This window comes from Vicia villosa, unplaced genomic scaffold, assembly GCF_029867415.1.
Source record: "Vicia villosa cultivar HV-30 ecotype Madison, WI unplaced genomic scaffold, Vvil1.0 ctg.003184F_1_1, whole genome shotgun sequence".
In the NCBI taxonomy this organism is placed as follows: Eukaryota; Viridiplantae; Streptophyta; class Magnoliopsida; order Fabales; family Fabaceae; genus Vicia; species Vicia villosa.
Window position 1 is genome coordinate 106,648 of NW_026706133.1, and position 72,089 is coordinate 178,736.

The 72,089-nt window shown below is 34.3% G+C and overlaps 3 protein-coding genes and 1 long non-coding RNA gene across 4 annotated transcripts; 1 reads left to right on the top strand and 3 right to left on the bottom strand.

Annotated features, from left to right (window-relative positions):
* The first annotated feature begins 6,013 nt into the window (after nucleotides 1-6,013).
* Nucleotides 6,014-10,280, top strand: LOC131640534 (protein MANNAN SYNTHESIS-RELATED-like). The gene is made up of 6 exons (XM_058910934.1): nucleotides 6,014-6,229; nucleotides 7,078-7,225; nucleotides 8,957-9,027; nucleotides 9,120-9,205; nucleotides 9,292-9,835; nucleotides 9,914-10,280. The coding sequence occupies exons 1-6, from the start codon at nucleotides 6,119-6,121 to the stop codon at nucleotides 10,193-10,195; spliced, it is 1,242 nt and encodes a 413-aa protein (XP_058766917.1). The 5' UTR covers nucleotides 6,014-6,118; the 3' UTR covers nucleotides 10,196-10,280.
* Nucleotides 10,281-11,881: 1,601 nt separating this feature from the next.
* LOC131640538 (calcium-transporting ATPase 8, plasma membrane-type-like) lies at nucleotides 11,882-34,211 on the bottom strand. Its single transcript, XM_058910939.1, has 36 exons — nucleotides 33,953-34,211; nucleotides 33,771-33,852; nucleotides 28,023-28,119; nucleotides 27,479-27,661; nucleotides 25,491-25,607; nucleotides 25,339-25,408; nucleotides 24,160-24,269; nucleotides 23,938-24,069; nucleotides 23,380-23,469; nucleotides 23,159-23,228; nucleotides 22,516-22,586; nucleotides 22,304-22,387; nucleotides 22,139-22,216; nucleotides 21,997-22,068; nucleotides 21,434-21,517; nucleotides 21,274-21,356; nucleotides 21,069-21,177; nucleotides 20,890-20,945; nucleotides 20,430-20,472; nucleotides 20,271-20,354; nucleotides 19,824-19,958; nucleotides 19,650-19,715; nucleotides 19,462-19,560; nucleotides 19,214-19,321; nucleotides 17,094-17,261; nucleotides 16,255-16,314; nucleotides 15,600-15,764; nucleotides 15,406-15,522; nucleotides 14,729-14,827; nucleotides 14,294-14,431; nucleotides 14,103-14,203; nucleotides 13,182-13,227; nucleotides 12,854-12,988; nucleotides 12,629-12,736; nucleotides 12,456-12,547; nucleotides 11,882-12,295 (listed from the first exon to the last, which is right to left on the bottom strand). Exons 4-36 carry the CDS (start codon nucleotides 27,644-27,646, stop codon nucleotides 12,181-12,183), a joined length of 3,273 nt encoding a protein of 1,090 aa, XP_058766922.1. The 5' UTR covers nucleotides 27,647-27,661; nucleotides 28,023-28,119; nucleotides 33,771-33,852; nucleotides 33,953-34,211; the 3' UTR covers nucleotides 11,882-12,180.
* A 20,940-nt stretch (nucleotides 34,212-55,151) lies between these two features.
* On the bottom strand, nucleotides 55,152-55,630 carry LOC131640537 (uncharacterized). Its single transcript, XR_009295271.1, has 3 exons — nucleotides 55,526-55,630; nucleotides 55,341-55,422; nucleotides 55,152-55,247 (listed from the first exon to the last, which is right to left on the bottom strand). It is a non-coding gene; the product is annotated as an uncharacterized LOC131640537 (long non-coding RNA).
* Nucleotides 55,631-56,754: 1,124 nt separating this feature from the next.
* Nucleotides 56,755-58,263, bottom strand: LOC131640531 (uncharacterized). The gene is made up of 5 exons (XM_058910931.1): nucleotides 57,901-58,263; nucleotides 57,502-57,810; nucleotides 57,305-57,421; nucleotides 57,125-57,204; nucleotides 56,755-56,803 (listed from the first exon to the last, which is right to left on the bottom strand). Exons 1-5 carry the CDS (start codon nucleotides 58,261-58,263, stop codon nucleotides 56,755-56,757), a joined length of 918 nt encoding a protein of 305 aa, XP_058766914.1.
* Nucleotides 58,264-72,089: the final 13,826 nt, after the last annotated feature.

Consider the following 72,089-nt stretch of genomic DNA (forward strand, 5'->3'; position numbering starts at 1 on the left):
TTTTTATTATATTATTATTATTACTATTCTTATTCTTATTCTTATTATTATCCTATTTTTGCAGGTACTTCCTTTGGTTAAAGAGGAGCGGTGCAAGAATATGAGTTTACCATTGTTAGGGCATAAAGCTTCTTCCTCTTCGAAAATCCCACTGGCATCCCATGGACCTCCAGCCACACCATATCAGATCAAATCTTGGTTTTTCTTTAATTCATTTTTTAATTATTGGTTTATTGTTTTATTATTTAAATTTTCACTAAAACCTTAATCTTTTTTTCTCAAACCATAAAATTCATGTTATTTTCATAAATCACTCTAAAATCTTTTTTTTATAAAATTAATTTGTTTTTTTAATTTAAATTAATAATTTAGAGTAATATTTATTTTTAGGTTTAAATAATTAATTTTTTAAATTTAGGTTAATTCAACAATAATATTTTTAGACTTAGGTTAATTTAATCAAATTAGGATTTTTAGGCTAATTTATTTTTAGGTTTTCTAACCCTGATTTTATTTTTTGGCTAACTATTTTTCCTCATGACTATTAATCACTGTTTTTCCTAACCCTTTTAATTTTTGATCTGTTACCTTATAAGTGTTGAGGTTTTTTATGCGCGAATTCTTTCTTCACCCCATATTCTGTGATTGTCGAATGCCTTCTGTTAAATATTTTGCCTTTTTAATTTCACCTTTATTTATTTACCTTATTATTATTGTTGTGATGTCTTGCCAGGGTTATTATTTACTTAATTATTTCTTTTGGTTTTCACGCAAGTTTTTGCCATATTATGTAACTGCTCACAGGATGTAATAGTTTAATTAGGATTTTTATTTTCTTGCATTTATTTTTCTGCCCGTTTTGCTTCTTGTACACTTATGCGCCAAATGATATGGCACATACACCTATACGGTGTCCCAAACCTAGAGACTTTGATAAATAAACAAAAAACTTGGTTTTTTTTTTGTATTTTTTTTTAATAGTTGGTTATTTAAAAAAAATTCGAACATCGGTGTTTCTTGTAAAGAAATTTTTTTCTTTTGATAGAAATCTGCACCATTTTTCAACTCAAGAATCTTGATCACAAAAATTGAATTTCGTATTTTTAACTTTGTATTTTGTGCAATATTAATTTGATTTAGTATTATTTATGTTATCACATTTTTTTATTTTTTATTTTGTAAGATAGGAAAATTTATAATTGGTTACATTAATCAATTAGAATAATGAATATACGAGTAGTTTGCTTGATATCAACATATGGCTTGTATTCAGTTATTGTAGTTTTATAATTGCAAAATTTGAGTAGCAAATGAAAAGAAAGATATGAATTTTGTGAGGATTGTTGTTTGAGCTTTTCATTTAATCATCTAAAATAAAATAATCCATGAGGCAAAAAGTTAATAAAATTTGGTAACTTGTAACAAGTTTATATAATAATGGAAGTAATGCCTGATTTCAAATAATGATTGGTAAGAATGTTTAATAATGATTTCAAATCAAAATTGGCAAGAACGTTGGACAATGATTTCACTTATTCATATAGTGTCAATGATGTGGTGCGGTGTCACGTCATATGTGATCAGGACTAAAATTTTGTGGTGTTTGTCAATAATGTGAAAATATGAAATGGCTTATTAAAACTACCTTATGTCTAAATTATCATTAACACAATTACACTTCAAATAAAATTTGCATAATTTACCACTATGATCTAAATTCTTTATGTCTACAATGGTTAAGTAACTATGGTACTTCTATTGACTATTTAATTGTATTATCTTTTTAAATTTATTTACTAAACACTGCCATAACTTAATACAACATTCACACAATAAGAGTAAACTTCAATATGATAGAACTTCAAAATTTGAGGATACTCTAATATAATGCATTAAAAATTAAAAATTCCCTTAAATTGACTCTTACAAATGATCATGATTAGTGATAGAAAATATTATCACTTGTGACGATTAACATCTTTGATGCATAATCGAACGAATGATCTCAAACGTGTGACGAATAACATGGCCTCCACTCAATCCACACGAATAGAGTGTCTTCAGTCTTAGTGCTAGCTGATACGAATAAAGACAGACAGAGAGAGACAGGGAGAGAGAGAGAGAGAGAGAGAGAGAGAGAGAGAGAGAGAGAGTGTGTGTGTGTGTGTGTGAGAGAGAGAGAGAGAGAGTACGAGTAAGGTTCAAAATTGAATTTCATCAAGTGTGTAAGCTTATGCATAAGAGTTCTATTTATAGAACTGCTTGTATGAGTTACAAGCTGAAAAGGCTCACTTAAATGCACCATATCTTACTATGTACTTCTTTTCACTTACATGCACGGTACCTTACGTTATTACATATTTCACTTAAGTGCATTGTACCTTACAGTGTTCTACAATTCACGTAAGTGCACAGTACCTTACTATGTATCGTAATTCTTAAGTCATTGTACCTTATGGTGTTCCTTATTTTACTTTTTTATCTCTCAACAATCTGTCTTTATGTGTGTGACCCTTTAATTTCGCATGATGTTACCACTTATACTAAATCACACATTTAACATAGTAAATAATGAGTGGTATCTAGCAACACATCGCTGTTATCTATGTCATGAAAATATCACGTGATCTGACAAAACCTTTTTGTGATAATGTTTGTGTATACAATTACCCTTTTCCTTCATGTCTATACTAAATACAAGGCATAGACCGTGTCACCCTTGTCCACTTAAATATTGGGGCCCTTAGACATATATCATATTACACAGTATGGGAAAATTTCATTTAGGTCACTCATGTCCCACAACATGATTTGTGGAGTACCCATCAACCATTTGTATGGTCATCCTATTACAACCAATGTTTGATTGGAAATAAAGTACTCCACTCCACATCTAGGATCCATAGTGGTTTCATGTCGAAGGGTGGTATACACCACTATCACCTTTAGAATAACTTGTGACACGTGCATAATATAATATGTAGTATTCTTATGGTGGATCAACCTAGTATAAATATTACTCTTAAGTGTATTAAGTCTATATCGAATACGCAATATGGCATGGAATGTGTTTAAGTCATATTAGAATCGCATAGATGTGTTATGTCTTTATTGGTTGCACATATATACAGGCGGTGTGTTTAAGTTGTATCTGAATCGCAGAAGTGTGTTAAATTTGTACCGGATACGTAATAGAGCATGGAATCTGATGAAATCGTATAAGAATCGCATAGTAGCGTTAAGTCTGTATCGGATACATATTTATGCATTTTTTCTTTGTTCCCTTGTCTCAAGCGTTGTAGCTAAAAAAGAGACAAAGAATCATACAATAGAGGAAGAAAAAGGATATGCGAATATATATATATTTTTCATATTAATAATGAATTGAATTTGTTACAAATAAATAATAAAGTGACGAGGTAGATAACCTTCATCGACGACTTCGGCATTGAAGAACAGTATACGAGGTCTTTGGTCGTTGTCTTTGTCTAAAGCTCTAGGTTGGAAGAGTTTACTTTGGTTAGACGGTGTCCAGGGTGCCCCATCTTACTTTTGCTTGGTGATGTATATTTGAATGGTCAACGACTTTGGGGACGTAGCTTGACGTCGACCGTTGATTTTTGGGCTCTTTGAGTTTCTCTTCCCGATGCCTCCGTGAGGCGCTTTTTGATCATTAAGGTTAAGATTCTCCAGCTTCCTTCCTTTTTCGGAGTGGATATCTACCTCAAGTAGATCTAAGGTGCTCCTGTTGTGAATCTATCTTGATGGAGAGCTTTCCTGGGACGCGAAATTATGCTCTGACATGGACATTATTCCTTAATAAGCTCGTTTAGTCTTTCCCTACGAACAGGAATGCTGAACGGTGGTTGGAGGTTGTTATCGACCAGTCTCCTTGCATTTAGAGTTCGAAATATCTTTCTCTGAGCGTGCTTAGCGACCATGTGCTCTATGATTCAATTTAAGAAGATCCTGGTGCATCAAGTGGAAATTGCGGGGTGCCCTTATGATGCACCCTAGTGTTAGATCAGTGCCCGATGTTAACTATGAACTTGTGATATCCGGGCGCCATTAACTATGAACTTGCAGTATCCTTATGATGTTGCCCCTATGAGCACCCCCGACATCGGCGGGAAGTATGGACGCAAATAGGTCATAAGGTGAATTACGAGTCTTCGTCCCAATCTTCATGGAAATTTCCTTCACACCCTAGGGAAACCCTAGATCTGGGCCTTAGACTCTTCCTTTCGGTATTTTGTGGAGTTTTCCAGGAAATTGAAGATCTTGACAATGAGAAATTAAACTGGAGACAGTGTTTAACTAAATTGACTACGACAGGTCTCTTTTTTTGCTTCTAAGCGCTCTCGATTCTGAGAGTTGTGAACAATTAAAAAGAGGGTCAATTCCGGATTCGACATGAACGTAAGAGGTTGGTTTTTTCTTGATGCGGTAACCTAAAGAGGTCACAAATTGGTCAATCATAGATTTGGATATGAACCGCAAGAATCTAGATATGGAGCTTCTGAGCTTGTTCGATTTTGTTTGCAAAGTGAACATGGTTTTTGTGGAAAACGTAGGTATGAAAAGTCGTTCCCCATAAAAGGTGTCATTGTTCTGTTCGGAAACCAGAAATGGATACTCTAGCACCACAAAGTAACCATAAATGAAGACACTTGGATAACTGGTGATCTTAAATGGTGGCTCCGATCTCCTTTATGGTGGCGAGGAGTGGACTTGCATGGTTAGCACTCCAACGCCAAGTCAGTTCAAGATTCAAGATGAGTATAATGAAAGTGGAAATCAGAGATCGTACCTTGCTTTTAGCATGTGAAATTTTTTATAATTTAGTTCGAGTAGAGTGGATTTGAGATGGATTAGGCCTTAATTAATTTGGCCTTTGGCTGGTTCAGAACAAAATTCAAACTGGCTTGAATGCCTATGGACCCAACTCACAACTAGATTATGATCTTGACAACCTCCTACCTGATCCTACTCAATTTAGGAGATTAATTGGTAAATTAATATACCTTACACACTCTCGTCCTGATATAGGTTTTTATGTATGCATGTTGAGGTAGTTCCTCTCTAAACCAACAACAACACATTTGCACGCAGCACTTAAGATTGTTTGATATTTCATCATAAGTTGGAATAGAAAAAGGCAGCAGGTTCTCTCTAGGTCCTCATCCAAAGTGAAATATCAGGCTTTATCCAACAGGTGATGTGAGGCTCAATGGCTACTATATCTAATAGATGATTTTCATATTCCTCGCCCTACACCTTTAACAATATACTATGGCAACCAAAAAAGCAGTTCACATTGTCAACAATCCAGTCTTTCACGAACGGACAAATTAAATACATCGAGATGGATTGTCATCTAATTCGAAACAAAATACTCAATAAATTAATACATCTTCATTATGTCAACACGACAAATCACGTTTAAAAATCACGTTTGATCAAAAGCTACAAATCCTAGCTTCAAGTAGAATCAATTCTGCTCGAGATCAATCAAACACGTTACAATCAATTTTCGACGTCCAGAATCAATTATAAATGCATCATACGTGAAACTTAATTGAGATTAATAAAACTTTACTTTTACTTTTTTATTTTTTTTAAGTGATATCATTCTGCAGGATGAAACTTGTGTCAGAAAAGATCACCGGTTAACTCAATTGAAACCAATGTACATGCATGTGTGAACAAAAGATTATTTAGCTTAGCTTATATAACACATGAAACTAAAATGCAGTAAAGGACACAAATTTTCCAACATGTCACATCCACCAAAAATGCATTAGAATTTAAAAATTAAGAGGCTTTCTTTTTTTTAGTGAATCCAGCTCAAGTAACCTTGAGCTTATAAAAGGTATTACTACAAATGAATAAATTTTAGAGCCAAGGGTAATGAATAATGATTCTTGTCTCAAAAGGGTTGGCTTTTTTTTCTTTTTATTTGGCTTTATCTCCAACAATATTTCCACCTATTTGTATCTTTACATTTCATCACTAGTTTAATTGTGATGTTTGTTTTTTCTTAAGTCGGTGTGAAACATGGCTTTTTATAGAGACATTGTGATTATATAGAGGAGTCAAGTTTGTGATTGAAGAAAAAATGTCTTCAATGGACTTGAGGCAAGCCTTTGCTGGCCTTCTCACTCTCTCAATGTTCATGATGCTTGGTAATATGATCAAGAAGGATCATTTTGATTATCCAAATAATGATGTAAGTCACTTATCACCTTTTATTATAAGCTTTTTTTAATAGGTTTCATCCAAGGTAATTTTACATGAGATTATAAGCTTGATTCCTTTCTCTTTAAAAAAAATTATATATGATGAATTGTTATAGTTTCCTTGTCACTTAGAATTATTCTATTTTGCTTTCTTAGGAATTATTCATGATGTCAATGGATTAGGGTTTTTTTCAGTCGTGTGATCAATTCTATATTTTGTGAAATCAATCACTCTACTATTACATTTGCTTATTTCACACTCTTAAGTTCAAGATTTTCTTTATAAAAAAATAAAAAATAGTGAGAGATTGACAAATGAGTCACGCTATAAAAAAAGACTGCATTCAAATCAATCAATCATAAGGTTTGTGTTAAAAAATATAGATGATAAATTAACTTATAACTAAATATTTTAAATTTCATGATTTGAGTTGAATCTCTTAGTTTAAAGCAAATAAGTTAATTGAATTTATAATATTTAATAAATTATTGGTTAAACTTAAAAATGTAAAATGGCATAAAAGAATTATGTTTAACTAATTTTTTAATTTTAAATGTAAGATTATAAGGAAAAAAAGTCACGTCTTTTTTTCTATAGACGAAGCGAAGGGATATGTCAAAATAAAATAGATGAGAATATATGTTATTGTTTTTTCATGAAAAATAAAGTGATAAGCTATTTAGTCAAACTAACTTGTCCTATTTTATGATGTTTATTACATACATAAACATTAATATCAATTATTTGGATTATGTGATATCAATATGATGACTATGTAAGCTAAAATTAGATAAGATTTTTACTGATAAACTTTTGTTTGTACTCAACAATGTGAAGGTTGAAATTCAAGCTACAGAAGTTTACCAACGTGAATCCGTAACAGTTACTCAACCAAGTCTGGCCACAGTTTCACATCTAAGCAAAAAGCCTTTCAAGAAAAATGAAAAAGGGCTAAAACCATGTTGGAATCCTCCTTCTGCACTCAGTAAGCTCTCACTCTTCATGATCTTTTTGGTTAGTTTGTTTTGTTGCTTGTTGATGACCATTGAAGCTTTATCAAGTAGACACAACTGAGGTTTTGAATCATAGTCCTAGTTTAAAATTGCGGTAGAAGTTGCACTTACGTGTGAACCATTTTATTATGGTATGAAGATTGCGGTATGAGTTGCACTTACGTATGAACTATTATGTTATGGTAAAAATGTAGAGGATACGGTTGATATTACAATTCCAATAAGTGTTAGTGCAGCCGTAGATGCAATCAAATACATACCCACAATGAAGAACGATGAAGGTTTAATATCATTTTAGGTACTCAATGTTAATCTTAGAATTCATTTTAATCTCTTCTTAATTTAGAAAAGAATTATATTGTCCCATCAACTCTTCAAAACGTATCGCACTAGTCCTTTCATTTCAATTTTTCTTCACCACTTGAGCCTGTAAAGCTTGTTGAGCTGACCTCTCAATGCCTCTATCAATCACTGTGAGCTTATGTGCCTCCAAAGACCTCTGTAGTTCCTCAATTTGTATGATTTTCACATCTTTAGATTCTTAAATTGCCACCACAATGAAGTAAAATCTTGAAGTCAAAGATCTCATCACTTTTTTTATCCCTTGTTGATCACAATTAACTTCACCTGATAGAGGGGTATAATAGAATTTATATTATTAACTATTAGTATTGTTATTGGACTCTAGTTGTATTTGGGCTTTTAATAGTTGTTGGGCTTTAAGTTTATCACCCATTAAGAGTATTATATAATGTAGTCTCATAGAGACAATTGGAATCAATCAAAGAAATCAAAGTTATTTTTATCTCTATTTTCTTAGCTTAATTTTAATGTCTTTCTCTTTTTATTGTTGAACCCTAATTTCATAGTCTTGGTAGGATAACTTCCTATCAATTTTTTATCCCTTGTTGATCACAATTAACTTCACCACTGATCTTTATTTGATTCACCACTACAATCAATTTAGAGAAGTAATCACTGATTTTTTGGTCTTCTTCCATCCATGTCAGCTCATGTTTCCTCCTTAAAGATTGAAGTTTAATTTGTTTCACCTTTTCTCCATAACTATGGTATTTCTCTAGGATGTTTCATGTCTCTTTCGATCTTGTCACATTTGAGATCTTTTCAAAATGACGAGCATCCACATTTTGTTGATGTATAATGAAATAATACAATCTTTCTTCAAATTTGTGAATGTGGCCCTTTATCCATTTGTAGGTTTTGCTCCCAATTCTTCATCATTTCAAGTATATATTGAGCTCCAAAAAAATGATTTCATCAAAGCATTCCATCTTTCTCAATTGCTTTCATCAAAAACTAAGATGTTAGATGAAAATCTACCATTTGTATTCATGATTGTTGAGTAAGAACACTAAATTCACACACCTCACTATGTATTTCCCGATTTGATAACCTCTCACAAGTCTCTCGTGTTTCCCTTGTATCGAAACTAATTCTTTGGTATAAAAAAAATTATCTCTCTTGTATTGAACCAATCCTCCGGTATCAAAACCTATTTCCTAGTATCAAACCTGCCTCTCGATGCCAAATGATACGCGACTCTAGCATTTCTTGCAATGCAAGCAATCAAATACAAACACAGTGATGAACAATGAACAATAGAATGGATGTTGTAACGCGTAGATTGCAATTACTTTCAAATTGACACGAGAGGCTAATGACTCTCTTTTATTAACCTGCAGAGCAAGAAGAACAATCTAAAGGTTATATCATATTCTCCTTAACAAATGGCCCTGAGTATCATATCTTACAGGTTTGTTACAACACTTTAATTTTCTTTAGGTTAATGTTAAGAATTACCTATTGGAGTTTAAACATGGTTAACATTTAGTTTGTTTTGCTCAGATTGCAGATGCAGTGGTTGTAGCCAGATACCTAGGAGCCACTCTTGTTCTTCCTGATATCAAGAATAGCAAATCAGGATATAGCATGTGTGTGCTCTATTTTCTTAACTCTATGTTATCTTTTGTTATAAAAAAATAGCTTATACATAATCACTTAAGCTACTTCATTTCAGGAATCTTGGAGGTGTTTATGATGTTGAAAATATTTTAAATAAGCTAAATGGGTTGGTGAAAGTAACAAAAACACTCCCTCCTCAAGTGTCTACAAGAAACACACCAATTGTAAGAGTACCAAACAAGGTCTCAGAAGACTACATTGTGAAGAAAATCAAACCAATCTACAAAACAAAAGGGATTATTAAGATTGAATCAAACTTTCCCTCAAGAAATAACAACAGCTTGGAGTTACTTTCATGTCAAGCAATGTTTGGAACACTTGAGTTGAAATCAGAGATACAAGAAGTAGCTGAGTCAATAGTCCAAAATCTACAAACATGGAGCCAGGAATCAAATGGACAATTTGTTGCAGTGGAATTGAGAACTGGGTGTAATGGAAAAGATGAAAGTGGTAGAAAACAATGTTACCAAGGACATGAGATTGGTGAGTTTCTGAAGAAAATAGGATTTGGTCAAGAAACTGTTGTTTATGTCACTCAGACTAAATGGAGTACTGATCTTAATTCATTCAGATATATGTTCCCAAAAACATATACCAAGGTAACTTTTTTTGTTTAAATAATTTCATTTCATTGTCATGTTTGGTGAATGAAGTTTTCATATCTTATGCTGCAACAGGAAAATGTAATGTCAGCAACTGAGAAAGAAAAGTTTCTAAGCTCAGAAAGCATTGAAGTTGAGAAGGCCATTGATTTCTACGTATGCTCTCAAAGTGATATATTTGTGCCTTCAATTCCGGGAGGATTATTCTATGAAACTGTTGCTGGGATGAGAATTGTGTCAGGGAAAAATCAAATAATAGTTCCAAGTGAAATAGTGAGCTCATCTGCTTCAGCTTATGAATACATGTCTCCATATGTGACCAAGAAGAACCATTTTGCTTATAAATGCTATTGCTGAGTTAATTAAGATTGCTCTAAGATTCCCGATGTATAACATACTTAAATCAACCAAACTATAACTTTTTTGTTTGAGTTTATCATATTATCATTAGTTGGCATTCAATAAAAATAAAAAATATTCATATGTTCTTCTCCCAGTCAACTCATTGTTATCCCTGTGATAAAAATGAAATATAAGTTCAAGAATGAATAGTTCTTGACATAAAGTTTGAATTTTTCTTTACCCACCTCCCTATGGGGGAAACCCAGCGAAATCCCAAAACTGCCCCTGCTTCGGAGATGCATCTCCGAAGTTATTTTTTTTTTGTTTTTTTTTTTAGTTCGGAAATGAATCTCCGAAAACATCAAAAATTTGATGTTTTCGGAGATTCATTTCCGAACTAAAAAAAATTCAAAATCCGTGCATATTTTCGGAAGTTCATTTCCGAAACTGTTGCTGCATATACAAATTTCCCTCCTTCACTTTTTCATCATAGTTCTTTATGTGGGTGCACCATTAGAACTACATATGGCCTTCCGTGTGCTTGTATAATTTCAAAAAAGAAGGAGTTGAATTCACCAATACGCATGGATGAGGTAGCCGACCATTGGAAGAAACTTCGTTTTGATGATTTTGACCCGCCGAAGGAAAATGACTCCAAAATCACCATCTCCGACTCCAAAATCACCAAGCTCGAGTACCGCTCTCCATCGCTTAACGACGAGGGAGACATTAAGTTCACACCTTTTGAGATCAAGAACGGCGAAGACTTAGCGGTTATGTGGACAACGTTCGACCGATTTTCTTCGAAAGGCCCGATCGAGTTGGACGCCAAACTTCAAAGATCGACGGACGACGTTATCAAAATGTTGACTCATCCCCACCTACCCGTGTTCAACAATATGTAACTTTGATTTTCAGTAATATTATCGTTGTAATCTTCACCCGATTAAATAAAGTGAATCGTTGTTATTTTTCATTTTGCTTCTGTCCAGACATAACTTCAGAAGTGCATTTCCGAATTCCATCATGGGGGGTGCGCTCGGAGATGAACTTCCGAAACACCACATTTTCTGAAAATTTAACTTTATTTCGGAGATGCATCTCCGAATTCAATTTTTTATATTAAAAAAAACATTTTTTCGGAAGTTCATTTCCGAAAACACATTTTTTGAAAAAAAAGTACCGTTTCGGAAATGAACTTCCGAAACAAGGGGTAGTGTGGTAAATTCACTAGGGGTGGGCAAGAAGGTTAGGAGGTGGCTAAAGAAATTCTCTAAAGTTTTCAACATTGTCAATTACTACCCTGAGTTCATTTTAGGATCTGAGAGCTAGAATCACTCTTTTTTTTAACACTCTTCCACTATTCTCTTGTTGGAAGAAACACATTTTGATCCCTTAATTTGAAAATGAGTCTCACATAGACATGGTGTTTTATGTAATAAAAGAGGAGTGTTAAAAAGAGTGTTAGAAAAGAAAGTGCTCTAATTCTTCCTCTTTAAATTTAAATCATGATAATATATTTTTTCATTAATACAGCGGAGATAGACGTGATCCCACCTAAGAACGTGACCCAATAGATTTTGCAGCCTGAGAAAAAACATGAACAGCTTCATAGCTTCATTACAGATTTTACTAATAAACTGAACGAGAGAAGAATTAATCCTTACAATCAAGGATATCAAGAGCAATCAAATCCAAACATACAATCAACAAACGGATTTTGACGTGATAACCAATATTTTCTCATCAAATCCACCAAAGTATTGATATCAAACAAATACAATCCAAAAAAACCAAAACTAGCTGAAATTCGTATATTTGTGTTAGAACCTAGGTGTAAAACAAATCCAAATTTCTCCGGAAATTAGCAGGTTAATGTTGGCTAGTAGCAAAAGAAACGTGGTATATAGTACTATATACTATTTCCCTTTACAAACCATCAGTAGAAAAACAAATGAAACAGCAGCAAGTGTCTGAAACAGCATGACGCCTATGTACAACTATTGAGAAGTCACAGGTTCTTTACTCTTTTTAGTTCTTCGAATCTTAGCGAAAACAGTGTTGATTGGAGTTGCTGGTACTGGTATCAATTTCCCAACAACGGCAAGAGGCCAACTGAAAAACGGGAAAAAAAGACATTAGTAAAGGGAAGTTTCTGTTATAGTTTGTGCACAACCGAACCCTGTAAATTTTGTTAATACATTAGCTATAATAAGATGAAAAATTACGAAAGAACAAGATAGAATCAGGTTTTCAAATTGTTTATTCAACTAACCCAATGAATCCAATAACGACAGAAATGAGCCACTGCTGCCAATTAAGCCGAGTAGTTTTAGTGAACTTCCCAAGAAATTCAACAATGATAACCTGAAGAACAGGTGTAATTATTTAGTGGCGCTAACAAATTACAGAGAAAGCTAAACAACAAGACAATTTGAAAAGACTAACCTGAAGTACAACAGTAAATGCAATTATTCCCATAAAGAGGAAGTTTTTAGTGACTCCTTTAAAAATGTTGAATTCATCTGGCTTACGAGCATTAAATTCGTTGAAGACCTGCAGTTTGAAAGCATGCAGAGGATTTAGTAGCATAACATAATATTTCATATACCATAATCTTTTCTAACATCAAAAGGATTTAGCAGCAATAAAAGAATGAAGATAATAACTTACTTGACAGATGACAAAAGCATTGAAGATCAAAGTGTTCTTTACTTTGATAGCATGTTCACTATTTTGATGCTCAAGACCCAATATGCGTACACCTTGGAAATTGAGAACAAGCAAAACACACACTTGATACATCGCCTGAAAATTTCCAATTATTATTGCCAGAGTTAGATCCAAAAGAAAATGTTTAGTATAAACAGTATTAATAAACACATAACACTTTTTTTTTAAAATCACTTAGCAGGCCCCATGTGAATAAGCCAACAGACAAGTTTCTACCATATCCAACAAAATATCAAACAGGAACTAATAAATGACAAACAAAATCCACCTGTATCAGCAAATTCCTCCACATGATATTTGTTATGAGAGGTTCCCTGAAAAGCATCAAAGGCATGTCAACTAAACCTCAAAAAAATCAACACAAATAGCTGTCACAAAACTACATTGATAAATAAATAAAAAATTGACTATCATTTACTGTTACTTTATGTAGATACATGCTTGCATGTGCAAATTCACAGTTTAGAAGGATCTACATGCGACACCACAAGTGTTTTTCATTTGATCGTACCCGCATGTTCTTGTATTATTTTTAGGGCATTTCCTTTATGGTTTTGTAAAATACTCTCACAGTCCAAATCTATTGCGATAACTATAAACCCGGGATGAAATTGTACAACAATTCATCAATTCATTCAGCAAATGCGTGCACACACAAATTAACCCTTCAGTAGCTAGATGCCTCAAGGCTATCGGAAACTGTTTTTTTTTCTAAAGTGAGATTGTGTAACCACACTAAACTGATTATAATTCAAATGGTTGTGGTTATACCCACAGTTTTCCCATTTCCCGGCAAATATTTAGAAATTTGTTAAAACAACTAAAATGACCCGTAAGTTTGAAACAGAGCAAGAATTGGATTCCCAGCCGTATTGAATCACTTCTCCAAATTTTCAAAGCACTGTGTAGTCCAAGATTCAGCCAAAGCATGCACAAAAATTCAACCTTCACTGGCTAGCAGCTCTATGGCTATATGGGAAGCTGTATCTTTTTCCTGATGAGAGATTGTGTAACCATACCAAATTGCTTGTACTTCATACTGTTATGGTTATACTGAAAGTTTTTCCATTCCACAAAATTGGATTCCCAATTGTATTGAATCTCTTCTCGAAATTTTCAAAACACTGTAACCAAAGATTAACATGATATAGACTACCGTGCAAAAATCAGAAAATAATAAAATTCTGACCTACGACCCACAGGAGTTCGATCCATGAGGTGATCAGTTGGTGGTTCAGTTGCCAAGGCTAGTGCTCCCAGTGTATCCATGATAAGATTTACCCAGAGAAGCTGTAAAGGAAGTAATATTAGAAACAGAGAGATATAAGAATGTCCCAAATATGTCAGCAACACAAGCCAGAATGGAGAGAGGGGGCATACCTGCACTGCATTCAGTGGAACCTCACCGGAGGAAACCGCAGCAACAACATTTATAACAAGAGCTGCCACATTGACTGTCAGCTGAAACTGGATAAATTTCTGAATATTTGCATAAACAGACCGACCCCATCTGACAACCTAAATTTGAAGAATACCATGAAAGTTGTTGCCAGTTAAGCTTCAAATACCAATTTACTTAACCAAATATCCAAAACTATGCAAATATATAATTGCATCAGTTCTCTACAAACCCTTCATTTGCAGTTGATATTGAAAAACAACAATTGTATATCTATTTTCTAGTAATAACATAAATAGCTTTTCAAGATCCTATGAAGAGCTACTCATCATTCATTAAGAATATATTAAACTACGAACAAATTATTGTGCATTCAAGCGTGTGTGCACAAGCATCCAAATACACGAGGATTCTACCTTCACAACTGAAGCAAAATTGTCGTCCAATATAATGATATCAGAGCTCTCTTTGGCAACTTCTGTGCCAGCAATACCCATAGCAAGACCAATATCCGCCTATGTGCCAAAAGGTAGATAGTTACAACACCAAAAAAAAAAAAAACTAGTCAACTTCATTATAACAAAATCCATGCATTAGAATATAGTATATTATATGTCATGAACTAACTATTCCAAAAGCTCAAGCTGTCAGATGAAAGCACAACAATTGGTTGAAGCTTAAGCCATTTCATTAAGCATTTACCCTCAATCAATTATCCTTTGGATTTGAAACTTACCATTCACTGTACTGAAATTTAATTTTCTTTAGAAAAGAATGGGGCACCTAAGATCAAACCCATGACCAATTGGCTTTAGAGACTTGGAATGGATACCAAGTCATGAGCCAACTATCTGAAAAGTTTAATCTCGGGAAAAAAGAACCATGGATGGCTCTACATTTAACAACAATACAGTCAAACTATTGAAATTTCGGGAAAAAAACAACGGAATGTGTTTATTTTCTACAACATAAGATAGAAAGTACGGTCGAGTCACATATACTCGGTTAATGTATCATTTGGTTTTGATTGTCATTGTGATGTGTTCTTGAACTAGACATAAAAATCATGGAGCCAAAAATAAGTTACACAAACCTCATGAAGTGCAGGAGCATCATTCGTTCCATCCCCAGTTACAGCAACAACATGGCCCTTCCTTCTTAATGCTTGTACTAACAATAGTTTATCATTGGGAGATGACCTTCCCATAACCTGTTACACAATATTCGTTTACAATGTATATCACTAAGAGCACAAGAACTAGAAGGCCCATAGAAGCTGGACTATACCGATATCGAATCTGCAATATCTTCTCTCTCTGAATCTGACAAGGCTCGAAATGTTTTTCCTTCAATGACATTTCTCTCTGTAGCATCAGCAAGTGAGCTAAGTATTCCACATTCCACAGCAATTGCTTTTGCAGTTTTGACATTGTCACCCGTGACCATCCTTACCTAGGATTAGAAATTGAAACAGTGAAATTAAAAAACGATGTATAAAACTGCACAAGGAAACTTTCTTATTTAAGATGATCAATTTGCAAGCTATTGAAAATCAAATAAGTTTAATAATAAATAGAATTGGATCCTTGAAATCTTTGAGATCAAATTTTTTTTTTTTTTTAAATATAGATGTTGACACAATCCATCAAATGATGTTCCACAAGAGAAGTGTCCTCTCAAAAGTATCCTTAACTGACAGTTTTAGTAAGCTCAATACGATAGAGAACATTTTAGGTTCAATGTAAGTGGCTATAGTTATATTAGTTGCATTATGCAAGTTCAATTGTACATTTCACAATTTTGACATGACTTGTATACGTCTATATTCACTGTGCCACTATCATGCCAATGGTAACGCTTTGAAATGAAAACTGAACATGTTCATTCAACAATAAGCATATTTTGGGACACAAACATTTTGAAAACCAAAGATTTATAATACCTTAACCCCGGCTTTTTGGCAAAGCTGTACTGAATTTTTGACACCAGGTCGACAAGGATCCTGTAGTTCAACAAATGATATACAATAAAAAAAAGTTATTCAAAATCCATATAAATTTAACCAATTGAAGCGTCAGAAACTATAAACTACTAACTACATTTCTTTGTGAAGTCTAAATCTTGTTAAGAGTCCCACACATCGGACAATACATGGCCAGAACATGTGCTTATAAGTGGAGGCAATCCTCACCCAAAAAGCCAGTTTTGTAGAATTGTGTTGGGCCCAACCACCTTTATTAACATGGTATCAGAGCCTCATTTAAGATCCGGTGGGCCACCTATTATGATTTCCGCTATCGGGTCACCCACCATTTATTTTCATGCTCTAATTGTCTAGTCCTGGACCTGAGAGGATGTGTTAAGAGTCCCACATCAGACAATATATGGCCTAAACATGTGTTTATAAATGGGGATAATCTTCACCCTACAAACCGGTTTTGTAGGATTGTGTTAGACCTGACCGCATTTCTTAACAAATCTAAAGACAGGCAGGCAACCCTTTCGTAAGTTAGGTAAACAAATCCCCAAGTATATAGTAATGTCAATAGCAAGGAAAAAAGTACAACAAAGAAAATAAACTACAATAAAATTCCCTGCTGCCTCCCAAGTAAAGAAAGTATGCAAGTGTAAAAGCCATTCAGGAATGAATGAATGGTAAGGAGCTTCAACTTTAAGTTAGAGAAAAATAAAACTGTGAGTATAATATCATGCATCATGCATAATTAGAAAAAGAATAACAAACATGAAAATGGTAGGCATGTTTCTAAGGAAAATACAAACCTTGATACCAACAATAGCTAGTAAAACAAGTCCATCCTCTGGCAAAGACCAGTGAGCAAGTTGTTCCTCAGTATCTGGAACTGCATCCTCAAATGGTCTATATGCAATTGCAACACAACGTAGACTATCAGAAGCCATGTCTTCAATAGCTTTTCTGAAATAATTCATCTGCATACCCAGAAAATTATACTTAAAAACTTCGGCAAAATAACAAAAATTACTGTTTAAGAATCAAAAAGGTCATCAAGACATTTCAATACATACTAATTTGTTTGTTTTTCCCTGTCAAAAAGGTCATCAAGACATTTCATTACCTGATCATTGATTCTAATTAAGCTTCCTGAATAAGACATTATTATACCATGATGCTACTATATGCATTGAGATTATAGTAAGAGAGAAAGAAACTAAAGGGGGTTATTAATCATCATATAATCTAAATCTAATTCTGTCTATACGAGAAGATCCACGTATCTATAGAGGTTCAAGCTTTGTGAGATACTTGTCAGATCAGCTAGCTTCCACTAACTGATTCAGCCTAGAGGAAAATGGAAGGCAGCTTCATACAAAAAGGAGAGATCGCATTTGGAGGACAACAATGGCAAAATTGAGGTTGCTTCCTTGCAGCGGAGCTGCATAGAAGATGTTGCAGACACAAATGTTCAGCTCGAAGAGAGGAAAGAGAAGGGTTCCGTCACAATGTTACGCAAAGAAAGAAAGCTTACAGACATGAGGGTGGCACTATCAGATGCGGCTCCCACATTTCTTGTGGTGGCGCTATTGTGTATTAGAGTAGTTTTTAGTAGTTGAGCTAAGAACTGACACCTGTCAGTTTCCCTATTGTGTAACCTACTGTATCAGGTCACCTTGTTACCTAATATTGTGCACTCTAAATTGATGATAAACAACCCTTCCAATTTAAATTTTAGAAGAATAAAACATGTGAAGGAGGGAACACATCAACAGAAGAGATTTTAGCAGCCACTACTCCAAATCCTAGGGGTGAGAAAAATAGGGGAGAAGAAGAGATTTGGAAGCGCAAAGAGCGAAGGAAAGAAGGTTGCAGTCTCACATGAAAAGGGTAGATCGCAAAAGAGAAGTTAGGAGAGGCCGCAAAGAAAAGAAAACCTATACAAGATAAAAGGTGAGGGCAATTGTTTTCTTTGAAATAAAAATGAGGGTCTTATTTGCCTTTTCCTATCTTCTTATCTGTTGTGTTCATCTTGTCTTCTCCACCACTCGTCTGCGATTTCGTTGCCATAGACGGCACTACGGCTACTAGACAGGTTTGCTCCGTCGTGACATTTAACCTAGTCACCTAGCACCGAACCTTCACGTAGGCCACCATCACTGCTATTGACTACAAGATGAAGGGAAAGATACAGACAGAAATGTTGTATTCGGATGGATGAAAACGACTTCGATGAATGAACTAATACCAATAGAAATCACGGGAGAAGTACATTAAGGCAGAAGATTGACAAAAACAAACCACTCGGGCCAACAATTCCACAACGAGAATTTCACTTGAGTCCTTAAATTTGACAGCACAGAAAGTGGTATTAAAATGAAATAGATTTCCAGCGTTGACAATAATAGAAGATGAGAGGCGCCCAGGACAGGGGTAACAATCATGATTTTGATATGATACTTCATTTTAAGCAACAGAATGAAAAATACAGGACAAAACCACTGTTGAGTGAGAATTTAGAGAAACTTGCAGAGGTGGGGTTGTCGCCATTCAATGTAGAGAAGCTGGCAAAGAAAAAATTCAGGCCATGTTCAATAAATTCATGCTCATAATACCATACTGAGATGATGGTAGGAGAAATAGATAATTGAAAGGGTGGTCCTTATTGTGCATTTTGAATCTGACTTTTTAGAGAAAAGAAGCTCATATACCAAGGTTCAGCCTTAGAGATAACTATCATACCATGTAACTATCACTAACTGGCTGTGTTTCAGATAACGTTTTTGGAAGCATCTGGTGTAATCGGTAAAAATGACTAACTAAACAGAAAAACAGATGTACAGTTCTGTGAAATACGAACAGAAACAATTGCAGTAACCAAATATCAATATTAAATATGCTCCAATAACATGCAATGAGTTTGTCAAACCTTCTCTTCATCTATTTCCACCAGCTGGTCATTTCTATCAATGTACCCTGTACAACAGGCTAGAACAATCTCAGCAGCACCTTTCCAATGTATATGAACAGAGTCAGCCTGCAAAAAACAGTATAAAACTACTTTATTTGGCAGATAAAGTGAATCATTTATGCATTGAATTTGCTACCTAATATTGTACCAATTCAAAGGAAGTAAAATATCTACATAGTTGAATTAAAATGCCAATAAGATAGTACCGTCTGTATTGCAACTCCGCCTCTCTTTTTCTCTGAGTTGAACGGAAAGACATGAAGAATTGATGATTCTGACCGAGCATTCACGAAATTCATCCCAACCTGAGATTCAATACAAGTCACAAGTAGTTGTAAGCACATAAATCACCCTGAAAAAAAAAATCAGAAATAACTGCTTTTCCAAAACAGACCTTTAGTGCCCAATGTAAAATTGCTTTTTCTGTTGGCGATCCAGAAACCTCAACATCATTAGCACCCTGTACAAGACAATAGTATGCAATAAGTAATTGAACGAGCTAACTTTCTGCTGAGGAAAATAATTTTTTGGGAAGGAGAACAGCCCACTAGAATAAATTCAAGCATACCTCAGGGACAAAAACACTGCCATTAGTGTTCTGTGCAACACCTTCAATGAGTAGAGCACGTAGCTTAGGAGAACTCTCCAACTGGTGAGGTGGATCAATCTTACTGCCCCCAGCATAAACCTCAACTACAGTCATCTGTCACAGAATTCATAAAAATCAAGAATCAGTGAGAACCTTCTGTACAAACATAATTATATGCCAACCAAAGCCAACATTAATGAACTACCTCAAGATATAAACAAAAGTTTGAATGGATATCACATCATATTGATAAAATAGTTTACATGTACAACTCTTCAATTATTGTAATTTATTGTATAACATGCCAAGCAAGAAAGCCACTAAAGAGAAAGACGTTTGCAACAAGTACCCTCCGACAAGTTTAAGTAACTAGTCAGAAAAAGTTATCATGCAAGTCAATGGTTCTAATACTGAACGACAACCAACCTGATTCATAGTCAATGTGCCGGTTTTATCGCTGCATATGGTTGTAGCAGAGCCCATTGTTTCACAGGCAGAAAGCCTCCTCACCTACAATTCAATGTGTTATGCTACTCACATAATCATATCAAAATCTAGTCAAAGCACAAACATCAATTAGCATACCAAAGCTTTATCTGCCATCATTTTCCGCATTGAGTAGGCCAGACTATAACAAAATTGATGGAAAAAATGTGTAAGTATAGACTATAAAGATTTGAGAAAGGAAAATTGAAGAAGAATAGAAAACAAATATAGTACAGATCTAAATGAGCATATTAATATTGTAAGATGAATACGGATCACAATTGATAGAAGAACGAGAAAATAAAAACCTACTGAAGATAGAAAAATGGAATATTCTATATATTGGACCAAGCGTTGGGTCATTCATTGTTTACAAAAATATGACCGCTGAAAGACTTAACATAGCAAATTCAAATCATAATGAAGAACAAGAACCATGGCAAATTTATCATTATGTGCAATGGCACTAATGTAAATTTGTAAAACTTAAAACAGACTAGAAGTAAGACTTCACAACAAAGTAAAAACTAGATGCTTGGACAAGAATTATAAGTCTTACGTTAAAGTGACTGCAAGTGGGAGCCCCTCAGGCACTGCAACAACTACAATGGTGACCTAAATATTCAATGGGTTACAAATAACAATAACAGATATTAAATTTGAAAGCCAGTCAATTAATAAATATGGGTAACTGCACCACTCATGCTATGGTAAATTAGTATTTATCAAGGCACCTACCGCAACAGTTATTATCTTAATTGCTCCATCAACAGCATCACTAGCTGAGGTCCTGCCAGCTGTGAACTGTTTTGTCCCATCACTATTCTTCGAATGCCCGGAGAAATATCTGATAACAAGTTTCCACTTTAGAAGCATGCAAAAAAACACCTTTGATGACTCAAACTAAGAAAAATATGGCAAATATGAGCAATAAATTAATTACCTGGCCAGTAGCACAACCAGGACAATAACAGCAACAGTGAGTCCAACAATACCAATGAAGGTGGCTACGCCATTCAAGCGGACCTATAATGAGAACTTATAAGAATAATTGAGTTATAAGTAACAGAATAACAGCCAAAAACCACCGATAAGAAGAAGACCTGCAGAGGTGTTTCTTCACCAGTATCTTCTGAAATGCTAGCCATTAGAAGGCCCCATTCAGTATTAATTCCAACACCCGTTACCTGCAAAAATAAATAAACAAGTGAGGGAAAAGACGCCAACAAGCTAATTTTAATCAACAAAACAGATTGAACAAGAAAATAAATACAGTCAATTAGATCTATTGAATTGTTGTGAGAAGTTCAGTAATAATCAACTCGTATTTTACCGACTCCAATTTCTCTGCAACTCAATTGTTTCGATATTAGAATTCAAATTCTAACTAAAAACTCTTGCAAAATAATTGTCATTTACAAAACAAAAAAAAAATTATTCACATTTGATGAATGAATAGATTGTTATGAATCAAGTCAGGAATACTTTACTTTGCCAATTAGTGCACAACTTTTCGCCATTGGAAAAATTACCACCCACACTTCTAGCAAAGCAACATTGCATACCCTTAACTACCTAAATGACCCTTTCAAAACTTCTGACACAAATTAAACTAGGACAGCATAAAATTAAAAGAGAAAATAAGGAAAAATGAAGTCTAACTTACCAGCATAGTACCACTGCCATCTGCAACCTTACAGCCAGACATCAGAAAGGGATCCTTAGAATCCTTGTGGGCCTGCAAAAACAAAATTCATTACAATAAAGAAATATTCTAAAATTCTGACAATATTGAAATAAGTACTAACAATTTTGCTCTCCCCTGTCATGCTAGATTCATCAATGGAAAGAGAGTGACCACTGATCACAATTCCATCAGCAGGGACCTGGAAAGAACAACAAAATTAATAACAAAAAGGAAATCTAATCGTTAAGTATAGAAAGCAAAACAACAAATGACCAAGATCATGTACCTGGTTACCAATATTAAGAGGAATAACATCCCCAACAACGAGATCATATATTGAGATTTCAACCCTTCTACCACCTCTAACAACCTTCTCAAGCACAAATTCAGACATAAAGTTAAAAATGTGACAACAAAATTGTTAGTAAAATATAATATGAATATAAAAAAGTCAAATCAAGCATTCATAAAAATAACAATCTATTAAAAAAAACAAACCTCCAAGTGTATATTTCTCTTCTCTTCATTTAGGTCTCGAAACTGAAGAGACTGCTTATAATCACTTACAGCTACAAAATGAGGGAGATGTAATTAATGAAATTAGAGTGATAAGGTGGCTTAGTGATTTAGGGGGGAAGATAAGGATTGGAGTGATAAGGAGGTCATGTGTTTAACTCCCTCACTAACATAAATAACAACACTTGTCATTTCAAAAAAAAAAAAATACTGAAATTGGGTGAGGGCTGTTCAACGGAGAAATTACTGACAAATTCTACAATGACAGTGAGCAGTGGATCATGAACGAGTTGCATCACCAAAGACTTCATACCAAATAGGAAAGTATAAAACAGTCTAAAATTTGTAATAAAAAACAACTTTTGTGCATTATGAATTCGGCACCTCTCAAATGATTTACTATTCAGATTTGAGGGGAAAGAAAAACATCTAAACCCGATAAGAAACCAACTGTTGATATTTCAAGACGTCAATGATTTGTTCCACATGTGTATTGAAAATATCGATTATTGAGATTGTCATCAACAGCTGAATTGCTTTATTTTCCCCTCTAAAGTAAAGGCTCGTTTTAAGGGATCCGAGTCCATGTTCCATCCATTAGTACCCCAAAAAGATAATATGATACCTGTAACAACAATAACAAGAATAACTGCAAAAGCAATGCTTCCCCCATCATACCATCCTTCCTTAATACCCTGCAACAGAAATATTTATGAATGGTATGAAAAAATTTCAAAATTAATAAAATATACCACTTATCCTAAATTACAAATGGAAGGACATAATCACTGTTGGCACCCAACAAAATGCACAGAATTGCGCTAGAACTGTCTTAGCCAATCTCACCTCAGATTTTATCCCCAGTGCCAATGAAGCTGCTGCAGCTACCATTAAAATAACCAAGGTCAGATCCTTGCAAGCATCCCACATAAACATCTGTTAAGGCATCAAGAACAAACAAGTCACAACAATAAAAACTGGCAGGTTGATCTTATTTAAAAATAAGTTGGTAATATCATCAACCCGCTCTGTTTTACAATGGGCTGGTCAGTTAACCTGCCCCCAAATATTAAAAAATTAGAAATCAAAGAAATTAAATAGGAAAAAAATGAACATGTTTAGGTAAAAAAAGTTAATGGGATTAGGAATTGAAAACAATGAAAAATTGTATTTGGAGCTGGTCTTAGAAATTTGATATTAAGTTCAATAAAAAAATATACAAGTTAACCCGCTCCACTTCCCACCTGCAGTTAAGCAGGTTAATATATGTAATGTAACCCAACCCCCGAAAAATAACTAGCTATGCTTTGGGCGGACAAGTTTAACTTGTTTACCAAGTCTGAGTTATACCATATAACCATAAAACACTTATGATTCCAATAGTCCAAGAACAATAGAACTTACCAGAAAACTTCTTCCTTTCTTTCGAGGGTAATTGTTGGAACCAAATGCATTCCTTCGTCTTAGTAAGTCAGCATCATCGCCATCAACCCCCTTCTCTAAATCGGTTTTCAATAAATTTGATACCCCTGCAACCTGATAGTAATTCAGAAAGAAAAACCATGAAATTTATGACTTCCATTGATAATATTACCCAGTTAAAAAAATTATTCTTGTCAAACATACCCCTCCATATTGCTGCAATGAGGCAATATCGTGCTCCCTTGAAATGGAGGCGAGTTGCTCGGGTCCAATTGCAAATTCACCAGTAGGGGTTTGAAGGGGTTTTGTAGTTTCTAACAGTTAAAATAATTGATTATTAATATTGAGTAAGTAAAAACAGAAAAAGTTTATTAAGTTATCTATACTGAATCAATATACTATACCAGGGCAAGTCCATAAAACAGGTATCACAAAATGAAAGTATATTTAATGCAGAAAAAAGTGTGCCACTTGTTTGGAGCACTGGAAAATTATTAGAACACATTATGTGATACTATTAGGCCTTTAACATTGAGGGCAGACCCTCAACTTCAGGCTTTTGCATTTTCTTAGGCACAAACTTGGTGTCTTTGAGAGCACGGAAACAAAACATTGTTATTCATTCTTGTGTAAAGAAGAGTTTTGTATTCTTGCTCGCATGGCTATAGAACTCATTGGAATCAGTCTCTTATTTCTGAATTGAAAATTCAGTACACAACTCTTGTAGCCTACTGTGACAATCAACATAGAGTTGTAATCAGAGTATATACAGCTTGGTGCTTTGCTCAAGAACAAAACACTTGATGCTAGACTTTTACTTTGTTTGAGAACGAGACTCTAGCTAGGTCCCTCATTGTTCTGTACTACCAGCATATTATCAACTTGCAGATGCTCTCACTCCCCAAGCCTCGGTTCACTCTCTGGTTCACTCTATTATTACTCATGGTGATGTCATCATCATCCCCACTCTATTGAATGTAATCACATGCAAGGGTCCTACGAGTGTTGGTCTTTCGAAACATGTCAAACACCCCTTCAACCTAGAGTGTCAGTGTTAAACAAGGTTATAAGTAGTTGCTGAGTCGCTGTTAGTTACTTATGAGAGTAATTGCTATTCAGTTTAGTCAACATTGGCAATTGCTTAGTATTATATCTACTTTAGTAACATAAAGTTAGATAATGAAAATCCAATTATCATAATTTTTCTCTCTCAAATTCTCTTTTTCTCTCAAACTTCATCTAGTCAGACTGACCACTAATTCATAAGCAGAAAATGTTAACAAATAAAACAGATAATAGCATTGGTTCCAGAATGACAAAATTATTACAAATAATAACGCAAAGATATTTATAAATAACAATGAGCATCACCAAATTACTTACCCCTCACTTGCCCTTGCCCTGGTCCTGGTTCCTGCACAGGCCCCCCAGCTGCTTTGAAAAGATATGCTGCCTGTTACGGCAAAATGAGTAAATAGTGCATTACACATACGCAACATAAGTATAACAAAGAAAGTCCAATGAAGGAACTGTACTCTAATGGCTTGAGCATGCGCTCTAATCTTTCTCAGTATTTGTTTCTTCTCTTCTTCTTTCTTCAAGTCCAAGGTATAACGAAATCGACGGGAAGCATTTAGCACAAGCGCTGCTTGCTAAAGACACAAGGGGTTGCTCCCATGTCAGTAATAGAAATACAGAATAATCAAATGAAAGTATGAAACTAGTTATAGTCTGAACGCAGTTAATAAGAAAACAACTTTTGTACACATGAAAGAAGAAGAAAATTGTACTAGTAAGTAAATGCTAGAGGATTCATGTCCCTGATAAATTTTGTTTATTTTGCAGCAGCACCATTGCAACAGAACATAGAACATTTACTCTACTTCAACTTAAGACAAAGTACTGTTTTTTTTATTTCCAGCCACTCAACCACTCGGCTAGTGTAGTTTCCAACCAACAACATTTGTAAAAGGAAGGATAATGTTAGTTCTCCGTCGAAAGCAGCTTGGAATTCGAGTCACCACAACTTCAATGGGTTTCCAATATGCAATATATCATTTCCATCCACTATACCACTGAAATTGTACTACTTCCGGCCTACCCTGACCTTCTGACAGACTGACAGAAACAAGAGGCACCTATGCCTCTTTTTAAACTTCTAGGCTCTTCCCTTTCTTCCTTTGCCTTAGTTTACATCAAGCATATCTGTGTTGTGTTGTGTTCTTTTTCCTTCAGCTCCTTTAGATTATTAGTTTTTAGATTCAACTATTATTATTAATATTAAATATTAAATATTAATAATGAAAATACATTCAACATTTTTGTTTTTTAGCATTGATATGTATAGTGTAAAATAATAATCACGTGTTTTTTTTAATTTCTGCTAGAGGACATGAGTTATAGAATTTTCGGAGTCAGCAGCTCCGTCCAGCAAGTTGATATTGATAACAGTGATTTACCCATCCATTCTATGCAAGAATCACACAATTAAAACCCAAGAATTACTCATTATTTTAGAATCTAAATCTATTAGCTGTGGAAGAATCCGGAAAACACCCTATTATCAAGCCGCCTTCTAGCCTGAAGTGTCACTCATGTAAATAAACAACTCTCTTTGAAGTGTAAAAACTTGGAAAATGTGCTCCAAACGCCTATTGAGTATGTTTTTTGTATGAATAAAATTATTATTTTTTCTAATGTATGGTAGTTAAAGAGCATACTGTATTTTTGCTATGTTTTGTAACACAAATAAAATAGCTTATAGGACTGGCTTATAGGTTTGTTTGGCCAAATGAGATGTGTTTCGTATTCTCTCCCTGGCTTATAACAATATTCTCCAGTTATAACATCGATGTCTGTATATCCTGCTTTCTCTAAAAAGACAATAAACAGATACCAAGATTTGCATCAAATATAGAAGTAAAGTGAATTAAAATCCATGCAAAATTGTTCATGAACTAGTACAACGATCAGTTACGTGAAAGCTAAAGCTTGTACTCCAATACGAAAACGAACGGAAGATCCCACTTCTTCCACATCACCGCATGATGGACTCCAAATCAGTTTCCCCTATATATAAAAATTAAATAAAACCCTAATCTGCACTGCTATTCCTAAATGTGTTAACAACCCGAACAAGTAAGCTGTAACTATCTTTCTAGAGTGTTCTGAGAATCTCCTTTCCTTTTCTCTTCCTACATGTTCCTAAAAAAGATCAAAGAACATGCTGCCTCACTACAACACTATTTCATTCATTTCATAGACTATATTAAGAGCCACAACTACAATACTCCATTGCTGCCTCACTATACTACACAGAAACAAACTAAATCCCTAATCAACAAATTCCAAACACAACATGCAAAAACCACACTCATAAACCCTAAATCTGCCATAAATAGAAATATCAACACCAATCAGTGTATCCAGTTCACAAACACTTCAAAAACAAACAAACAGATAAACAAAAACGAAACAGGAAACAATCAACAACAGTATTCATGAGCAAGAACAGAAAACGTACTCTCCATCGCTTCAGTCGATTAATAGAAGCATGCTTTGTCCCACCAATATCAAACGGATCGGAAGTATCACCGTCGTCATCGGAAGAGCGGTGAGGAAACGAACCAGCTTCAATATCAACATTCTCCGCCGGACTCCGGCGCGGTGAAGCACCGTTCAGAAAACTCATAGTTCGCTAAAATAACTGTCGCAGGAGAGATGAAACCGTTACAACTACTACAAAGCTTTTTCGCACGAAAGCATAACAGAAACGATCAATTCTTTAACCCTATCTCACGCTCCCACTATCTCAAACAAAACTAGTAGGAAAAAAAAATATCTCTTATAAGCAGTTGAGTAGAAAAAAAATCGGAAACCCGTTTCAAACTTAAGTCGTGTTTGGAAGAGAGCAAATTAGGAGAGCTTTTATCAGTTCATTTCCAGTTTCAACCAATCACGGCCTAATCGTTGTGAACGGTAAGTAATGTTTACTTCACTCACATGGTTTTGTTTTAAAAAATTTCAGAAAAAATAATAATAAATAAAAGAGAAATAAAATATTTCACCGTCAAAAAAGTAAGTATCCGATTTTTTTATTTGACTAATTGCCGTGTGATAAGGGAAAGAATCAAAGAGGCACTTTCTTCTTTAAATCCTAAAAACCTGCAGAAAAAAATTAGAATGGAATAAACATCAGCGTAACTGCATATAAGTGTGAAAGAAATAACTCTAAATTAGGGTTTTAATATTTAATTAATTAATTATTAATTAATAATTAGGTTGCAAAGTTAAGAATATTGTAATTTGTCTGATAATTTAATAGTTAAAATTTACCTTTTAAAAATAAATAAATAAAATATCACAGATGAATTTGCTCTCTCATATATCTGATGTCTCTGGACAACCCGCAGTTGAGATGAGTGAGTCAGACCATTTTCATTTTAAAGTGAAGTGGAAGAGAAATAAACATCTGATGTCTCTGGACAACCCGCAGTTGAGATGAGTGAGTCAGACCATTTTCATTTTAAAGTGAAGTGGAAGAGAAATAAACGGAGTGTGGGTTAGGTGTCCTTAATTTGCGAGTGACGTGTGTAACGTGCTTTTGGATTGCTTCTTGGTGCTGGTTTCGTTTCTTTGCCTTTTTCTCTCTGTACATTTTTGTAATTTAAATAGTTTTTTATCCATGGCTTAATGTGTCTTTCCCACGTAGAGACAGTTGTACCATATTCAAGATGTTTGTCCCACTCCCACCCACAGCAGAAACCTTTCCAGCGGTTTCAATTTCTATGTCGGCTGTCGACATAGATCGGAGCTGTTAGTGTTTGTAACCAGCCAGCGTTGCAAGAATGCGAATTCTCACTTTAGATGATGGTTATTCTTTTTACTCAATAATACGTTACTAATAATTCAATTACTTTAATAATTATTATAAGATAACGTCAAGAGAATGCTTTTGTTCCAAGTGACCTTAACTTTTGACAAATTGTGAAAAAAGTATTATTCGTGAATTAAGAGAGTGAAAGATTCATTTGGTCTCCCAAAAAATAATAAGAAATTCTATACAGTCTTTTAAAAAAATTATACTATATATGTTTTTTTTAATATACGGATTTCATATTAATGGAAAACGACTTGTGAATGCTGTGCATAGTGCAACGAGGTCCCAACGCGGTACATAGTGCGTGAATAGCATCTAAAGTGACTAGCATGAATTAGACTTAATAATAATAATAATAATGTAAATCACTCCGTCGACAAATTATAATTTAACTCTTACTTCAAATTAATTGAATTAATCAAATCCAATTTATATGCAACTTATAGCATGTTAACCTATATGTTTATCACTGATGATAAATGGCAGAGTTTGGATATGATATGATACTATAGTATCCGTCCCCAGTAATCTCCATAATCATAACAAATTTTGTTCTCATTCATATAATTAATATGAGAATATTAACACATGGAAAATAAAAGAACCGTGAATAAGGTTGTACTATATACTCATTATACTATTTTGGAGTAAAAAACAAGTGGTACCAGATGCTAATGACTCACCTCTTTAGTAAGCGGTTGGAAAACTTTACAATCAATTAAGTGCAAAGCAATTGCTGACCTAATATATTTATGGTCATGAAATATATCCTCTTTAATTCCCAACCCTCATGTTATGTTATAATGTTTGGTGTGTATAGCAATTTATAGCATTGTATTTTTGCATGTGCAATGGTGATGGGGATAAGGTTATGGGTTGTGACTCTTGAATGGCAATTAGTTAGAGCAATTTAAGACATTCACAACAAAAAGAAAATGAAATGAAATTATGGTAAGTATTGCATTTCGTGGAAATTTCAGATCAATTAAAAAACATGAAGCAGTCAATGATAATTTTCATATTTTCCTTAAATTACATACCTTCCTTAAAAACATGCAACTATTAATGGTATATATAATTTGTTTTTTACATTTAATTGTTGATTTATTATGATATTTGACTCGGGTTTTAATTGACTAGACTAGATGAAATTAATCTCAATATGTTCCGTTATTTTAGATCATATAGTAGCTGCAAAAATATCTAATTACAACGGCTCGGGTTTGAATACATAACATCTTATTTATTTATTTTTAAGTAATAAAATTTTGTTAATAAATTATTAGCTCAAAATAATAAGAATTTTAATTTTATTTGTATAAAACACGACACTAGATTTTCTTAACGAGATACAAAAAGATTTATCTTAAAAAGAAAAACAAGGCAAGACATCTATACTATAATAAACCGAAAATATTTTTCTATGATATTTATATAAATAATAATAGAGTGGTGTTTTTTATCATATCATTTAACGAGGTGTCAAAATAATTTATCTAAAATATTATATTACTTTTTCTTACTTTTATTTTTATTTTGGAATACAATTTTCTCTTTGCCAAATTAATATAATATTTACTAATTTTTATTAGCGTATTTCTTAATGAAAGATTTAAGATTTGAAGATGAGAGCCCTCTAATTATAGGTCACTATAAAAATAAACTTTATATCATGTCACAACCACCACCCGCTTTCAAAGGTCATTTTACAAATCAATACTATCAATCCTTCTTGGCATCGTATCTTTGAATATTTGTCTGGTCAAATTATGAGACAAATGAATTTTTTTTTTCACAAATAACCTTCAAAAATTAACCCTATTAAATTTCATATAATATCGTCGAGAGTCCTAAATTGCCTTTTTCAATATTAAGATTGACGGGTAGAAAACCTCTTGAACTAATGTGTATTGATGTATGAGATCAACTTCGATAAAATACATTGATGAATGTTATTATTATTTGGTTATTGTTAACCATTTCGTAAAATTAGATTGTCCTCAATCTTTTCAAATTTTAAAAGATTAGCTCAAAACTACTCCAATTTATCAATAATTATCCTAAATGCCAATAATGGAGGAGAGTTTTAAAACTTGAAATTTTTTTAAGTGATCAAAGAAGACACAAACACATAGTTGAGACATGCAAAGTTATCATTTTAACCAAATGCTCGTGATAAAAGAAGACATAGACACAGTCGAGACATGGAAAGTTATCCTTCATACACTCAAATTACCTTAATACTTATAGAGTTATACCTTTAAAATTGTACTTCAATTTATAAACAAATTCCAACCATCGTCCTTAACATGAAATTACAATTTCAACTTCTACACCAAACGAAGTCAAATCCTCTGAACCTACATGTTGTTGGCTTTATATGCTTTTATTATTTTCCCCTACATAGCCCCATGCATTTCACATGTTCTCCAAAACACACATCTTTATAGGTTATGTCGAATCTTGATATGCATATCACTTCCTCATCCTTTCATATCACAAAAAAATATATACCTTTCAACATGTCAAATTTTTTTGCCATGTTCTTACATACATTGAACGCATCAACTTTCAACCACTTACCAAGTAACATTACCAACAACCTCGCACCATGTTACCTTTACAACTTCTCAAAAGTCCATCGCCAAATTATACTTCATCCCCAACATACGTACATCCCCCGCCACAGCCATCACTTCCTCATTAAGGTCCTTGTATCACTAATATTTCACCATGTAATGTTCTACAATTTATTCAACATCTCTTTAAATTATGGTTGAAACTAACACAGCCTTATAAAATTGGCATGTAATTAAGAGTTACTCCCGCTTATAAACATGCATGAGCCACATATTATCGATGTCGGACTCTTAACATACCATATCACATATCAGTATTAGACTTGGTGCCTGGATGTGGGTGACCCAAAAGAGGAAACCTGATAAAATATGGGCCAACGGATCTTGAACTACGCTCTTATACCATCACATTATTGTGGTTAGGCCTAACACAACAGTACAAAATCAGCTTGTGAAATAAGGGTTCCCTCCCTTATAAACATATGATTAAGTCACATAATGTTCAATGTGGAATTTTTAACAACAGTCTTCATAAATAAATCCTTTAATTAACACACCCTCACAAGTTTCAGAGGTAACACTATCTTATCACGTGATCATTTGTTCCAAATATAACATCTTTAAACATAAAAAGGGCATTTCATGTCACAAAGTATCCACTCATTAACAATATGGAACCATCCAATAGTGATCTATCTTTGTTCAATTATTCTTCAAATGGAATAAATGAATACTCCATTGTTGATATCAATGATCTACTTCTAAATGGGAACGACAATCCATGTCTCTTCAAGCTCATCAATACTCTATCTCAAAACTCTCCTTAAAAAATATGGGATCACCTCATTGTTTATTAGGTGTAAATATCATTCTCATTGTTTTAACTATCTTTTTTATCTCAACATAAACACATTTGTGACATCCTTCAACAATTTTATACATAGGGTCGAAAAATCATCATTTGCACACCTTTATCATAATTTGCTCAACTTACATTACACAACGCAACTTACTCCATATTAAGCTATTGATTTTCATCAAATTATTATAGTTTATATTGCCTCAATCTTACTCATTCTAAATACTCATTATCCATAAACAAATTATCTCAAATCTTCCATGAACCAACACCTATCCATCTTCAACATCTAAAAAGTATCTTTCATTAACACAAATCCATGATTATTCATGATATTTGACTCCAACCACCCTCCCATTTCAACCTACATACATATTTTGATACCGTATGGGAGGCAATATTAATATTCACATAAAAATATCATAGATTTATATTTATGCTTGAGTATGAACTTTTTTCATGATCGATTAACTTACTTAAAAGTCTTTTCATAAAAATTTATTTAAATAAATAATATAATCTATATTTAAATAAATTAACAAACTAATAAATTATAAGACTAAACTCTATTTTAGCATTTAACAAGAAATTTTAAAAATTATATTTTAGTATTATATTTTAATTTTAATTTATAATAATAATTTAAATATGAAATATTAGAGTTTTGCCTAATTTATCCTTGTAAAATCAGTTTTATACAATGACATGTGTTATTCTATATAAATTATTTAAAGGTTCTACCTCAAAGCAACGTGGAAATTAGAATTTTTCTAATATAAAAAAAAAATTAATATAGAATATCAAGTATAAATTACAAAAAAATTATAAATAGATTATAAATTAATAAAAAATATAAAATCTAATATAATAATACTACAAAAATGTTATCCATAAGTATACATAAATTCAAAATAATTTGTTTTGGGATTTTTTTTTTTTTTAATAAGCAATTTGTAACCTAAGCTCTTGAGAGGAACACACTCTCAAGACCCAAGCGTTTCACACTCTCAAGATCCAAGCGTTTCACCGCTAGATCACACACACGCACACATTTTTTTTTTAGATAAAGAAATTTTTTTTTAAAAGCATAAACATCTCTTTTTTTTAGCTAAACATCTCTTTGTTTTGGGATTTATAATAATGATAATTTTAGCTAAAGAAATTTTTTTTTTTAAAAAGCATAAACATCTCTTTATTTAGAAAAAGCATGATAACCAAATGGTAAATAAATGGTAGGTCGGTATTAGTTGGTCCCAGCTTTAATTTGGAGACAACAAACAATGAAACTCGTCTTTAATTCCTCTTTGATATGTCTTCTTCTTCGGTAGAAGGCTGAAGCAGCTTCATAAGTTTTGTGTTTCTTATGTAAAGTTTCTCTCTAGTGTGTTGTGTCTTTCTAGTGTAGATCGATGTAGTAATAACTAATTTTTTGTTTCTTCGTTTGCATATAATTTGCAGAATAAAACAAGGGTAAGTATAAGAACCATAGATAACTAACCTTGATATAATTACTTGTCTTTGGAGAAACCACCAGAAGCATATATTGTATTGTTTCAACTCTCTTAATTCCTCATATATGTCTGCAACAACACTAAATATTACTTGAAATAAATTTGATTTCTCATCATGAAAAGCATATAGAGATAACTATGATGAGTTAATTGGTGTTAAATATCATACCAAATACCAAATATCTTGTTGTGTCCACTTGAAACTAACCAAATGGATGATGATTATTACATGCGATTTGATAGGATGATGAGATATAAATAAATATATATATGAGTCGTGAAAACAGAGCAAGCATATATGTAGCTTGATTCTTAACTTATAGTTGAGTTCTTGTTCATCTAAAAGTCATGTTATCTTTTGACTGTGAGGTAACCCAATAAACAAAGTCTACTGTATAATGTTTGGAATACTAGCTTTCTTTTAGCTATATAATTCCCACAAGAAAGTGCTTTGTATAATCCTAAATTCTTATTCAGCTTTATACTTTTCTTTTCAAGTTTGGAGGATAAAATAGAGAATGGTTTTGGGTTGAGTAAAAAGAAAGAGGAACAAAAATGAAGGAAACAATAGTGCTCAATTTAAGAGGTTATATTTGTTGAAATGGAAATTTTAAAATTTTATTAAAGAAATTTTTTAATTCAATTTATTTTGTAATAATATTTTTCAATTAAAATTATATTAATGATAAATCTATATATTATTATAAAAAGTACACTTTTTTACTACTCTAATTTTAAGGATCCTCCTCTCTTTCCTTCAAACTCACACAATAGTCAAAATAAATTTTATTTATTATTTGAATTCAATCACTTTTTTTTAAAACAAATTCAATCACTTATTTACCAATCGTTAATTGATCTAGTGGTGGTTGGCGCTAAACTTCGTAGGAAGAACCACGATTCGATTCTTGCGATCGGGAGAGAGCTGCAACCACTTGATGCCAAAACTGACACTCGAATCGGACTAAACTGGTGGTGATAAACCAAAAATAAACCAAAAAAAATTAATCACTTATTTGAATTTGAACACGAGTGTTTGTTCTCTTGGTACAGTTATGTTGATTATCATAATTAATGGTGAATAAATGATACTATTAATTAGGTTACTTTTAAGATTAAAAAAATGTATTAATTTTTTTTTTGGTATAGTATTAATTAAGAAAATTTCTTTACCCACCTCCCTATGGGGGGTCACCCCCAGCGAAATTCCCAAACTACTCCTGCTTCGGAAATGAACTTCCGAAGCGCTTTTTTTTTAAAAAAAATTCCTTGATTCGGAAGTTCATCTCCGAAAACACCTCATGGGGGGTGCGTTCGGAGATGAACATCCGAAAACACCTCATGGGGGGTGAATTCGGAAGTTCATTTTCGAATTATGCAGAAACTGTGTTTTTTTTTATGTTTTTTCTTAAACGCAACCGCATTTTAATTAAACGTTACCGGCAAATAAAATAAACAATAGATAGACTGAAAACACTAATATGATAAATAAACAAAAAAAATACTAATATGAAAATATTATATACAAACCGAAATAAATAAAAATAGTGTGCTAAATATACAATCCAAAATCAAAAAATGAATAAACCCCACCACTACTGGGTGTGCCTAACCCGCTCACCCTGGGCCCTCCTCTGCCGCCTGTACCCCGCCGCACGGCCCGCATCAGTGACGATGATCTCCATCACGGCGACTGCCTCTGGTCCGCCCTGATGAATGACACCTCGATGCAACGCGTCCCGCCCAAGCATCTCTATCCGCTGGCAGATCGGAAGGAGATCAATGGCGTGGTCATCCTCCGCCTGCCGGTTCTCCAGGATCTCCTCGTGTGCTGGCCTAGGAGCGCCGGGAACGTCGGGTCTCAAGAGAGGATGGGACACCCGGTAGAACCATGTGACGTACCCCTCCACACTGTGCCAGTCCTGGGTGACCCGCGTGCGACGGTACTCCTCCGGTACCACATGATGCTGCCACTCCTCCCATATGGCAGTGAGATGCACTCTGGTCACTGTGTCAAGAGCAGCCTCGAAGGGTGACCTGGGTATGATCTGCACGAAACCAAACTGCCGCATGCACCGCTCCGGGAGATACCGGACCATGATGTCGGTCCCGCATGCCAACCAGCCTGAATATAGAGCAACCCCGTCGAAGGGGACAACCTGAGCATAGTCGGCGAACGGCCTCCAGGTGACGTCGTCGTGCATCGTGCGGTCCAGGTACAGGCGGTATGGTCCCACCGCATCGTTCCCCCTCTGGAGGGCGTATCTGGCGGCCCTGGGCATGGCGTCAACGTACGCAGGATCGATGTGGAAGTCGTGGATGCGGGAGAAGTAGGAGATGATCCAGCTCTAAAACACAAATACGATAATGTATTAAAAATAAATACGAAACATAAATAAATAAATAAATAAATAAATACGAGAATGTGTTAAAATCAAACGTACCGTAAGCAGAGTGCAGGATCCGACCAGCTGCCTCGTCCTCCAGTTGGAGGCCTCATTCAGCTTCTGGTAGAGATATGCCAGAGTAGCTGCCCCCCAGTTCCACTGGTGAACGGTATCCAGGTCCATGAAATAGCGGAGGTAGGCCACGTCGACGTACCTGGCGCTCTTGTCCACAAAGCATGCAGCGCCTACCACATGCATGTACCAGCACCGAAGAGCGCAGCCGCGGTGGTACTCCCTGAATAGGTCCTTACCCTCCTGCTCGGCCTCGACCGCCGCGTCCAGGTGGAACTCAAAATAGAGGCTCAGTGTGTTGAACCGGACATGAGGCCCAGAAGTCGAGACGCACTCCAGGTGAGCAACCTCGTGCGGCAGGCCCAAATAGTGCATCATCCACTCAATGGCCTCGACCCTCTGGATCCTGGAGTGGTCCAACAGCGGCCCCTAATAGGCAGGTGGAGAAGACACTGGACGTCATGCAAGGTGATCGTCAACTCCCCCACCGGCAAGTGGAAAGAAGACGTCTCCTTGTGCCAGCGCTCCACAAATGCCCCCTGCATGCCGGTGCTGATGGTGGTGTACCCGGTCATGCAGAGCCCGCAAAGCCCTGAACCTCGCACATGGTCGTTAAACCACTGAGCTGCTGGTTTAAACAAACCGAAAATCTTCCTGGAGTGGTTCACCATTTTCAATGGCTCTCTCTCCTGTTACAAAAAAAAACAAATAAGCGAGACATAAACGGTAAAATTATAAAAAATGGTGACAAATAAACGGCTAAGTTAAAAAAATACCTCTCCCTCCCAGATCCGCCGAGCGACGTGATCCTGGTAGTGAATCAGCAGGGAAGTGTCAAAAGGCCCTCCCGAAAAGCTATCCACCTCCTGCTCCTCCTGCTCCTCCTCCTCCCCGACTAGAGGGTCAACATCCGGTATGACCTCCTCCTCCTCCTCATCCTCATCCTCCTCCTCTCGCTGGCGGGAAGAAGATACCCGAGCCAGCCTACTCCTAGAGCCTGAAGCAGATGAACTCTCCACCAAGTCCTGTGGAACGCGGACACGGCGTCCCCGTCCCTGCCCCCGTCCCTGGGTCGACGCCAGATGCGCCGCCGCCCGCTCGCGTCTAGCCGACGCAGTCTGGGACTCTCTCCCCTGTCTGATGCGTGCTGGCTGGTCTGACATGATCCTGTAAACAATCGAAATCGATTAATATGCGAGACAAATGAAAAAACAAAAAAAAATGAACTTCTGGTACAGTTCGGAAGTTCATTTCCGAAAACTGGGATGGAGGTGTTTTCGGAAATGAACTTCCGAAACACCCCCACGCAGAGCTTCTCTGCAACCTCCAATGGCAGACCCAAAAACCTAAACCAAATCCATTTTTTTGCCTACTAAACATCCTAATATCAGTACTAAGCTATCTTAATGTCATTTTTTCAGATTCTAAACACCCTAATATAGTTTAATCAAATAGATCTAAAACTTGAAAAAACAATGATAAACTTACCAATTAGTGTTTAATGATGAGTTTGGTTGAGTTTGGAAGAAGAGTTTGGCTACTTCACACTTGCTTCTGCAGAAATTTCGCCTATGGAAGTGTTTGATGATGATTAGGGTAAATGATTTGGGGGAGGGGGAGAGTTCTGCTTAATCTGCAGAACGCGATTTATTTCGGAAGTTCATTTCCGAAATTGTAGTTTCGGAAATGAACTTCCGAAATAAGACATTTTTTTCAAAAAAAAGGCGCTTTCGGAGATGAACTTCCGAAAACACCTTTTTCATGCATTTCGGAAGTTCATTTCCGAAGTCAGGGGTATAATGGGGTTTTCACCAGAGGTGGACTAGAAGATAGGGAGGTGGCCAAAGAATTTCTCTTAATTAAAATGATACAGTACTTTATTAAAATTTTAAAAATAGTTGTGTTACAATATGATTCTCTTTTTAAAATTAATTTTGAAATATCACTCGTGCTTTTTTTTTAATAAAAAAAACTCATATTTAAAGATATATTTTTTCTTTATAATAATTAATTTAAACAAAGTGGAACAAATTGGCCATGTAAGAGGAGCTTATTTTATAAAAAGGTATTATGATATTTGATACGTTACAGGTTTGAATTTCCGACAATTTTCTTTTATATTTTAAAGTGTAAATTTATTAGTATACCTTTTAAAATAAAATTTAAAAAATTTAAATTGGACAGGTGTTTTCATCGTAGATTTTATTCGATTCAAATTGAAATGATGATAGTCGACATAATGAATTTGAATAAACAAAATCATGAATTAACCCAAGACACTTCAGTGAAAGGTTAATGAAAAAGGCAAGAAAGTGTTATGTCCAATTCTTTGATATTCAGTATGCTTCAATGGTCATTAGTGATATACAATTTCAACTTAGACAAAAGTTAACAGAACAAGTTTTTCATAACCTGAATGAATTAGCTCCAAGGCAATTCCTATTGAAATGTTCATTAAAAAAAATAAAAGAGGTGGATCTATGTGCTTGCAAGTATAGAAAAGAAAATGAAGTGATTTAAGATGGTGAATTATGTGGTAAGATGCAAGCTATTCACTAGATGTTTAGTTTTGATGATGACAATACTTGAAGTCAAGCAAATGTTGAAGATAGCTCAAGCAGTCAAAGATACACAAGATGGTTAATTAAATTAGGGTTATTACCATTTTTTCCCCTGCCATATAGGTCATTTGTGGTTTACCTCCCTGTAAATTTTTTTTTTGTAAAAGTAACCTTGCCATTTCAAGATTCTGTTTTTTTAGACCTTGGAGGAAAATGGCACACGCCCAAAGCCTATGTGGCGTGCTTAGTGGCATTTTTTTCTTTTTTTATTTTTTTTAATTTCAGCTAAGCTGACGTGGAATTATATTTTTTTATTTTGATTTTTTTTATATTTCCGCGTGGATTTTCTTTTTTTTTATTTTTTTTCAAAAAAATATTTTTTTTTTAAAATTATTTTTTTTTTAAAATATATTTTTTAAATTATTTTTTTATTTTTTTTTTTTAAATCTGCAGGTATTTTAAAATCCGTAGGTAAATCCGCAGGTATTTTAAAACCCGTAGGTAAATCCGCAGGTATTTTAAAATCCGTAGGTAAATCCGCAGGTATTTTAAAATCCGTAGGTAAATCCGCAGGTATTTTAAATTCCGTAGGTAAATCCGCAGGTATTTTAAAATCCGTAGGTATTTTAAAATCCGTAGGTAAATCCGCAGGTAAATCTGCAGGTATTTTAAAATCCGTAGGTAAATCTGCAGGTATTTTAAAATCCGTAGGTATTTTATTTGGCAAAAAAAATATTCGTAAAAAAAATAATTTTAAAAAAATATATTTTAAAAAATATATATTTAAAAAAAATCATTTTTTTAAAAAATAATTATTTATAAAAAATAAAAATCCACGTGTCATTTAAAATAATTCAAAATTAAAATAATAAAGCCATGTCATCAACATATTTGAAATTAAAAAAATGAAAAACAAAAAAAATGTCAAATAGGATGCCACATAAGCAATTGGCGTGTGCCATTTCCTGCCAAGGTTAAAACAGAAAGAATCTTCTAATGGCAAGGTCAGTTTTACAAAAAAAAAAATTACAAGGAGGTAAACCAGAAATCGCCTATATGGCAGGGGGCAAAAATGGTAATAACCCATTAAATTATCCTTCTGAATCGAGCAAAATATTTGTTTAAAGTCAACATTGTAATCCAATGACTCTCAAACACAAACTTAGAGTTTATGATCACTGGTATTTTAAATGTTAATATCTCAGATGATGGTAATTAACATGGAGATATCTCAAATTTCATCAAGAAGAATCAAGGCTCTTGTTTGATGTTAAAGTCAAAGACAACGATGTCAAACCTTGAAGCTTTAGCGTGTAAAAATGAGGAAGTGTGAAAACTCAATCGATTGTGTCTACTTAAGTGGTTAGTGTTTTGTAAAGACACAAGGGTGCTTCTAGATGTATTATGACTAATCACACACACGCTAAAAAATATTTTTGGAGCCTTGAACCTTCTCATTTTTTAATTAAAATCACAACAACAAAATGTTTTTGGAGCCTAGCTAGTTGATTAAGAAATTGTTTAATTAATTATGAGACATTTTGCAATTGTCTAATTTATTAGATATTTTCCATAATTGATTAGCTGATGGATGAGGATGATTGAGCTTACAATCGATTGTGACAATCTCTTAAAGATTAGTAACGACTTTATATCTAAATCTTTTATTTGGGCAGCAACAATCGATTATTTGCACTGCCTAACCGACTAGGTCATTAATTAATTTAGCTCATGGATTGTTTCCAAATTTACGCAATGTCTTAACCTGTAAATAAAGATTTTCTTAATCATTTCAAAACATCTAGAAAACGTGAAAAAAATTCACTTTTCATTTCTCTCATAATCTCTCTAAATCTTATATACTTTTCTCACATATTTTAGTCATAGTACTTTGAGAGTGTTCTTGAGTATAATGAACAAATTGTTTTGGTTGAGGGTATAATTGTAAATTTATCAAGAGTGGAATTTTTCTCTTGAGTAAGTAACTCTTCTTTAGGAAGTTAAAATTGGGAGTTAAACCATCGTAAAAGTTCTTGTTTATTTTTGGGGGATTAGTATAAGTGTTCGTTTGGTTCGTGAGCTCCGCCTTTGAAAAAGGTTTTTTTAGTTCGTGGAAATCAACCAGTAAAAATTTCCACAATAGTTCTTGAGCTCAACCAGGTGTAAAAGCTATATTAATTCAAAATCAGTCTAGTGTAAAATATCTCTTAGTTTATGAGTTTAGTTCAATGTTAAAACTCAGTAAGTTCGAGATCATCCTGGTAAAAATCTCGGTTTGCTTCGTGGCCAGCTAGTATAAAACACTAATTTGGTTTAGAGGATATCCAACTCAAAACTTTGGATTGGTTCGAGATCAGCCTGTGCAAAATCTACATTTGGTGTGAACACTAATCGCTTCAAGTCGTGTTTGTTGTTTGGTTTGAATTCTAATCGCTTCAAGTCTTGTTTGTTGTTTGGTTGGAAGTTAGCCTGAAACTTCATTTTTTTGTATAAAAGGGTTCGAAGGAATAACCTTCTAAAAGCTCTCGAGCATAATGGATACTCTCGACATTAATTCTTGGAGAGAAGACTAGGTTACTTCATTAAACCGAACATTTATAATTCTCTTGTATCAACTCTCTTCCCGTATCTCTTTTATTTTTCACTTACTTTCTTTACCTTGAATTTTTGCTGCATATTATTTAAACGTTTTTGCAAAATATTTTTAAACTCTGATTCGAAAATGATTTTTGTCTTAAATAAAAGATTTTTAAACCTCCATAATTCACCTCCTTCGTGTGTATAAAGTTATATGTCCAACAAGTGGCTTTAGATTCTAACTCATGTTTAAAGACTAATCGTCTCAGAAGGAAGATGACTTCCAACAATGTTTTTAATAAGAGAACTTTCCTAAACACATCACCACCGTTTAATGATCATAAGTTTGAGTTTTTGAAAGCTAGATTTAAAATATTCACTCAAAGCGTTGCTCTTAAATTGTGGGAAACTATAATCCACTGCTACAAAAGTACCTTTCGTAATGCCACTGAATTTTATTTCACCGCGGCTAAAGGATCCACCGTGGTAGAATCTATTAAATTAGGGGATTTTCTTTTATTTTTATTTTTAAGCCCACTTTTCATCATAGTTGGAACTTTCAATCGTGGTAAAAAGTGGCGTCTGATCGTGAGTTTGAATCTTGTTGTTGTTGATATTCTACTGCTGCATTTTTTATATTTTATCAAACGATATCCAACAACGGTTGTTTAATACAACTGTTGTTGTATGTAGCGCATTGTCACGAGTTCTAATCTTCTTCTTCTTGTTGTTGTTCTACTGCTGCATTTTTTATATTTTATTAAAAGACATACAACAACAGTTATTTAATACAACTATTGTTGTATGTAGCACGCTTATTGAGTTTCTTCGCCGTCTTTAAACAAATCTTGGTCATCCATTTAGTGATTATCAACGCTCAAGACACTACTATTAGTTATTTGTCTGACACCTAAAACTTAGACGAACTTCATCTTCTACCTCCAAACGTCATCTTTCATTTACGACACTCTATTTATCCATTAAACCAAACTCTAAAACATCATTTATTTCATAAATAAAACTCGAAAACATCATTTACTTCATTAACAAATTTCAGAACTCCATCATCTCTTTTCCAACTTGAACGAGACAAGGAAATTATGGATTCGAGTTAGCAATGTTAGTTGTTGTTGTTCTTTTTTTTTATTGTTGTTCTTGCTGTTGTTATTATTGTTTTTGTTCTTCTTCTTATTATTGTTGTTGTTGTTGTTGTTCTTCTTCTTCTTCTTCTTCTTCTTGTTTTTATTGTTGTTGTTGTTGTTGTTCTAATGTTGCATTTTTTATTTTTATTAAAAGACATACAACAACGGTTGTTTAGTATAATCGTGATTGTAAATAACCCACTTACAACCACACCCTACTTAACAACGGTAATTCAACAGTTATCATAGGTCTTTCACGACCATTGTTATATGCGTTTTTCGTAGTAATGATCAACGGTCTATTTATTCCTAAGAAGAAAAGAGAAAGTTTGAAATTGATCTTAAAACTAATAACTTTTTAGTTATGTCTTTATATGAAAATTGATTTCTGTATGTTTTTAAATTACAATTCTGCCAAGGAAATGTGGGATACTCTTGAAATGATATATGGAGTATCTCAAAATATCAAACAAAAGGAAATAAACATGCAAGGTAAAGAAGATGAATATTCCTTTCACAAACGTTTTTCAACCTTTAAAAATATTAAAAAATAATGTTAGAACTTTCGTCACTAACCAATATAAGAATTAAGAACTAGAATCAGGAACCAGATCCAATTCTTAAATCGAGAGATATGAATGTTTATGATTTTACCATAAATGAGTTTATTCAACTGCTAAAGAAGACAAACAAGTTTGCTTGAAAGCTTCTCATAAAGAAGATGAATGCGAGGTAACCAAGTTATCATACAGGAAATTATTTAAATTAAATGTTAGGCTAATCAAGGAACATAATAAGATTGGAAAGTGTAATGTGGATCTTAAAGGCTACATTGAATTTAAAGAAAATAGTAATAAAACACTTAAACATGAAATAACTAATATTAGAAACCAAGTTGCAATGTGTGAGACATTGTTAGCCTGGAAATTCTAGCTAAGGAAAAGTCAAATAATGTTACATTGAGAAAATACTAGGAGTTAAAGAGTATTTATTGACAAGATTCGATAGGAACCATGTTGACTTTAGTGTTACGACTAGCGTGATGAACATGGTTTGGAAGAATTACAATAACAGATCTAACTTATATGTCAACATAATGTCAAAGTTGAAGCGTTAGACAAACATCAAGAACTTAGGATATTTTGGAATCCAAAGACGTGCAAGAAGTTGTCTCAACACTAAAGATTTTCACAAAACACCTTTGACAAGAAGGCAATTATCTATTTGGAGCAGTTGTGAACGTGGGATAATGGTTTTCAACACTTTGCAAATTATGGCAACGTGGAAATGCTTCAGAAGACTAAATTTTATGTTCTTGATACATTTCCATTTTCTATAATAAATTGTCACAAACAACTGTCTTTAGAATAATATAAATAGCAGACTCATGCATTATAATCAAGGTTGCAAAAATTCATATGTTTCTCTATAGAACTGGGTACCTAAGTCAAAGAGATAAACAATTTATGAGAAACATGTATGAGTATGTGTCCTTTTATTTCATTGTTTTAATGTTTCCTTAATTGGAACATTTTGCTTTAATGTTATTTACTGCATTTTCTCTTTAATGTCATTTATCCCATTTTTTTGTTCATTACTTTTATCCAAACTTTTATCGGATTAAAGTTTGTGTCAATTTTGCCTTCGTACAAACATTTACATTCAATTTGCAAACACTTTTTCTTTCACATTTATTTTCCATAAATTGCTTCCAAGATTTTTCGAGTTAATCTCACAAGTGAACTAAACTCGTGATTGTTTGCTAAAAACACCTAGGAACAAATTGACACGCCAAGTGGGACCTTTTTGAGCAAAATTTCAAACTTTTACAAGAAAGTGTTACATTTTTCTGTTACTTTCTTTTTTACATGAAAATGCTTTCAATGTCTGGATTTTTATGCGTTTGAGAAGTGGTAGGACTCTCGATGAGATAGTTCATCCAAAAAAGACTTCCCTTCCCCCAAATGATCCTCTAGACACAGAACCACCAGTCACATTGACGATTGGTACTATAAGAACATCAAATCTTGTTTGAGTAACTGGCCCAGTCATAAGCCCAATAACGACACGTAATTATCAGGAGTGGTAGTTTCGTTACCACAAGTTGTGAATATCCCAACTGAAGGAAAATTGCGATACAATATGCAACAAAAATTAAAAAAAATTCTTTAGTGATCCTTACGAATGCGCATAATCAATGATAGAAACAATTACCTCTTGTGGCGACTGAAACCTTTGATGCTGAATCAAAGGAGTAATCACGAGTGTTGATGAAGAACAATGCCTCTACTTAGTCCACACAAACAGATCCCTTCAGTCTCAGTGCTAGCTGATACGAATGGAGGCTTTGAGTGAGAGAGAAGAAAATATGTCTAGGGTTTCTTAGACCAAATTTTCATCAAGTCAGAATGCTTCTATACAAAGGTTTTATTTATAGAACCACTTGTGTGGGCTCTAAACTAAAAAGCCCACTTAAGTGTACATGCACCATACCTTATGATGTACCGCATATCACTTAAGCGTGTGGTACCTTATCATACTTTGTATTCTACTTAAGTGCGTCGTACCTTATGATGTTCCTTATTTATTTTATCTCTCATGAATCTGCCTTTGTGTGTGACCCTGTAGGTTCTCGTAATGTTGGAAATTATATTAAATTACGTGTTTAACATAATAAACATTGAACGGTATCTAGCAACACATCATTGCTACCCAAGTCGCGAAAATTTCATGTGATATGACAAATCCTTTTTTCGTGATAATACTTGTGTAAACAATTATCCTTTTGCCTTTATATCTATATTGAATACAAGGCATAGACAATGTCACCCTTGTCCAGTTCAATATTGAGCCCTTAGACATTTACCCTGTTACGCATGATGGGAAAATTCTATTTAGGTCACTCATGTCCCTCAACATTCTTTGTGGAGTATCTATCAACTGTATTTATGGTCATCCAGTTACGAACAACATTTGATCAGCAATAAAGTATTTGACTTTACATCTAGGGTCCATAGTGGTTTCAGGTCGAAGGGTGGTATACACCACTTATCACCATGAGAATAACTTATGACTCTTTGCATAACATTCTATGTAATATTCCCATAGAGGGTCAATCCAGTATAAATATTACTTCTAATATTTATACATATGTTAAGACTTGATAACTCCTTATCCATGATCCATGAGATGTGATCATCAGTCTATATATATAATAGTCTCAATGCTTTAATGTTATCACACTTCACAATAAAGCTCGACTACGGATACTTTAAGAATAGTGTCCTTATGTTTAATGATTCTCATGATTAAGTCAAACTTAACATTTTATTAAACGAACTAGCTATTCTAGGGACTTTATTATTTTGGAAAAACAAACATAATTAAGAACTGCCTTTTAGTATTAATAAATTATTCGATACAACTACCTGAGGGTTGTGCATGTCATTGTTCAGTGATACAAAAACTTAATATGCAAGGATGTTTGTTGATTGTGTATTTCAGCGGACGAGAACAAAGCTATGTTCATTGAGGATAACCTTAACACTTATGATTTGTGATCATCAGTTAACCTCTTAGTAGGTTTAGAAGATAAATATGTGATGGATTGATCTATCTCATTATCTTTATACAACTCTCGTATCCATTTATTTGTAGAGAATGATTTATAACATTATCTTGTCATTTCCTCAAAAGGGGGATACTTTACCAAGATTACTTGATATTAAAGGTAGTACACTTTTTAGAGGTTGAATAATCGAAAAAAACTTAAGTAAACCTCTAAATAAGTTGTTTATAATTTCGTCATCATTTAAAAATTATTAGTTCCAATAAAATGTAGGAGTTTCTAGCATTTATTGAATAAAAGGGTGCAAAAAGGATGAAAAGGGTGTAAAAAGCAGCATGCGAAAAACAAAACTCAAATCAAGGTCCAAAAGAACTAAAGGGGTTGGAAATTCATTAAGTAATATATTATAATCTAATCAATTAGGAGGCAATTCTAATCGATTAGACAATCCTTACAAATAGGTATTTTCTCTTTGTCCTTTTCATCTCATTTTACATTCTCTTGTTTGCATACTTAGGTGCTTTTAGAGGAGATTTTCTTATTCATCTCTTCACCATCATCACCAATGGCACATAAAAGAGCACAAAACTATAAAGCCTTATCCTTCTACTATTATGAAACCTTCTCAACTCAATGAGAAGAAACAAACTTCAATCGATACTAATTTGAAAGATTTAAATCTTTGTATCTCGCTACTTAGATGAGAAAAGCATTAAAGATTGCAACTTTGTCCAATTTTCACAGAGGCGAGTTTGAAGAAATCATCTTTGAAGTGCACCAAGGAAGATTTCCCACCTTGGTGAGATTATTCTATGCCAACTTCAAATATGTATATGGAACCCTTATCTTCGAGGTAGAGAAGCTTTCAATTCGGCTAGCCCGTGAAGAATTAACACAAATTTGCAATCTTACCTACAATGACTTCGAGTATGATGACACTGAAGAAGGTAAAAAATTTAATTGCGATAATGCTACTATTTCTTTCCTGACTGATCGAACCTCCATCACTCCCACTCTTTCACGTACTGTTGGCATAATATGCTAGGATATTAGTTTAACTGATTATGTGGTGAATCATGTTCTTTTCCCAAAGAAAAGCAATTCAAGTCATATAAACAAATTTGATATAACTATGATTTGGTTTTTGTCAAATAGAATTGAGAAAAATTGAGTTGAACTTAGGATCCATCTTATGGTCAGTAGAAAAATGAAAAACGCACTTCTACCGTATAATGAACTAGTCATAAAAATCTCAGTGCATAATGGCTACAATTTAGAGGACGAGGAATTGGAGATCAAACACTCCAGAATAGGAAAAAGAACTCTAAGTCAAATGAGGTTCAAAACTATTTTCATAGTTCGACTCCTTCTAACACTTGCATATAGTTTCCAACTCTTGATATTGATCTTGAGTTTGATGAAGACCTACTTAGAAACCAATTTCAAGCCAAAAACACTATTTTCTTCAAACTCTTTCACTTTTTTGACGAACCAGAAAATGATTTATCATTACAGATTGACCAAATGGTCCACACTACAACATGTCAAATCATAGAAAAATCTCACATACTATTAATCTTAGAACTTAAAGATATAAAATACTCAAAAAGAATGTTAGGCTCCCCAGTAATGACCATTTGAAAACCCAACTACTTAATAATCCTATACCACTCAACAAAAGTTAAGCTATATGTGATAAACAAATAAGAGGCAGACTCAAGGCGATCCCCACACAAAACACAGAAAATACCATTCGGACCAACAATAACCTTGTGCTTGAACAAATTCTCTCTAGATGGGAACCTATCCGGTAATAGTTGGTAGGAGAAAACCACAACCTTAGAAGGAGTCGAAAGTTTGGAAGCATATAGGTATAATATTTTTTCTCTTCAATTGGTTGCTCCCTAACTGCGGTTTTGTTGTTGTATGTTTTCCTCTTCTTTATTTTTGACTAATTGTATTCATTTATCTTGACATTTCTTTGTGTTTTTTTTATAGATTTTGAAATTCTGGTATGAGAGAACTCAGATGTCATATAGGATGTCGAGACATCTGAACTGACAGTAACATGTACAAGAAATATAAACCTATAAAAGCAGGTGCTGAAAAGCATAAAAACACACAGAATTGTTTACCCAGTTCGGTGACAAAAACACCTACTCTGGGGGCATACCAGACCAGGAATGAAATCCACTATCAGTAGTATCAATTTGGAGCTAAACTAATCCCAATCTTACAACCCCCCACATAATCCCTACCCAATGCAATCTCTACCTAGGTCCTCCATAGATATGGAATATCTCCATCCCACATCCAATCTCCGTAGTGATGTTGTACAGTTTTCCAATCCCAGGAGCTGTACCAACGACTTAATTTCCACAATCATGTATCCACAAAATAGAAGACACACTTCCATGATGAGGAGACACACTCCTATGTCGAGCAGGAAGCCGCACTTCCCTCTATACTCAGCCTTGACCCTAGACTAAGAACACCATCTTGGAGTTGTTTAAAAGCTTCCTCCAAGAACAATACTCAACTCATTACCTAAAGGCTTTTGAGTGAGAACAAGGTGACCATCCCACAAACCGGATGGTTTCACCTACCAACACAACCCTTATAATTTTACATATTGGTTGCCTTCTTTTTCTAGGTTACAATGCTTCTATTTATAACATATTACCCAACTAGAATTGAGCTTCTAATTACAGCAAATATGATGTAACAAATCTCCAAAAGATTCTCCTACAAAATAGGTCTTCAATCAAATCTTCCTAATTAATCCCCAAAATTAGAAAGTCTTCATTCAAACATATTCTGATTTGATTCTTCCAGATCTTTCATGTGTCACATATGATTGCATAATATTGGTTAGTAATATTATGCATTATTGTTAATTGCTGAGTCAGATTTAATCAACAGTCTTGTAGTTTCAGGCGCGATGTTGAATGACTCTGCATAAGACATCTTATTTGACATGTTGTTCCAGATGTTTTTTTAATAGGCAAATTGAATTTAACTAGAGCAAAAGGGTTGCTCTACCCAAATACAAAAACACAAAGCAAAGAACCGCTAAACAAAACAACAAAGCGGTTTAATATGCCAAGTATTGAAATTACAAAGCGGAGCTCTCTTAAGGCTCGAATCCAACCTCAACCAAGACCGGAAGACCACCTCGGACTTGCACTCCAAAAAACTAAAGCTAGCATTGTTGAAGATGATATTGTTACGGCTCACCCAAATGGCCCAGCACGAGGCTAACCAAATGGCCCCCGCTATCTTTCTCTCGGTTAAATTTCTCACCTTGTTGTAGAAGAAAGGGAAGTGCGAAAAATCTTCCAACGACACATCCGTAAGGTCACCGATCCAAACCAGAACCTGCTGCCATAGTGCCTTCAAAACCGTGCAGCCTCCAAGAAGATGCTCTAGATTTTCTTCCGCCGACGAGCAGAAAACACAGAGTAATTCGTTAGCATCTAAAACCCCTCTTTTATGCAATTGGTCTTTGGTTGCACTCCTATTGTGAATAATTTTCCAGCCAAAAAATAGGTATTTGGATGGAGCATTAACTTTCCACAGAAAATCTGTAGCCTTTACCACCGGTTCGGGAAGAGGTAACCCAGACAGCTTGTCATAAAATAGATGTAAACAAGATTTAACCGTGAATGCCTCATCCTCAGAAAGATTCCAGCTGAACATATCCTTCGCGCAGGCCAAAGGCACTATGTGCTCCACGTAATCCACGAGGTGCTGCCAAGAAACTGTGACGCTGCTGCTGTCGGATTCAAACAGCACAGCCTCCCTGTTCCACCTCCAAACGGAGCCCTCGAAAAAACCTGCATCAGCCACGGACATACCGTCATTTGTTGCACCCACGTAGAGCTCCGGAAAAGCGACCATGAGGGGCTGAGAAGAAGCCCAGCAGCCGTGCCAAAAAGGAGTGTCTCCTCCGTCTCCGATTTTACAATTTATTGCACCTGAAATTTTTTGCAGCAACAGCAGTTCATAGTTATCAGATAAGAGTAGATCCCGCCACCAAATTGAGTCCCTATTTCCAATAACAGAAACGTCTCCTATAAGCGCCTTCCTCTTCACGTTCCCGTATCTCGCCTCGAGTATATCCCTCCAAACTACATTGTCTTCCGAAAGGATCCGCCATTTCCACTTACTAAGAAGTGTTATATTCATCACCTCCACATTCTTAATCCCCAATCCACCGTCCTCTACCGATTTGCACACTATTTCCCATTTAACCCAATTGATGTTTCTTTTAGCGACATTGCCGCTCCAAAGAAATTTCCTTTGAATGGCGGAAATCTCATTAAGAACTTTTGTAGGAGCTTTGTAAAACGATAGAGAATAAATAGGTATGGCATTTAATACGGCATTTATCAAGCACACTCGACCGGCTAAGTTGAGATGAACACCTTTCCACACCGCCAATCTACTCTTCATGGCCGAGATCAAATCCCTCCACATAGAGAACTTTCTAGGGCTATCTCCCACCCTAACGCCAAGGAACTTGAACGGAAACATTTCAACTCAACATGTTCCTTTGTCAAATAGAACTTCCACATGCTTTCTCTTACAAGATACAAATCCTATCTAACTAATTGCTACTATATTAGTTTTATCAAATATAATGTCAATTTGCCATTAAAAAAATATATAATGTCAATTCAAATTATAGAGAAACAACCATTGTAGGATTTATTTCCGACTATTTTATTATTTGTATATATATTAGTTCACCTTAAAAAAATATTTCAAAATTTATATAGGTACATTCATAACCTTAAAATTTGAGTAAACATTATAAATTACTACTATTATATAAGAAAAATAGGCAATGATAACAATATCTAAGAAAATAAGCAATGATGTATTGTTTGTATAAATAACATTTGAAGTTTGACTCAAACGTTCTAAATTAATAAGAATAAGCAATGATGTATTATTTGCATAAGTTTCCTTTTAATTTATAGTCTTATTAATTTATATGATTAATCTGGACTTTTCTTTCGTATAACTTCAATACTACGTCTATTCAATTCTTTTGAATTTTTTTTAAAGCTTTAATAATATCAGAGAATAAATATTGCATGAAGTATACATGTATATCTGTTCTTAACAACTAACTGACCTAATGATTAATATATATATGCATCATGGGGCCAGTTTCAACTTTGTTTGTTGGCTCCACTGTTCTAAAGGATCAAGCAAGGAATTTACAACGACTTCGATTGACATGGCAAGGAAATACAAAGAAACTGTAAGTGCACTTTCCATTATTATATTAGGTGTGATAGTGAGTTGTTGGTTGCTAGGTAAGGTTGGCATTACTTTATAGCAATATTTATGTTTATTGAATTGTCTTTGGCTTCATGATTGGGCAAAAACTCATCTTTCTCCCTTACCCTTGATTCGTTTGAGAGAAGATGGTAGAAAGAGACTCGTAAGAGAGACATAAAAGAAAAATAATCAACTTCTCCTCATTGATAAATGGTAATGTGAGAAGTGGACCTTGATCATTTCCTGTTGATATTTTGGTACTGTCCATTTAGCTTCTATCTTAACCATCCATTAACATAAATTGTTCTTTCCAATGCAACTTCATTTTTTAAAATAAATTTTAAACCACTGGATTAAGGACAGGAGAAATAGCAGGAGAAAAATGGCAGCAGTTGATCGATTCTGGTGAAAAGTTAGGAAGAGAGAAGTAAAAAAGGTGAATCCTATAACTTTTTGTATTTTTCTTGGAGATGGGTTAATAGTAGGGAATTTTCGCGAAGGATCAATTTTTATGATTGGTACAAATTACCATTACTTTGTAACAATTCTACCTAGTGTGTTCTCGATGTAAGGGTTGCACCCCTAGTGCGATATCTTATATTCAATTGCTTATTAAAAAAAACAATTTTCTCCACTTTTGAGAAGATTGAGAAGAGAGGTAAATTACATAGAGTAAAAAGTAAAGAGAGTGAATCATCTTGTTTAAAAAGTCATCAATGACAAAACGGGTTCGACTCGCGGGAAAAGTCCATTTTATTTCAAAAGTGGAGAAAATTAATATTATAAAATAAAAATGATGAGTATTATAAAATTAATACTCATTATTTTATTTTTTAAAAAAATTATTTATGGGTGTTTGCATTGCATTTTAGGTAGGAGTGACAAGGTTTTAGGTCCGCTCACCCTTTAATGTGTTGCTCCGTCTAATTTTTTTGCGGACATGAGCTTTTTCATATAATTTTATTATTTTTAAGCTTAAAAGATTTAATTTCCGCATGCTTTTTCTGCCACGCCCTCAGTTTTTTGGAACGGGACAAAGTTTTAGACATGCACTCTCAAATATGTCCACCCTACTCTGTTCTATTTTTTGTGGACTTTTGCGGGGCGGACATGCCGATTTGCCACCTTAATTTTAAGATGATTTTGAGCCAAAAATTCAAGTGATACAAAAAAATAAAATTATTTGTAATTTGATTCGATTTTAGATGAGTTGTTAAAAAAATTCATTTTGATTCGATCTAATTTTATATGATTTAATTTATATTAATTTTTAAATATTTAAATTACAAAATTACAATTTTTTAATAATATTGTTAAGAAGTGTGGTTAGGCCTAACTCAACCCTACAAAACCGGCTTGTAGGGTGAGGATTACCCCCACTTATAAGGACATATTTAGGCCATATATTGTCCGATGTGGGACTCTTAACACACCCCCTCACGCCCAGGACTAGACAACTGGAGCGTGGAAATAAATGGTGGGTGGCCCGATAGCGGAAACCATAGAAGGTGGCCCACCGGATCTTAAACGAGGCTTTGATACCATATTAAGAAGTGTGGTTAGGCGTAACTCAACCCTACAAAATCGGCTTGTAGGGTGAGGATTACCCCCACTTATAAGGACATGTTTAGGCCATATATTGTCCGATGTGGGACTCTTAACAAATATTATAAAAATGTTATAAAATAACATATAACATATAAGGGGTGTGTGAGTGAAGTAGCTCAATTGATATATTGATATAGTTGAGTTAAATGAATGTAAAATATTAATATAAAATTTAATTTTTATATTTAATTTTATTTAGTATTATTAATTTAAGCAAATTACTTTGAAAAGGTATGATATATAAAAAATTAATATTATAAAATAAAAATATGAATATGATTGAAACAAAAAGAAGAATAAAAAAAATATTAAATTAAAATTAAATATAATATTTTAAAAATGTATTAATTATTAATAAATTAACACAATTATAATAAGATAAAACAAATAAGTGATCAATTGTAAGCTTGTAGTATAATTCAATTTGATTCAATTTTATAAAATTAATTCAAATTTTGATCCGATTTTACAAAATAACATCTAAACAAATTAAATTAATTTTTTTTTTGTGATTTTTTATTTTTTAGGTTAATTTACGTTTAAATGTTTTTAGATTTGAACTCCTTTAACATTAATGTAATTCAAACTTTATCGAAAAACATAAATCTTAAACCTTTTTCCTTAAAAAACTAAGGAATTCTACAAAATTACCAACATAACTAATTAAATATTTTGAATTGAAAAAAAAAATTATAGGAATGGAATTCTTTAATATCTTATAAAAAATTGTATTATACATATAAATTTGATTTGTTTATCTTTAAAATATCATATCATCTAAATTTTGATCTTGCTTATAGTGTTTTAATTTGTTTATCTTTAGAATATAAATTTTGCTCAATTTCTCTTGTGATCGACATAAATTTCAAAAATTTGCCTGTTTGAACCCTGAAATAACATTTGGTAGGGTTCAAATGCAATTGTATTTTCGAACTGACTCTAAGATGTCTTCCAAATGTTTACAATGACTTTTTGTTCTTCAAGAGTCTCCATAATCATATCATTGATATATAGCTCCAGATTACGCCTTATTTGATATAGATTTTTCGCCTCCAACAAACCCTCGTGCAATGGTGTAAATGATGTGGCCAGGTCTGTAGATGTCACAATGCCTCGTCCACCATGTTGAGGAAGGCGACTTAGGCGACTTATGAAATGAGGGAAAGTGTGGCACAAGTTTGTTTTACTAGGGGGCCATGGTGGACGTCAATTGTACTTGTTTATAGGATTGGGAGTCTCCCCCACGGTGGACGTCAATGGGATACTACAACAAGGAAGCCCTACAAGAGCGCTTTTTTTGGGCTTTAAGAGCGCTTAAAAGCGCTGTTAAAGGCTGCGCTGGCGTAGCCTACAAAAGCGCTTCTAAAAGCGCTCTGGTAGGCCCCCCCTATAAGAGCGCTTTTCTGGAAAAAGCGCTCTCGTAGGTCCCCCTATAAGAGCGTTTTCCTGGAAAAAGCGCTCTCGTAGGCCCCCCTTTAAGAGCGCTTTTTTCCAGAAAAGCGCTCTTATAGCCCCCCCTGTGAGAGTTAAAAAAAAAAAAAAAGCAACATACGAAAGCGCTTTTGGAAAAGCGCTCTTATAGGGTGGCCTTTAAGAGCGCTTTTTTAGGAAAAAGCGCTCTTAAAGCCCACCCTATAAGAGCGCTTTTACAGAAGCGCTTTCGTATGTTGCGTTTTTTTTTTAATTCTTTTTTATTAATCTTTGGCAGCGCTTTTACTAAGAAGCGCTTTAGTAGGTTTGTGAGGTTTTTTAATGTGCAGCCTGTAATTTAATCCTCCCAGTCGACCTGTAATATTTTCGACCTGTAATATTTTCGACCTGTAATTTATTTTTGACCTGTAATTTATTTTCGACGATATTATTTCAGCCATCAGTAAGACAATATATATACCAAAATAATATCCAAAATTATATATATACATCATATATTACAACATCAATAATGTTATATAAAATTGTAAGTAAATCGACACAAATCCTACATGAAAAAGTGCTTAATATAAAAATGACTCAAATCCTCTTTTATTTCTTCCAACTTAAGTTTCGGGTATGTAGCGTCACGGAATTCGTCAAGGTACTACAAAACAAAAAAAAATATGAATGATACATTTAGTTAAATGTAATAAGTTATATGAAATTATCTTAAGTTATAAATTCATACCGTGAGCGGAATCTCTAATTGATTTGCCTGAAGGATTTCTTTTATATACCTCAATACAAAGTATCCGCAATCGTAACTGTTTCGCTGTTGCGGACACTACATAGAAAAACAAATAAAATTCTATAGTTGTGCATTGTTTTATCAAGTAGCATAAATATATTATAAGCAACATTGTGAAAAATAATGTACCTGCACTTGGATCCAAGTAATGTTGCTAGATTTAGTTCGGGATACCTGTGCGTCCCGTTGACTTCGGAACACTTGTATTGATCTAATTAACAAATATATAAAAGCATATGTTTAGATCAATCCCACAAATAAGTAAATATATATATAAATATACACGAATATATATTTAGAACGATCCCACTTACAAATCAACGATGTCCTTCATGGCCTGATAATTGGTCCATTCACCGTTTACCGAATTCAGATAATACACGACTTCCCTTATAGGGTTGATAGCAAGCAGCAACCAGTATGCTCTATAAATAAAAACAATAGGTTATATGAAAATTTTGCTATACACAAAAGAAACAGAGATTAGATGAACAAAGAATGAGAAACTAACCCTACTGGTCGGGTATTATACGCCCAAAGATGCAGACATTCTGTGTTGCCGGTGGACATGAATCTATCGACTAATCGCTGTCTAACTGATTCCCGTTCCGAAGCAATTGCCATTCCGCTGCAGTGGGCGGAAGACACGAAACGGAATCTGTTAGACAACGGAGTCCCGCGCAACACTCTGTCATACAACAACCTTAAATAAAAACATAACAAACATTAGATTATTTTCATTGAAATGTGTAAATAAATTATATTGTGAGACTAATTAAATAATATATCGGATGAGGGAATATTACCGGATGTATGAGTGCATGTTATTGACGCCTAGTTGATCATGCTTAAAAATCTCCTCCAAGTCATCAAGTTCAATAAGTGACTTGAATTCAATACCGAAGACACTCTCATCCATAACGATTTCACGTAAAGCACCGTCCTTCAAATCGGACATATCAACCATTGTTGCGAGCGTCGACCGGTACCGAGGCACAAAAGCACCGCCTTTTTTTCCCGCTGGCTTCGGAGGACCAGTGGGTGGTACGGTACGAACATGCTGCGTCACTTGTTGTGACTCCCGAGCGGATGCCTAAAAATCATATAAGTTAGGTAAAATATAAAATCATGCAGATTTAGATTCAGATTAATTATTAACACTTTAAATGTACCTCTTTTAGTGATGCAACAGACTCCTCCTCCTGTAAAATCCCTTTACCCTTATTTGCGGGTTTTATAGGAGCAATCTAAAATTAAAATGTAAAAAATAGTTAATAAACGGTTTAGAATTGACATTCGAAAACTAAATGATTTCTTAATCGTTTTCAATATACCTCATCACTAATGACAATGAGCTCCGAGGGCCATGCAACAAATGATCCTATTGCATCTCGCAGCAATGTCGTCTCTGAGACCAAGTCAGGTACCGGTAGCATCGCATCATGATCTACTACAACATCCACCGATACTTTCAGGTGTCCATCCGGGAGCGGTCTATGGTGAAGTAAATCTCCCACAGTGTTGTGCACTTTTCCCTTGCCAACTAGGCGATAACACGGTGCCGATAAGAATAGTTGGCAAGAAGAAATGCCCTAAACCAATAGTAAATATAAAGTCATTATCGTTAACAAAATAGAACAATTTGTAAGGAAATAGAACAATTTGTAAGAAATACCTCGGGAAATTTTCTTTGACCGTTGAAACTAGCTTTATCACTAGTTTCTCTCACCGATGCAGTATTGCATTTTTCTCTCATATACAAATCTTTATCTTTTTGCAATGCAGAGACTTGTGCTTGCAATTCCGCCAACTTTTGCAACACTTCTTCATTTGAAGGATTTCTTCTCCTAGGATTCTTGTAATAAGAGGTTGGAGTCACACCATGACCCTTACCCCTCACCCGACCGGGATACTCAGGAGAATGTAGGGCTCTACTAAGTACGCTCCTATCATCATGATCCTCACCGGTGGACACCGATTGCGACAAGGTCTCCTGTAATTCATTTATATTTCAATAATTATTAGTGGAGATAAAAAATCATTTATATATTAAAAAACATTTGATTTAAATAAAGACACAGTATTATACTTACACATTCAGTATACACTCTCTGAACTTCGGGATCGACGGCTTGATTCTTGCCCACCCGAGCTTCCCTCCACAACACATGTACAGGAAGTGAGGTTTCCTCACTTTTAGACTCCTCCAACTATGCATTGACACAAATCGCAAAATCGTCAAATAAAACACATTTAGACAATTAATTAAAACGCATTTCTATTTACTTACAATTTTATCCTCCAAGCGTGCATATCCCATACGCCCTTTTTTGTATGGATATGCGGGTTTTGATGCTCTCGCGCTATTTGTGACACTCCTTTTCCGAAAAGCTTCATCTCTTTGATTTACAAACTTAACCCAATCTTCTTCATCAATGAAGATCTTATACTTTAGTGGTCTTCCCGGCGCCTCTTCAAGAAAGTTTCCATCTTTATCCTTAAGATAGTTATTTGTCAAAAAAGCTTTCCACCCTCTATATCTTTTTCCGGCCAAACTAAGTATGTACTTTTTACGCTCATCTGGTATGTCAAAGGTCCTCTGCAAAAAAACATACGCATAGTGTGTTAGTATAAGTAATGTAAACAATTTATCGTCAATATAATAACAACAACCATATATGGTATATACCTGAAGCTCTTCCCAAATCGCCTTTTTTTTATTATCCAAGTCGTCACTCTTCATATTCCATTTAGCTACGGAGATTGGAATATGCATACGAACAAGTGTACCAATGTAACTTGTCAACTTTGCAGAATTAGGACCAATTGGTTGGTTTTCAGAATTCCATTCCAAAGGGTATACTAATCCTTGGTCTCTATGTCGTATGATTCCCTTCATAATCGTGATGCCTCGTGCAACTTCTTTTGCTTCAGTATCAGGTGGAGCATTTGTATCCGGAGCATCTCTTTCTTGTGAGTTTTCTTGTGAGTTTGCAGGTGGAGCATCTTTATCTGAAGCCATTGAACCTGTATCAAACAAAGTAAAGCACATTAGTACACTATTAATAAGCTTACAATCTATACAAGTCAAACCATGCATGAACAAGTGTATCGGAAACGAAATCGGTACAAATCAAAATGAGCGTCAAAAAAGAAAGTTGTCGGAATTGAACGAAATTTACATGGCTATGGTAAAACGTCCCCACGGACTCAAAAATAAAGTCGGTTTTCCGAAATTCAGACCCTAAGCCCGACTTTTGATTACGGGCAGAAGCAAAACCGATAAAAAAACAGTCCCGAAATGTAAAGATAAGTGCATGAGCAGCTCCGGAATCGTCAAAATAGTATATTTACATGTAAAGAAGTCGACAAACGGATACATGGTTCAAAACAAATTAGTCGGTAAAAATTGAATAAAATAATCGGTACAAATTGAATAAAACAATCGGTACAAATTGAATAAAACAAATTGAATAAGTACTATACTATTGAATAAAACAATCGGTACAAAGTGAATAAAACTATTACCTTTATCACTAACGTCTCTTTCTTTTCTTGGTAGGATTGTGTTCAACGCGTCTCTTAACAACGCGGACGGTTGGATTAATCCAAATACCCTCATTATGATCATTTCTAGTACAAGATTCATTCTCATTTTGATCGCTTCTTGTACAAGAATCAATGCCAACACCAATATCACCTTGATCTTCAATGTTTTCATCAACTATTTTGTTAGATAAAAGCACTATAGACCATTTCGTACTTGAAGGATCATTGACATAGAACACTTGTTTAGCTTGAGAGGCTAGAATGAAAGGCTCATCTTTGTACCCTACCCTATTGAGATCCACTTGCAAAAATCCTGACTTATCCATTCGTATGCCACTATTATTTTCAACCCACTTGCAACCAAATACAGGAATCTGAAACTTCGCGTAATCAAACACCAAAATGCGCTCGATAACCCCAAAATATGACAAATTTGCAAATTTCGGATTTAAGTCATTCGCACTTGATATGTGCATTGCTTCAGCCACCAAGGTAACACCACTATTTTGCATAGTACTTTTATCATCCTGTTCTTTGGTATAAAATGTGTATCCATTAATTGCGTATGCGCTATAAGAAAGCACAATTACAGTTGGACCATAGGCTAAGCATCTCAACCTTTCTGTTACTGAAGCAGGATCTGAACGATACTTTGAATAAATATGATCCCTAAACCACGGTATGAAACTTCGATTGTGCTCTCGTACTATCCAGTTCTCATTTCTATTTGGATTTAAATCTCGGAGAACAATCTTGTGCATTTCAACATACGGCTCAACCTCAATCTCATTGTGCAGAACATACAAGTGCGCTTGATCCCGTTCGACCATTGATACTGTCACAACTTTATTTCCAATTAGCCTTTTTCCTTCTTTTTTTTCGACAATATGAGACTTAGGGAGTCCAATAGATTGAACATTTGACAGATATTCAGTACAAAACTCAACCGCTTCTTCAACAACGTATCGTTCCGCAATACAGCCCTCCGGTCGACTTCTGTTTTTCACGTACCCTTTTAATATTTTCATATAACGTTCAGCAGGGTACATCCATCTCATATAAGCTGGTCCGCACAATTGTGTCTCTTTCACAAGATGCACGACTAGATGAACCATTATGTCAAAAAACGAGGGAGGAAAATACATTTCAAGATCACATAAAGTAACAACTATCTCTTTTTGCAATGTTGGTAAGATCGCGGGATCGACCACCTTACTGCAAATTGACCTGAAGAAGAAACACAGCTTAGTTATTGCGCTTCTTACTTTTTCTGGAAGAATAGAACGTATACCTATTGGTAAAAAATGTTCCATTATAACATGACAATCATGCGTCTTCAAACTCTTTAACTTGAGGTCTTTCATGGACACAAGTCTTCTAATATCTGAAGAGTAGCCTTCTGGAACTTTAACTTCACTGAGAAACTTTCACAATGTTTTCTTCTCCTTTCTAGATAGAGTGTAAACAGCAGGTGGCAGATATGTTCGTCTTCCTTTCGTCACGGGTCCCAATTCAGTTCTCATTCCCATGTTTACCATGTCCTTCCTTATGTTAAGGCCATCCTTAGACTTTCCTTGTATATTGAGTAACGTACCTATGACGCTGTCAAATACATTTTTTTCAATATGCATAACATCCAGGAAATGTCTTACGTACAACGACTTCCAATATGGAAGTTCAAAAAAAATTGACTTCTTCTTCCACCCACCCTTGACAAGTGAATGTGCAAAAGGCTTGCCAAACTGAGTGCTCACATCTTTCACCTTTTCAAAAATTTGATCACCTGACAAAAAAGGCGGGGCTGTACCGTGTTCGGCCTTTCCGTTGAATGCTTTTCTCCACCCACGGTAGTGATGATTAGAATTTAAGAATCTACGATGGCCGAGAAAGACATTCTTCTGACAAAGCTCCAATCGTGTCGTATCGGTTTCATCTTCACAAACGGGACACGCCTTTTGACCTTTATTGCTGTACCCGGATAGATTTCCGTATGCTGGAAAATCATTAATTGTTCCAAACAACATCGCCCTCAAGTTGAAACTTTCCTTCCTATACCCATCGTAAACCTCCACACCGTTCTCCCACAAAAACTTTAAATCTTCGATTAAGGGTGCCAAGTATACATCTATGTCATTCCCTGGTTGTTTAGGCCCAGAAATTAGCATAGATAACATCATGTACTTACGCTTCATACATAGCCACGGAGGTAGGTTATAGATCATAAGAATCACAGGCCATGTGCTATGCGAGATACTTTGAATACCATGCGGGTTCATTCCATCAGTAGACAATGACAACTGAAGGTTTCTTGCTTCTTTTCCAAATTCAGGATATTCAGTATCAACTTTCATCCATTGTGGTGAGTCTGCCGGATGTCGCAACTTTCCATCAATAATTCTTTCATCTGCATGCCAAGTCAAGTGTCTTGAATCGGTCTCACTACGATACATGCGTCTAAATCTCGGAATTATAGGAAAATACCATAAGACTTTAGCAGGAGACAACTTTTTCTTATATCGAGGGGCACCACATTTAGGACACTCATTCAACGCTGCATACTCGTTTCGAAACAAAACGCAATCGTTTGGACATGCATGTATCTTATCATAGCTCATGCCAATAGAGGACAACATCTTTTTGGCTTCATATGTTCGATTGGGAAGAACATTATCCTCTGGTAGCATATCTTTCATAAGGGCTAATAACTCTGTGAAACTTTTATCCGACCATCCATTGTCCGCCTTTAAGTTGTACAACTTTAACACCGCAGACAATCTTGTGAATTTTGAACAACCATCATACAACGGTTTCTCTGCATCGCTTACCAACCTCTCAAACATTTTGGGACAATCCGCAAGATCTTCTTCAAGCGCTTCTGCAATCTCTTCGACTCGATCACAATCGTATATGTCTGTGCAATCGTCGTTTGAAGCATACTTCCTATTACAACTCGGCCCAGCATTCCCGTTACTTTTCTCACCATGCATTGTCCAACATGTATAACTTCTATCAATTCCAAACCGTAGTAAATGGGATCCCAACTTTTTCCCGTCAACCTTATCCCCATAACAGCAACCCAAGCAAGGACACGGCATTCGAAGCGGGTCTTCGGAGTGCGCAACCGCAAACTCAACGAATTTCCATACCCCTTTCTCGTACTCTTTCGACAATCGGTTTGATCTCATTCATGTCTTATCCATGACTTAATTAAGCTAAACAAAAACGGTCAAACTTTCACTCTTCACAAGTAACCCCTATGGCGAATTCAATTCACAAAGTTAGTAAGTACATCACTTAATGATTAACGAAATTGATATCATGTCGGAATAATGAGTATTACTTAATATAATCTAAAAGTTACAAAGTTAGTAAGTTCATCACTTCAAAATCAGAGAATATTCCACATGTCGGAATAATGAGTATTACACTCATGTCTTAATTAATTAAGCTAAACAAAAACAACTAATTATTTAGGAACAGAACGGTATAATGCGTTTCTGTCAATAAAACGCAATGAATCAGAAGCAATAAAACGCAACATATTACGGAATGAATCAGAAGCAATAAAACTCAACATATTACTTTGGCGAGAGAGAACAATATATTACCTGTATAGTAGTAAGCAACTTGTAGACCCACACAATGTAAGATTCTTGAATGAGATCAAACTTTCACTCTTCACAAGTAACCCCTATCAATACAAAAAGAATAAGTCACAAATCTATAACATTGACAACACTAGAAATTGTGTCAATGGAAAGCAATTAATTACCTGTATAGTAGAAAGCAACTTCTTGAATGAGATCAAACTTTCACTCTTCACAAGTAACCCCTATCTAGCAAAGATATTCCTAAAAAATATAAAATAAAAAACTTAATTGAAGAATATAAAAATTAGGTCATAATCCATAGCTTAAAAAAATCAGCATTGTATCATTATGTCAAATTCATTCAAATTCAAGTAAACTCACAAACAAACACAATTTTCAAACCAAAAATGAAACAAGATGCAAGAAGTCACATTGTACCATGAGAAATTGGGTTCAAAACAAGTTCTAAATCCCTAAACCAACATCCCGGACAGCCATGATATACGTATAAATTGGCTCTCAAAATTCACTTCAAACAAGTTCAAGATGAAATAATGTAAAATTTGAAAGAGAATAATGTGAATGTTTCCCATCTCATTTCATTTCAGAAATAAATATAGATATTTCCTTCTTATCTCTTAAAGTCAATTTAATATATGAGCATGTTTTAATATAGTTCAATCCATTTCAAAACTTGTAGAATTCCATAAACCAAGTTGCAATAAAGTAGAGACATCAATATGAACTCATACATTAAATCCAAAACCAAACTAAGACACCTTTTTCAATTTACAAAATAGCAAGAGGAAGAGTTGAAATGTTTGTATTACATTCAAACATGCTCATAGTGCACAACGATCATGTTTTAGAATAAAGATAGCATTTTCATTCTCAATCCCACAAATAAGTAAATATATAAATATACTTCACGAAATAGTATGCCAAAGTTTTCATGTAATCAAAATAACAGTAGAACTTCAAAACTTATACTTTTATATAAAACCTCACGAAACATTGTTCCAATAAGTCAACAAAACCTGAAGCATAACAACCTAACTTAAGTATACTTAAGTATAGTTAAGAGCACAAACCTGAACTAAGGAGAAAGAAGAGTGGTGATATATTGGGAACAAGGTTAAGCAATTTTCTTTTAGAGATTCAGATTCTGCAGATACAAAGAGACAATAAAACAAGATTATAAAAATTGTCTCACCAAATCACCATCTCAAGTAAGAAAATATCATAAAAGTAAGAAAATATTCAATGAAAATTAAACACTCTAAAGACATTTAATCAAACATGTAATATGCTTCATTCTCAAATTGCAGTGCAACCCTTAGTTGAAACCCTTAAAACTAAACCCATAAATCATATTACCTTGCACAGTCAGACGGAGGAGAGAACGACGGTGGTGGCTGGCGACGGAGGGACGAACGTGGTGGCTGGCGACGGAGGGACGAACGGTGGTGGCTGGCGACGGAGGGACGAACGGTGGTGGCTGTGGCTGGCGACGACGGAGGGTTTTTCGGTTGCAGAGAAAGTGAGAAACAGTAATAAAAAGAAAACGAAAGAGAGAAAGTGAGAAAGTGAAAGCGTGTTTTTGTTTTTAATTTTTACTAATAAAGGCTACTAAAGCGCTTCTGAAAAGCGCTCTCATAGCCTGGTCTATACCAGCGCTTTTTAGCAGAAAGCGCTCTCATTAAACCCCCCTATAGCAGCGCTTTGAAAAGCGCTCTCATACCCCCCCTTACCAAAGCGCTTTTCAAAAGCGCTCTCATACCCCCCCTTACCAAAGCGCTTTTCAAAAGCGCTCTCATACACCCCCCCTACCACAGCGCTTTTCAGAAGCGCTCTCATACCCCCCCCCTTTAAGAGCGCTTTTTTAGCGTGTTTTTTTATTTTGTTTTTAGTGCAACCTATAAGAGCGCTTTTTACTAGAAGCGCTTTAGTAGGGGTGCTGTTAAAAATTAAATTTGGCGTATTATCCGCTCACACTTGAATCCCAACAATCTCCCCACAATTATGAATCTCCCACATCACTAGCCCTGATCCATACTAGGATTCACTTTCGCTCCCCCATCGAGACTAATCATGGCTCTGATACCACTTATTGGAGAGTCTGAAGAGCGCTGGAAATGTCAATGGACTAAACATTCAGGATTCAAGAGACATTGACACCACATATCCACTCAAAACCTTAAGGGATTAGAGGCATTCATCTTCTCTCTTATAAACCAAACATTTCCTCCATTTTTATTCAATGTAGAACTTTATCCCCTCATAATGACCTCCCAATTATGAGATTAGGGTAAGGCTCATTGGATTTGAAAGCCAAAAACTACTTTCCCTAGTTCCATGATCAAAAACATGAAAATAAAGGAAGACTCATTCTCCCTAAAATCACGGGAGAGACAATTTTTTATCAGACGAGATTATCAAAGTCCAGTTGAGCAAACATGAGACGTTGAGCAAACATGAGACGCTTTGGGGAACAATTCATCTTCGAGGGATCACCTAATATTATTGTAATCAATCTCAAATGCTCTATCATAAAAAATAAAAATAAAGGCCTAGTAAAATTATCATAATCTCGCATTTAAATTTGTATAACTCTTAGTTTCAATTAGTTTCAAAAACTTGTATGCATTTTTTTCATTTAAGTTAGTTACATCAATTAAAAAGTACTTATTTTAACACTTATCTTCATATTTCATTCATCAAAAGTCAAAACTCTACTAAACATTTATTTATCAATATTTTTTAGATTTATATGAACACAAAAAATCATCGTTAAAAAATAAAAAGTACAATACAAAAATACCATTAACTTGTTAGCCACGATAGGAGCTAGGGGGAGTCTTCTTGGAAGTTAATAGTGTACATAAATGTGTATATAGTACATCATGTCTGTAGTCTGCACTACTATAAAGAGAAAAGGGAATGTGACCACTGAACAACCACAACCAACGACACTACCATCACTAATGAAGCTTTAAACCAAATCCATATTAACATCAAATCAAACGATTTTTTGCTATTGCCTTTTGCTAAAGATTAGAATATACTTATAGCAACGCGCAAATGTCGACGTTACTTCTCCACTCATGCACGTACATAACATGTACTACTAGTCATCAATTTTTGGTCGCACGAAATTTCCTGGAAACTCATTTAAACCATATGGCACCACATATTTAATATTCTTACTTGATTTCTTCAAAAAAAAGACAGACAATATTCTTACTTGATTGATGAGGTATACTGTATATATGGGGACAAGGATTTGGGGAACCGAATATGTATTCAAATAGATAAAAAGGTTTTCTTTTTTCCTTCTTATTCTTAGGATGGGTATCTAGATCAAATCAAACGAATCAAACTAATATTTATGGGTTAATACCTATTTTGCCCCCTGCCATATAGGCGTCATTTGAAAAATCCCCCTGCAAAAAAAAAAGTTGCAAGAATTCCCCTAACATTTCAAGATTCTCTGATTTTTTACCTTCGTCAGATCCAGTCATCCAAAATGCTTACGTGGCATGTATTTTTTTTATTTTTTATTTTTTTCTAGTGATGTGGATGACCCATGTGGCTTTTTATTTTAATTTATCATTATTTATAATGCCACGTATGCAATTTATATTATATTAATTTTTGGTTGATATATTAAAACCTTTTAAATAAGCAAAATATGTTGGAAGTTGGAGTTGAACCCACTCCCTTCCATAGGAATTCCTTGCGCCTAACCACTTGGCTGGACAGATTATTTTGTTAATCAATTACTTTGAATGATATATATTATTAACGTTATTAAATTAATACTATATAAATACTATATAAGTATATATTGAACATAAACTATATAAGTATAAATGTTAACGTTAAATTAATTTACTATATATATACTATTGAACATAAACGTTAACGTTAAATTAATACTATATATATATACTATATAAGTATTTTGTTATTCAAATACTTTGAATGATATATACTATATATATACTATTCAAATTAATTTATTTTACTGTTAATGTTATTAATTAATATTTGTTTATATTAATTTAATTTAGTTTATATTTTCTAATTAATATTAGTTTAATTTAATTTAACGTTTATGATTATTTAATTTAATTTATTTAATATTATTTTACTATTAACATTATATTTAAGTTAATTAATTTAATTTATATTAACGTTATATTTAAACATTTTATATTAATATTTATATTTAATTTAATTTACTATTAACGTTATTAATTAATATTAAAAAAATAGCAACAGTAAAATATAAACTAAAATAGTAATAATTATAACAAAAATATAACGTTATTGTTTAAATTAAATTAATTAACTTAAATATAACGTTAATATAAAATAATGTTAAATTAAATTAAACTAATATTAATTAGAAAATATAAACTAAATTGAATTAATATAACTAGTATATAATTAGTTGTATATAATTATTAATTAAATGCAAATAATAAGTTGAATACTATAAGAATATTTAAATGTAAAAATATATCAGCTTTGAACTTGCAGCCTAGTGGTTAGGTGCTGCATCTTGTAGTGGAAGGGGGTGGGTTCAATTCTTACCTCCAACAAATTTTTAACATGTTTTCTTATATTAACCTATATTAACAAAAAATAAAAACAAAATAAAATACATGTGGCATTAAAATTAATAAATAAATAAAATAAAAAGCCACCTGGGCATCCACGTCATTAGAAACAATTAAAAAAATCAAAAAATACATGCCACGTAAGCATTTTGGATGACTGGATCTGACGAAGGTTTAAAATGAGAGAATCTTCAAATGTTAGGGGAAATCTTGCAACTTTTTTTTTTGCAGGGGGGTTTTTCAAATGTCGCCTATATGGCAGGGGGGAAAATAGGTATTAACCCAATATTTATTAATTTGAAAATTGATTTTATATACTCCACAACCAATTAAATCAGCCATGTATCTAGTTCATCAATCAAGTAAGAATATTTTTTTTAAATAAGAATACAAGTAAGAATATTAAAGATATGATGTGAAATTTTGTTGTGCAAGAATGTGTATAACAAATTAAATACATAGAGACAAAATGAAAGTGGTTGGAAATTCATCGAATTTTATGATGAAATTCTATCAATTTTGATGAATAAGATTGTTATCACTCACACAATAACGATGAAAATGAAAAAGAAAATTTAAAGAAGGAAATGATTAGGATTTTTGCAGAATATCTCTCTGCCTACAAACTGTGAAAATTATCTTATTCACTTGGAACTGCAAAATTCTGTGAATACAATTGTTATAAAATAATAAGGGTTACTGCATATTTATAGATTTATGTTAGCTTTCTCCCTAAGTCAAATAAAGCCCAAAACTACAAAAACCCAAAATAGAATTCAACTTAATTCTAAGATAAGCCTTATTCGAAATCCTATCTAACAAACTGCCTAGGTATTTCGACACCTACTTGTATCTGTCGAGCAACCTGCTTCGGCACAAGGAATTACACTTTCAACACACCACTTAATTCATTGTGTCTAAGCTATCCATATTCATCACAACTCTTAGTCTTCTGAATACTTCGACTTGCACTCCCTTCGTCATAATGTCTGCAATCTAATTCTCATTTCTACAGTGTTCCAAGTACATCTTCCCTTTAGCTACTTGCTCTCGAAGGTAATGGAACCTCATTTTGATGCTTGCTTAGACCATGTGTTATCTGGTTCTTCGCCAGGTTGATAGCTGACATGTTGTCGATCTTCATGGTAATTGCTCCATAATCTCTACTTGTTATCTCTTCGACCAATTTCACCATCCATGTTGCTTGATATGCACAAAGAGAAACAGATATGTACTCTGCTTCACATGATGATAATGCCACTACTGGTTCCTTTCTCGAACTCTATGCAACTGGTACACCACCTAACATAAACACATAACCAGCTGTGAAATTTCGATCCTCAGCATCACTACATCAACTCATTAGTGTATCCCACTAACTTGCATTCTTTTCCTTTATAAGATGCAGGAAACTGAATGTCATACTCAAGAGTTCCTTTGAGATACCTTAGTATCCTCTTCGCCGTTGCTAGATGTAATACCTTTGGCTTCTGCATGAATCTATCTACCATACCTACATTGTATGCTAAGTCAGGCCTCGTGTGACAAAAGTATCTTAATGACCCAATAAGTCTTCTGTAGTGAGTTGAGTCGACACCATCTTCATCTGCATCTTTCGACAGTTGCAGTCTTGGTTTTGCAGGTGTCGAAGTTGAGTTGCATTTTTCCATCTCAAATCTCTTGAGAATTTCTCCCGCATATCTTTTTTGATGCATCATCAAACCTTTACTACTTTTGTAATATTTGATGCCAAGGAAATATGAATTGTCACCCAGATTCGACATTTTGAATTCCTTGCTGAAATCACCTTTGAAGTCTTCGATCTCCTTCTTACAGCTACATGTTATTAACAAGCCATCGACATAGAGGCATAGTATAAGCAATTTACTAATACTTCTTCTTACATATACTGCATGTTCAATTGTGCACTTCACAAATTCCTTCTCCCTTAAGAAACTATGAATCTTCTTATTCCAAGCTCATGGAGCTTGTTTCAATCCATACAGGGCTTTATGAAGCCTGTACACCTTTCCCTCTTCGTCATGTTTCACAAACCCAACTAGTTATTTAACATAAATTTCTTCGTTTAAGGATCCATTTAGGAATGTAAACTTCACGTCCATCTGACATATGTGCCAACTGTTTATTTTTGCTAGACCAACAACCAACCTGATTGTTTCGATTCTAGCAACATGTGCAAAAACTTCATCGAAATCTATTCCTTCCTTTTGGAGAAATCCTTTCGCCACGAGCCTTGCTTTGTGTCGAGTAATTTCCCTTTTGGGATTCATTTTCATTTTTTATACCCACTTGACATCAATTGCCTTTTTGCCTTGAGGCAATTCAACAAGTGAGCAAGTATTGTTGTCTTCGATAGATTTTACTTCTTCCTTCATTGCTTTCACCCACTTCGAATCCTTCAATGCTTCAAATGTATTGATTGGTTCGACATCTGTGTAGAAAGCATAATGTACCAGCTTTCCTTTATCACCGACCACATCATTTGATGTAATCACAAAATCTTGCAACCTTGCTGGCATGTGTCTTGTTCTATGAGATCTGCTTGTACTTGGTTGGTATCTAACCTCCTCTTGTCGAACTTCTCTTTCGAATTTAGTTTCTGGTTCTTTCAGTAAGATTCCCACTTAATCTTTCTTGACATTTTTAGTCCAATCCCATTCTTTAAGCTCATCTATGATCACGTCCTTGTTGATCACTACTTGCTTATTCACTAGGTCGAATAACTTATAACCTCTAGTAGAATGATATCCTATTCAGATCATTTGACTCGACTTGTCATCAAGTTTTCTTCTCAACTGATCTGACACATGTCTATATGTTATAGATCCAAATACCTTCATATGACTAAAGCTAGGCTTTACACCAAACCAACATTCTTCTGAAGTAATTCCTTCTAGCTTCTTCGTTGGACATCTATTTAAAATGTATGTCGCAGTCGACATAGCTTCACCCTAAAATTCTTAGTAAATGTTTGTCTTTCAACATACTTCTCACCATATTCATGATGGTTCAATTCTTCCTTTCTGCAATTCCATTTTGTTGTGGAGTGTAGGGTGGCACCACCTCATACACAATCCCTTCTTTTTCACACAATGCATCAAATTATTTTGACACATACTCTCCACCGCCATCAGTTCTCAAAACTTTTAGCTTTCGACCACTTTGTCTTTCGACCATAGATTTAAACTGGGCAAATACCTCGATCACTTCACTTTTCTTCTTGATCAGATAAGTCCATAATTTTTAATTGAAATCATCTATAAATGTGACAAAGTATATGTTACCTCCATTCGAATCCACCTGGATTGGACCACATACATCAGAGTATATGACTTCAAGAATTGCCTTCGACTTGCTTCCTGCATCCTTGATGAAGTTGTTCTTGTGTCACTTCGCCTGCACACATTTCTTACATACCTCGTTTGAAATGTTAATTTCTGGCAGCCCTAAAACCATATTCTTTCTTTTCAAACCTCTGATGTCTTTGAAGTTAAGATGACCTAGTCGACAGTGCCACATCCATTCATCTCTGCTAGCTGCAATTGAAAGACACTTATGTTCCATCACATCGAGTTTGATCTTGAAGGTTCTATTTTGAGACATAAGAGCCTTCAAGATTAACCTTCCACTTGCGTCAACGAATCTCATCATCTTGTCTTTGATTGACACCTTGTAGTTCTTTTCGACCAACTGCCCAATGCTGAGCAAATTGCTCTTCATGCATGGTATGTACAACATATTGGAAATTAGTGACCTCTTGCCATTTTTCCTCATAATCAGAACGTCTCCAATACCTTCAGCTGCTAGAGTATTATCATTTGAGAATTTCACCATGTTCTTTATTGAGGAATTTATGTTGACAAACCAATATTTCCTTCCAGACATGTGTAATGAGTATCCTCAATCCAAGTACCATTGATCCTTAATTTTATCTTCATCACTTGTTGTGACCATTAGCAACATCTCTTCTTCTTCAGGTTTTGCAAACTTTGCATCACTTTCTTGATTCTCACGCTTCTCTAGATAATCACTCATATAATGACGGTTGCACCCCAAAATTTTCCCTCATATCTTTGCAAATGTCATTTTATTTCAAATAAATGACATATCTCAGTCGGTAAGGATTTGAGTGTAAGGCTTACGAAGTACGAGGTCCTGGGTTCGAATCTCACTTCTGACATTTTTCCCTTTTATTTGTTTCTAACTTTAGTTCTAACTTTATTTTCATTTATATTAAAAAATCACCAAAAAAAGTTTTTTTTATCATTTAATTATTATTTTCGTATTTATTTATTATGCATTTTTAAAATATTGTTTTTTCATTAAAATCTTTATTTTAGGTAAAAAGTAGTCAAAAATCCAAAAAATAAATAAAATCTTTTCAAATCAATTTATTTTTCAATCGAATTTTGCATAAACTCACAAAAAATTTCAGGTTCGTGATCTTGTTCACCAAGTTATGAATCGAATCTCAATCAATCTCAATTTTCAGAAATATTTCCAAATAAAGTGAATCACCTTTATTGTCAAACCCTAATTTACTTGTATAAATAACTAACAATTAATCCTTTTTTACAGGGTACAAACATGCACAACCTAACAATTTCCACATTCACTAACATTTTCACAATATTCTCCGTATAGTTTATTTTTCTCGCGCATATTGTTCATAGCCACCCTTAGACACATTTTTTCAACAAATATTCAATATCTTACCCACAAAGTAAGTATTCGGACAACAAGGTACAACAGAAAAGTGAGAGATTTTGGGTTGAAATGTGATTACCTTGCCCTCTAAGGCTAGAGGGCTATTTATAGGACAGTTCTGTAACGGTCGACTCCATATTTTGAGGGCCTATGCGTGATTTGCAGCCAGGAAACACGGAGAGCTGGTTGTTGTCGCACGCTCACGAAATGAACAGAGTCGCCACCAATATATTTATCCCAAAGAGGGAAAGGAATATCAAAAAACCTAAGATGAATAAGAATGAGGTCTTTCGACCAGAGATAGGGTACGGGAGTCGGTTACGCGAGGGGAAGGTACTAGCACCCCTCACGCCCATCGTACTCGATGGTATCCACCTATGTTTGTT

What these genes read in the sequence shown, in the direction of transcription:
- LOC131640534 (XM_058910934.1), top strand. Translation starts at nt 6,119, where the DNA reads ATGTCTTCAATGGACTTGAGGCAAGCCTTTGCTGGCCTTCTCACTCTC. An exon ending in TTGATTATCCAAATAATGAT is followed by an intron (nt 6,230 to 7,077) that starts GTAAGTCACTTA and finishes AACAATGTGAAG; the next exon opens with GTTGAAATTCAAGCTACAGA. An exon ending in CTGAGTATCATATCTTACAG is followed by an intron (nt 9,028 to 9,119) that starts GTTTGTTACAAC and finishes TGTTTTGCTCAG; the next exon opens with ATTGCAGATGCAGTGGTTGT.
- LOC131640531 (XM_058910931.1), bottom strand. Translation starts at nt 58,263, where the DNA reads ATGTGCTTTACTTTGTTTGATACAGGTTCAATGGCTTCAGATAAAGAT. An exon ending in CACGCTTGGAGGATAAAATT is followed by an intron (nt 57,422 to 57,501) that starts GTAAGTAAATAG and finishes GTCAATGCATAG; the next exon opens with TTGGAGGAGTCTAAAAGTGA. An exon ending in AGAGCCCTACATTCTCCTGA is followed by an intron (nt 56,804 to 57,124) that starts GTATCCCGGTCG and finishes CTATTGGTTTAG; the next exon opens with GGCATTTCTTCTTGCCAACT.
- LOC131640538 (XM_058910939.1), bottom strand. Translation starts at nt 27,646, where the DNA reads ATGAGTTTTCTGAACGGTGCTTCACCGCGCCGGAGTCCGGCGGAGAAT. An exon ending in TTCCACTGAATGCAGTGCAG is followed by an intron (nt 14,204 to 14,293) that starts GTATGCCCCCTC and finishes CTTCCTTTACAG; the next exon opens with CTTCTCTGGGTAAATCTTAT. An exon ending in CATTTACTGTTGTACTTCAG is followed by an intron (nt 12,548 to 12,628) that starts GTTAGTCTTTTC and finishes CCTGTTCTTCAG; the next exon opens with GTTATCATTGTTGAATTTCT.